The 72,089-nt window shown below is 40.7% G+C and overlaps 2 protein-coding genes across 5 annotated transcripts in view; both read right to left on the bottom strand.

Moving 5' to 3' along the window:
- Positions 1 to 10,951: 10,951 nt before the first annotated feature.
- mdfi (MyoD family inhibitor) lies at positions 10,952 to 53,745 on the bottom strand. Its single transcript, XM_020634276.3, has 6 exons — positions 53,509 to 53,745; positions 48,380 to 49,030; positions 46,923 to 47,089; positions 34,633 to 34,770; positions 15,556 to 15,921; positions 10,952 to 14,445 (listed from the first exon to the last, which is right to left on the bottom strand). Exons 3-6 carry the CDS (start codon positions 47,077 to 47,079, stop codon positions 14,192 to 14,194), a joined length of 915 nt encoding a protein of 304 aa, XP_020489932.1. The 5' UTR covers positions 47,080 to 47,089; positions 48,380 to 49,030; positions 53,509 to 53,745; the 3' UTR covers positions 10,952 to 14,191.
- Positions 53,746 to 61,676: 7,931 nt separating this feature from the next.
- foxp4 (forkhead box P4) overlaps positions 61,677 to 72,089 on the bottom strand; it is a 93,904-nt gene continuing 83,491 nt past the window's right edge. For all 4 annotated transcript variants that reach the window (XM_065954550.1, XM_065954551.1, XM_065954549.1 and 1 more), the window contains 4 exons: positions 69,603 to 69,724; positions 68,924 to 68,990; positions 67,713 to 67,885; positions 61,677 to 66,990 (listed from right to left, as the gene is read on the bottom strand). In XM_065954550.1, coding sequence (XP_065810622.1) covers positions 66,843 to 66,990; positions 67,713 to 67,885; positions 68,924 to 68,990; positions 69,603 to 69,724 — 510 coding nt within the window. In that variant the 3' untranslated portion in view covers positions 61,677 to 66,842. The remainder of the gene's footprint in view (positions 66,991 to 67,712; positions 67,886 to 68,923; positions 68,991 to 69,602; positions 69,725 to 72,089) is intronic.

The following is a 72,089-nucleotide window of genomic DNA, read 5'->3' on the forward strand; positions in this document are numbered from 1 at the left end:
TGGCTTCATGGCCTCTGTAAGGCTGATAATTGAGTGTAGCTCATGACTAATACAGTCACTTGTTTAAATGTTCAGAAACCATCTCAGTAGAAAGACTCACTGCAGAGATATTCAATCATAGTTTTGAAACAGAACTATGATGGTAAGTTTAGGTTTGTTAGTTACTTAAAGGCTTAATATGTGATTTTTCACACTTAAATATAATAGAAATCAAGTATATCCTCTGAAAATAACTCTGTGAGTCATGACTGTCTACAATGGGTGTAACACCCGCGTTCCACTGTCTGTGATGTTTTCAGAGTTTTCAGAGTCCTATCTTCAGTTTGTTTACATCGCCAGGATGGCCGACTGACTCCTCCCCTTGTGTATAAAAGTTGTTTAATTGAGGGACTAGAGAAAAGAAGAATAACATACTGTACTCACTGCTTAACTGTGTTTCTAGATCACGCTTATTTCAGCTAAATTTACATGCAGTGTGAAGATACGAGCATAATAAAGATCGCTAGCATTAGCATGCTAACACAACAATGAACCACGAGTTGTTTTGGTTTCATGCTGGTGCTCAAGGGCGACATCTGCTGGATCAAAAAATCGCATAATAAAGCCTTTAACAGTATCAAAGTGGTGAACACACTTCTTGACCATTCCCTGGACAGTGGAGAGGGCGAAAAGGTGATAAAAACGTTTTCATTTGTTTTCATAAACTGTACGTTATGAAGGTTGTCATACAAACGACATACAGGAAACTGCAGTAAAAGTCAAAGTAAAAGTCACATAAGAGGTTTGTGACTGTTGTTGCGGGCTGCAGTTAGTGTTTGTTTGAAAGCTGTCTTCTGGTTGAGGTTGACATGTGACAGCAGGTGGGCAGCTACACATGAGCAAAAAGGCGCTAAAGGGAAATGAGCTTTGAAGTAGTCATGGTAACGGGAGCGTTATGACCCAAACAGTCTCAGGGCTATTACCCCGACCCACGCTATACTGCTTGTGTCATGATCCCCACTCCAACCTTCCTTAACACTCTCAGAGGTGTGGGTCTTCAGTGAGGTCAACTGCCATTGAACCCACCCACCATGTTGATACTGTGTATTATTTTCTTTTAGTCACACACACAAACACACACGCGCACACACAGACAGACAATGGTCTAAGGAGCTCAGTCTGACACAGGACAGGAAATAAGTGTTTATGCGGACCAGGCGCCCCTTCCTGTCGATCCCGGAGGGCCGCCACCCCCCTAACCCAGGCTCTATGTGTGTTTCTGGATTTCACCTTTCCTCAAAAACACCACCTCTGGATAAAACCCCTCCTGAAAGCTCTCCTTCTCTTCACTTCATGCTGCTCTCTAACTTGATTTTCCTCATTCTCCCTATTTTTTCTTAATCCTCACTATGTCCCTCCCTTCTCCTCTCTGTTTTTTTTTTACTGGCTGTGGAAAACAATAGAGTGTTGTTAGTGGATTTCTTTTACGTTCATGGGCACTTTCACATTTGTTTTTTTTTTCGACAGATGACCCAAAAAAGTGTTCAGTTCGGTTTGTTTCAGCTGGCAGCTTCATGCTCCAGTTCTGCAGTTGTAGGTCACGGTGAAGTAGACAGAGCTGAGTGTTTCAGCGCCAAAACTGAAACGTAGAAGAAACTGGGGAGGCTGTTTAGACCTGTGAGATGTTGACTTGTTACGTTTGCATTCTGTGTGTGTGTGTCTGTGTGTGTGTGTGTGTGTGTGTGTGTGTGTGTGTGTGTGTAAGGACAAGGCTCTGGTCTGTGTTCCCTGTTTGCTTAAGGTGGCATGAGTCAGCTCGACTCAAAAACAGGAGGCTGTTTTCGTGTGGCCTGCCAACTGCCTGTCTGACATTTAGCTAGCATTCTCTCTCTCACACATTCACACACGCGCACACGCACACGCACACACACACACACACACACACACACACACACACACACACACACACACACACACACACACACACACACACACACACACACACACACACACACAATTAGCCGCAAGTCAACATCTCTCCGCAGAGCCTTTTGGCTTTCCATCGACCCAATGTTAACTTCTCAGCTCTGTCATTTTCAGGGTTCACGTTTCCACCGAGAGTAATAACAAGGAAATTCAATTCTGTCCAGATTCAAATTTTTCATTTGCAACCAGGATTTTCAAATACCAAAGACACAAGTATTTTCTGGTTTATTAAAGATGACACATTAATAAAAAGGGGGCTGGGATTGGTACAGTTGTGATGGTGAGACTTGTTTGAGAGGCACATGTGTTGGCTTGAGCAGGACGGGACAAAAGCTCAAACTTTGGATTGATGTTGGGGTCTGTGATGTGGGATGGAACGATATGGATGTGTTAAAGGGGCACGTCTCCCCCCTCTCTCCTCCTCCCCTCTGCCCCTCAGAGCCACGTCACTGCCGTTATGAGCAGCCAGAGGGGTTTGGCTGAAGGCCAGAAGTTGCATAATCTGGCCCTTAAAGCAGCAGGGTGCCGTGCCTCTGCTCCCCCTCTCTGTCTCTCACTTCTCTTTACTTTTTATCACCTCAGCTTTTAATCTCTTCCTGTTGGTTCATTTCTTGTACCTACCTTTTATTTTTTATCTTTTTACACTTTGTCAGTGAAAATCCTACATAATCAGATCCACCCTCCTGTTTGATGGAGCATCCATGTGTCTTGAGATTTGAAATTAATTGGTGCTATACTGTACAAAAAAGATAGATTGATGTGCCTCCTTCAGTGATTATTCTGAGGGATTATTTAACCTCATTATGATTTGTTTATGTATTTCAATCAACATGTGCATGTTGCCATTAAAGGTTTTCGACAAATCTTATATACCAACAATTGAATTATCCAACTAACAAGTCAAGATTTAAGAATTATGATCCGAATATGGCAGGTTAAGACAGACATTGGTATTCAGTGTTCAGCATTTTACTCCCTTGTTGTCTTGTTTGCTTGATCAAGAACAGCCTGACTGTAGTCGATGGGGTAGGATGTTGTCCTGTTGGGGTCCTTCTTATTATCTCCAGTGCAGTCTAAAGGAGGGAGACTGGTTTTGCTGAAATGCAAAGAGAAGTTTACAAAACAAGCTGGTGCAGAATCAGACGGCCCAGCTATAAGAGACACCCATAAACTTGTGATCAACCCCATGGACTCTGAGTGTGAGAAGAAGTGTGAGAAGAGAAGATGAGGGCAAAGTTCATGTGTTGAAATGACCTCGCTTGGGTAGGTGCCTGAGAACACTCTCTGAAATACTTATACACTACTGTTCTCAAACCTAGAAACATACTCAGAGATACTCAGGGAATAGAATGAAACTATACATTGTGACAACTCTAAAAAAAAGAAAGAAAAAGAAAACAGGAAACATGGGTACTTTTCATAGGATTTGTTGACAGAAGATAAATAAAAAATGGGATGGGCAGCCTTGACCCTTGAGTTTATACTATGTACCGATATTTAGATACTGGGAAATATCGAGTAATCTTTGCGAGAAACAAATTACTTTTTTTGAAATTGCGAAATTGTTTAGCCTATTTGAGTCTTCATCCTGGCCACTGAGCTGCAGCGTGTCCCTCTGCCATTTAGCCGTGGGCTATCATCAAGTCAGTTGTTTAAATGTGAAAACAAGCCGAGAAAATTAGCACTGATTAATTATCCATTATTAGGATACATTATAGTGTCAGTTGCAGGAGTTTTAGTGTTTTTACAAGGCCTCAGATGAGTCATCAGACCAAAAATACAGATGTGAAGCGGCAGCCAAACAGGAGAAATACTCCTCGCTAGCAGAGAGCCAATATTTAGGCCGTGCTTTGTTGTAGTAGTGCCAGCTCCGGGTATCTGGCAGCTCCCACCCACACAGATGAAAGCCAGCTCCTAAGTGGCAGTGTCTGCTCTGCCTGCACCTCCCCTGTCTGACAGGAACCCTGCATTGAGAGAGAGAATGAGACGAGTGCCAACAGTGTGATGGAGTTGATGGTGTGTGTGCATATGTTTGCTAACTCATTATGTATTCAGTTAGAAGTTATATCTCCCTGTTTTTCTATTTTTCCCTTTTTTAATGTTTGCCCTTCTCTCTTCTTATGTTGAATTCACAAGCAGCTGGGATGGATAAAGCATTTAAATGAGGCCTAACTTGTTTCTGCATTCGCTTTAAACTTGCTTCAAGTTGAGGAAAGGATTAAGTGGTTAAAATCTGCAGGAGTGGTTGTGGCCAACTTAGTGGGAATGTGTTTTAAACCAAACCCTCCAGTTTAGCTATGCACACTGTCACTGCCCTGCACTCCAGTCTCGTCCATGCAATACATCACAGTCTGGTTTTCAAAAAGTCACTCTTTACAAATCTATAGATAAAGCTAACCTTGATTTGCTGCTATGGACAATCTCTGCTCTGCTGTCTTTAAGACACTGATACATACGCAAGGACGCTCTTAGCCTCAGAGCAAAAGTACACATACTCTGATAATGCAGATAATTGTGTTGAGAGATTGTTAAACGTAGAAGTACAGATTTAACGTCTTTATTTAATTGAAAGCGAAAAGTACAAGATCTGAAATGTACTTACACATTAAAAGTAAGCTGTTTGTATGAAGAACATTTCTACAAGCAGATTCTGTGCAAACTAAACCTCATGTGTTATTGGGAACTATAAAACCCTAACTATTACTACTTGGTGTTGGCATTAGGGACAATTATTAACATTAACTTCATTTCAATTATGATAACTGGTTCAGCCAATCAGCCGTAATTTATCTCATTTTAAGAGAAACTGAGTTACAAAACATGAATACCTACTAACTTAATGATGATGGTCTCCATATTATTGATGATGATGATGGTAATGACGATGGTTTTTGTTTGATAACGATGACTTATAAGATGGTTTCTATACTGATTAGAGCTCTCAAGAACTGTCCTCAATGTTGTGCTTTGCCTCTGGTCACTTCCTGTCAGCACCTGTGTGTCCAATCAGACTCAAAGCTGATCGTTTGCTCTTACTGACATTGTTCCCTTTTTTTCTAGATCCTTGCTTGTGTTGTACTTACTCTCTGATGTACGTCGCTTTGAAGAAAAGCGTCTGCTAAGTGAATTGTAGAATTGTAGAAGAACAACATTGGGGTAAGTTACTTTATTTATAGCATTCAGTCACTAGACTGCTGTGGAGACCTGGACTGCAAAAAGAGGAAAAGAAAGGAAAGTGCCGGCCACAGTTGAACACTCTGTGGAGCTGCAGCACAATCATCACCTGACAACCACAGAAAAACAGAGATATTAAGATAAACTGCAAGTTTGGGCACTTGCTTCCCTTATACAGCCACCAGGATAAAAGCATGCAAACGTCTATTCAGCTTTATATATTTTCAATATGGCTGGGTCAATAATGAAGCTGTTTGGGAAGTGTTTATTCATTATCAAGAGTGATTATTAAGTTAACATTTGTTGGTTAACTTTACTGTCCGATCAGCTGTCTTTTTCACGCTCTTATTCTCTTGTGCCTGCAGTAAACAACGTGTTTCTGTAAAAACGTACACATTTTTTAATTAGGTTTTATTTGTTGTCTCTTTATAAGCCCGCAGACTAAGACAGCAGATCAGTGAAGGAATACATATTTGGTGTACCTAGGTAGTATCTTGCTGATGGTAAAGTAAAACACTGAGAATTGTTTCAATACAGTGAACTTTCACTTTTTTTTTTTCTGCTGGCTTTTCTTAAAATTAGCAACATAACATGTTGCAAACGACCCCGTCTGCATAGCTATCGAGCCTAGCTTCTGTGTTGATACTCCAGTCAGTCTCTCCAAGCTAAACGGCATCTCCTGTGGTTAATATACTAACTAATGACAAATACAAATTACAACCCCGCGACAAAAACACAGAGCTATGTAAGCAGACTGTTGTGATAATGAGAGGAGTTGAAAGTGTGTAGAGGGTAGAATCAAAACTTATCAGGGACATATTAATCAAATGAAAAACAAAGGCCTTGTACTTTACCTACATACAGTAAAGAATTTCTTAACTTGTTAACTTCTGCATGGAAATGACCAAAGTGACCCCAGATCAGAACCCAAAGATTATTCAGGCAATGCTTGCTACACAACAGGTTTGAACAGCCATTAAACCAAACCACTTTAGTCTGTCCCCCAGTGAGATCTTCCGGTGATTTATCAGCGATTCATTATCTAACGGATGCATGGAAAAGGGATCCAGCTCACTAGATTAATCTATCTGTCATGGTTTTCTAAGGAAGATATATGACATTGATCAACAGAAGTGAGGGAGGGCATTTGTATCAGCTCTGGACACAGATATCTGTAATGAGAACACACTGCAAGATCACACCGGGAGTCTGGGGCTAAAAAAGAAGGCATTTAGCACAAATTCTCCTTTGTAAAGTACTGTTAATAGAGCTGAGATTCAGTCACTGTACTAAGCTTTTCCTCACTTTGTCTCTCTCTCACTGACGTCAAAACAAATATCAGATGATCTGGGATACTTTTCAAGGATCACACATGCAAACGGTCATCCATCCTCTGCCCGGGCCGCGTTCCACCCACTCGCGCTGCTCCTCTCTCTGCTTCCGTGAGACCCAAGCAGAAACAAACGTCTCACTCCTGCCAACTCTTGTGTGCACACGTCTTTGTGCTAGTGTGCATGTGTGTGTTGGTGTGTGTTCCATGGGAGCCCACAGAGGGCTGTGGTTCCTTCAGTAGTCCTGCAGCGGCAGTAACTCGATACAGTACGCACACATTTTTGTTGCTGATCCAAGCTTGTCCGTGTGCCATGATTTTTGGTTGAGTTCAACTTGTTGTAAAACACTGCTGTGCACTGTTAAAGTGGAGAACATGTAATCAACGTCTAATGAACACAGTGTGCTGTGTTATGAAAGATGGTTGTATGCCCATTAATGAGGTTGATTTGTTGCTGTTGGTTTTGATTCAGCATTTGGTTGGCTTTAAATGATATTTAGAGAAATCTTCTCTCTACAGAACTAGAGATGAAACTATCATCTTTTCGACAACTCTTTCCCAAAAATTAAGGTATACAGTATTTGGCGATGAAGTTCCACTTTTATCTTTCTCTTTGTGTCTGTTTCTCTGCCCCCCCACACCCTGTTCATCGCCTCTGACTCCTGTGTAGGAAGAAAAATGTTTCTTTGTAGGGACACACTGACTCACTCAGCTGCCCTGATAGAGTTCTCCTCCCTCTGATTTACAGCCAGCTGTGGGATTATAGAAGTCTAGTTCTTTGTCTGTTAGTGACTGTGCTTTCAATCTATCTTTCTGCGTTTCTACAACTTTTGCAGAAAAGTTTGCTTTTATCCCGACATTAGAGGGATGGTGAAAGAACACGACGAGTACAGAACCTATATTGAATAGTTTAGATTATTACGATGCAATGTTTTTTTATTACTACTTGAATTGAATTTATTTTTCTTTTAGATGAAGATATTCAACACCTAGTAGAAGTTGTGCGTCACAGCTCCGACCAGTTTTGTGTTTTTTGTTTTTTAAAAGATCAATTTAGAGTCAAGGTCTCATTTAAATGACTACGGTGAAGTCTCTGCACTTAAGCTTGTGTAACTTTATGTTGAATGTGAAAGGTGCTGAAGTGTTGCATGAACACTTGTTATTCCTGAGCGAGGGCTGGAATGTGATGCGTCTTAAAACCAGCGTTAAGTTACTCGGAAGATTATTTGTACAAAGCTCCAATCTTTAATGTTATAGTCAGAAAATTTTGTTTCCAAGAACAATAATGTTGAACCTTTGATATTCACAAAATGTTAATGTCAAAGTATGTGCAGGTACACATAGAGGTAATTAAGAAAAAAAAAAGATTCCTCTCCTGAGCTTGACAACAAAGTCCATTTTGTGCTTCATTGCCTCTTATGAAGATCTAAGAGCCGTGCACTTCAGAAAAGTGTCCTCCCTCTCTGCAGATTTCTTCTGCTTCAATGGTAAGAAAAGACTTGAGCTGTGTTTTGGAGGAGTGGTGGTTTTTGAGACGGGTAGAGTTTGAGAGGAGACATCGTATTATGTTCCCAATGCAGGGTTTAGTGTAAAAATTAATAATTTACTGTGACAAGTGTTTCACCTTCGCAGTTCAGTGTTGTTTGAGTCTAGATGAGTAGTAAGAACTAGTGACATAACAAATGTGTCTTTGATTAAGATTTATTAGACAAATGAATGTGCTCGTATGAGTTTATTGTGAACTTGAGTAAAAATGAGTTAATCTGAAGGTTTACAGATAAAAGGAAGACAAGGTACACTCATTCATGTGGCAAAATAATTTATCATTTCATCCGATTTGTGCAATGCCAAGCTCTCACCCCTACCACCTGATGCCATACATGTGCATCCGTCCCACAATGGCCTTTCAGAATCGTCACAAATATGTTGTCAAAGTGCTGATGAAAGGCTCCGATTTGAAGAGATTACAAAGGATGCATGTGGAGCTGACATTGTAATAGAGGTCCCTCAGGAACACTTATGGGTTATTTAACAATAACCTCTCTAAATGTATCCACACATGAAGGTTAGCTGGTTGTCCTCTCGTACAATAGTCACATCAGAAAAATATCAGGCATATTATATGAGTCCTGTGTCTGTTGTGGCATTCCTTTGACCCAAAATTAATAATGAATCGAGTATTTCCTTCTCTAGGTGTCTGTCTGACTCGGGTGGGGGAGGGGCAGAGCTGTGTTTGGTGGGAGCCAAGGGCGAGTGGCTTGTCATGTCAGGGGTATTAATTTATGATTTCCATCCCAGCTTCTGACCCCATCACCTCCATTAGAATGCAGCCTTTGTAATTTCATGGTTAATATTCAATAGCCACTTGTCCCCTGTGCCTGCTTTGTGCATGTGAAATTTCTAGAGGGGGGTGGTGGATCGTTTTAGATTTTTATTTTTTTATTTAATGAGTTTTGTGCATGCGTGTTTGTGCACGTGTGTGTACATCACATGAAGAAGGAAGTCGGGGTCGACAACTTCTTGTGAAACAGTTGCAGATGTCCAGAGATGTCCTCGTCTCTACTCCCACTGAGCAACCTGAATCGCCTCTCTGTCTGACCCAAGTCTTCTGAATGGCCTCCCTCATACATACGCTTTTATCTTCTCTCACTCACTCATGCACACACACACACACACACACACACACACACACACACACACACACACACACACACACACACACACACACACACACACACACACACACACACACACACACACACACACACACACACACACACACACACACACACACACGTGCGACTATGCGGGGACAATACTAACTTACAGTAACGGGTCCCATCTGCCCTCAGGGCCACATTCTGACCCTCCTATCAATGAACTCCACACACTGTCTGCAAGAAAAAATACTTTTGACCCAGTGGACAGAAAACACACAAATACTATTAAACACACACAACATACATTAATACTCCCAGTATTGATTTCATGAAAGATTTTTAATTTTGAGATGCAATGCAGACTCAGAATAAAAAGTGAAGAAAGACTAAACGAGAAAAAAGACGATCTAAAATCAGTAAAAGTCCCCTGTATTTCTCCACACATTGATGTGTTGGCCTGAGCACACATTCCTACTGAACGACTTTGGCAAGCCTTTAAAAAAAACACATTAATGGGCTCTGTTCTGCATGAGCCCAGTTGTTCCTCTGTTTTCTCCCTTTTTTTCCTCCCTGTTTTCTCCCAGTTCATCTCAGCTCAGAGAAAGCTGATCTGGAGGGGTTATGGGAAATCTGCAGATACTAAAAGACAATGTAGTAATAAAGAAATAATAAAACACAGCAGGGAAAAGAAGAAACAACAATGGACAATTGGATTACCATTATCCACCTCATCCACCACACAATCACTATTATTACAAAAATGCCCAAACTGTCTCTACACAGCTGCTTTAAAAACCATGTAATGATCTGTTGAATCATTTTTTGCTTATGTGTTTCATATCAGTGGCTGCTAGCATTTCTTTGCCTGTCATACTCCCATTCATAGCTTTCACAAGTAAGTCTGTTGCAAGTTAGACAGTTTGCAAATTTGCTTGGACATTTTTATGGAAAGATCCAAGTGTTTATTTCCATCTGAAAGTACGACACTGCATGTGCATGTTTCACTGCATGGCACAGCTGACATGACCCGACTTACATGAAGTCATTCTACGTTTGGCTTGTGTAAAGTGTGTTTATTAACACATTAACACAAGGTGTATAAACCATTGTTTTTAGTGATACATATATCCGGAAGAGGAATGTGATCACTGAAAAAATAAAAATAATGGTTTTTTTTTAGTGGCCTTAATCCTCTTTGGACTGAGAGTGTTTCATTTTCTCTGTAAGTGTGCGAAGCAACTCAGGTGGGAATTTCAACGCTCATGTTGGTAAAAGTTTTATACTGCATTCCTGTAACTGAAAGCGTCAAGAAATATCTTTTTGTTGGTATTATATCCATTGCATCGCTACATCCATGCAAAGACATTTGTAGTGGGCTAGACCAGAGTTCAACACGAGCATTTATGTAACCATATAATGTAATAAGAGCGTAATGTAATTAGTGTTGAGCAGATGAAAATAAAGACAGAATAATACATGTAGCCTGGACTTCACATTGTTTATTCAGTATTAAACAAAGGTATTTTAATGTGACATCCAGGGCAGCAATTCAAAATGACATGGGGGGGGGGGGGGGGGGGGGGTTGTGTAAACAAAACGACATTATAGTGGACTACAGTCTACAATTCAGCTGGGCTACAATAACTTTCAGAGTACAAGTAGAGGTGGCCAGCCATTGAAATCGATATCCAAATTAGATCTCATAATAATAAAATAAATCCAGGAAATTCAATTGTTCGAATTTTCTTTTGTCAATGTTTTTTTTTTCTTTTTCTTTTTTTTACAAAAAATACTGATAATGGTGAGAAGAGAAAACACTGACTGTAAACTTATGTTTTTATTCCAGTATTGATTCCAAAGCTTGACTGAATGTGAGGGAAATATTCTAAAATGAGATGAGCTGACAGAAACAACATCAAATTCCAAACTTGTTTAAATCAAGAGTTCTTCAGATGCCAGTGTTCATCATGTTCTCCGTCTCCAGACAAAAGTCAGTGTTTTAAATCCTTTCAGACAGCCACCTAGACCTAAGATAGATTTTAATGACGAAGCCATAAAGAATTATCCCTTACATCTTTCAATTAAACGTAAACGATGTGTTCACTGTTTTTCCAAACAATCCCTTGTCAAAATGTTTTTCCTCATGATTTATGTTGCACAGAAAACTCTTGCTCTACTGTAAAGACTCTGCTGCTCCTCCACACTGCACTACAGGAAAGTTTTCTACCACTTCACAAAACCCAGATGACGCTACTTTTATAACCTCACAAGTTATATTTATATATTCTTGCTGCAAAGCCTTGCTGTCTGTCACACGATTAGATTTGTGTTGACTTTGTTTCTCCAGTTACATCAGTGCTGGAGACAGGAATTTGAGCAAAATAAGACAAACTCAACAGAGAGAAAGACTTGAGCTCAAAGGTAAGCCTGTCTGACTGTGAGCTTCACATTTAATAAACTAGGTTTTATCCTTGTTTTGAAGGACTTTTGGGTTCTGCGAGTCGAGTGAGACGCTGCAGCAGAGCGGTAAGAATCCTGAAACCTGACCTGGAGTGAGTGAGGTTGTGGTTGTGCAAAGTCATAAATGATAGGAAACAACATGTCGGGTTTTGTTGAAAAACAGTGAACCTTTTGTTTTAGTAAAATGGGCCAGTAGGAAACATATTATAATGTGTACTCAGATTCCGGCTTGTGTTAGCATTTTAAAAAAGGAAATGTTTATTGAAAACAGACAGCTCACAGGCAGTGTAGATGTGTCATTGTCAACAGAAGAGTTTATTTTTTTACTTGTGCCCTAATGAAAGGATAAGCACTCCCTTAAGAAACCCCTCCCATTTATGCCCTTATTCCCTACTGATAAATTACAAGACTATATGACACCCAAACAGCATTGTAACCTTCAACAGACCCAGGCTCAGGATATGCTAGCTAGTCAGGTAGTGACAACACAGATATGATTGACCTGACCTAATCTACCCTATCACATACACACGAGCCGGGGCATCACCAGGGTTAACATTGGCTTGATGACTCTGTAGCTAACTATCACTTATAGGCTCATTGTATCAAACTCTATTGATTGACCTATAATATTATTATACAGCGTTGTAAGGCAAGTTTTCATTTTGGTTTGAGACTTTTTTTTGGTCTACCTTACATTGAGATATTTATAAAAAAATGCACACTTATTCTTTTTGACTGGTGACAGAGAACAGGTTCTTAAATGAAGCGTCTACATCTGCACTTGCAAAAAACATTTTAAACCAAATAACTGACATTGTTATCACATTTATTTCATACCGTTATACAATGCAGTTCTCCCTTTATAAATCTCTCTGCACTGTGAAGAACTGCATCGTTCTCCAGGGCTCTCCAGGATGTGTCCCACTCTAGTTTAAATATGTCTGTAACATGTCCAACCTGAAGTAAACACACATAAAGAGACATTACATCTCTTCAAGTTGCATTATTTTGTTTTTGCTTTTTCTAAAAACTTTGGTGTTATCAGGTTGAGTTACAGCTTTAGTGTGTGTTTTTCATCAACAGTGTTATATTACAGCCCTTAAAATAGGGATTAATTAACCACAGCCACATAAGCTTAGCAAAAAAAAAAAAAAATCTTAAATGTACGATTAAAATCTAGAAACCATGGTCCAGTAATAGAAAACTCTTTGGTATTACATAGAAACAAAAAAGTATTGCAGATCTACAAAACATCTGAAGAGGTACTGGGTTGGAGAGGGGGATGAATCTGAGCAAATAAGAATGAGGGGCTGTTATCAAAAAGCGTACCATTCATACTTTGTGCACATGGATCTAACTCAGCATAATGTCATGAGATTTTCACTCATGGAATTAAATCAGATGTAGAGCAATGTCTGCTTTACAGAGAGCCAAGCCAAACCTGATAACACAAAAATGTGATTTTCACATTGGAGGAGAAATGCAAATATCTTAACTAAAAATCTACGAAATGAGGATTAATAAAGGCAAGGAATGTACTTGAAAATTCAGGCCTCAAGCAAAGCCAAGGCCATTTGTTCACATAGCAAGAGGGACAAAAAGGAGAGTGAAATGTATTAAAGAAGAGATGATGCCTTCCAACCCTCTGCCAACCCTTTAACAGTTCTGACCATTCATTTCAAACAGTCAAAGCCCCTCGGAATAAACAAAAAGCACATTGGATATGAAACGTTTAATGAGGAGAGACTTTGGATTAAGAGCTCTCTCCCTTCACATGTTAAAGTCGAGAAAGTGTCAATGATGGATGTTATCAAGCGTCCGCTCTGTGATGTCCAACACTTGCGGTACTCATGTAATTGGACCCATCTTCTTTTGGTTCTTCTCTGAATAAGTCCATTAAGTGAGATGTATATTAACAAAAGAAACTTTTCTGTAATATTGCCACAAGCCACCATTAATGGTTCTCTATCTTGTGCATTGCATGAATAACAAAGACAGCAGTGGATTCAACATCTTCCACTTTGAGTGTGTGTGTGTCACTAAGGCCACTGTACGCAATCAAACTGGAAGACTTTAACCTTGCCAAGGACAGGAGGACACACTACATTTCTACTGAGATCTGAGCGTCCATTTTCCCATTATGCTGCTGCTCTTATCTACAGAAACACTAAAATCCGGTTAAATGGAGCCATTTTCTCATTTGCCTTTGGAGGTCATTTTTCATGCTTGGAGAGCTCCAGTCATTCAGACGGCACAGGGGCTCCATTGTGATAATGGCTCTCGTTCTGTGAGGGTCCAAAAGACCCAGATCTGCACAGCCCTGCAGACGCTTGTGGACCACAGCTGGAACTCACTCTGCACAGTACACCCAGCTGTGTAGCGATGAACCAACAGCAAATACAAGGCAGGGGGAGCGCTTCTGTCCTGCGGTTTGATCGATAAAGGAGGAAGAATTCAGCAGTGACTGCTCTCAGCGTTAGCACATCTCCTGCTTGGCAAACCCTGTAAGAAACATTAGACATAATGTGGAGCCAACTAGGCCAGCCAATATAGTATAAACCACAGAATCCAAGGCAACAAAGACGACGACCGAGGGCCCTCAGGAAGAGAAGCAAAGGCTGCAGCACTCCATGCAGATCTCTAGGCAGTCTGCAGACTCGCAGCAGGCGTCGATGATGCCACAGTCCATGTCACAGGGCAGGTCACAGTCGCCACACTCCTCCGACGCACAGCAGCAGCAGAAACACGAGTCGTCCCCCGCGCAGGAGCCGCAGGTGGCACAGTCCAGAACAATGTTGCACAGGGTCAGGAACTCACAGAAGAGGCAGGCCAGAATACAGTGAACACAGCAGTCTGCAGAGAAAGACAGACAGAGGGATCGAATCACTCACCACTCATCATTCTTGTCTAATCTATCTGGTTTGTATCTTTCTGCTTTATTTCACACGTTTTTCTATGCAACCTTTTACATGTAATAAAAATATGTTTGACAAATATATATATATAAGAGTGACACAGACTTTTGCAGAAACGTAGAAACTTTGATGAACCAGAAATGGTGGTTCACAATAAAATGTCCCGGTGGCACACTAACGTAAAACATCATGTGCTCATTAATAGGAGATAAATAAAACACATTTCTAGTTTTACCTAATTACTCTTGGTACAAAAGCTTGTCATCATAACCTCTCTGCCCAATCACTCTTTTTTTGTGTTGGTAATTACAACACAACACTATTTGCAGATTGTCTCTAGATTTCACAAGTAGCCTTCTGCATTTTAAAGACAAAAAAAGTTGACACAAACTGTCAAGCCATGAAAAGATGCGCTGGTGACTAAAAGAATAACAAGGTTCTCACATTTTATTACTATCTTTGCATTTTGTAAAGATGTGTTAATGCAATTTACATGACAAAGTCCGAGCGGGTACAAATACAAACTTTAAACTGGGTCATTTAAAGGCTTTTGTGATTTTTCACACTTAAATATAATAGAAATCAAGTATATCCTCTGAAAATAACTCTGTGAGTCATGACTGTCTACAATGGGTGTAACACCCGAGTCCCACTGTCTGTGATGTTTTCAGAGTCCTATCTTCACTTTGTTTACATCGTTGGGACGGCCGGCTGACTCCTCCCCTCGTGTATAAAAGTTGTTTAATTGAGGGACTAGAGAAAAGAAGAATAACATACTGTACTCACTGCTTAACTGTGTTTCTAGATCACGCTCATTTCAGGTAAATTTACATGCAGTGTGAAGATACGAGCGTAATAAAGATCGCTAGCATTAGCATGCTAACACAACAATGAACCATGAGTTGTTCAGGTTTCATGCTGGTGCTCAAGGGCGACATCTGCTGGATCAAAAAATCGCATGTAAAGCCTTTAAGGCCTTTTATTGTTGATTAATTTTATAGATTGTTGTTGCCCCTTCCCTCCATTTCCGTCATTGTATGTGTCTCACCATCCTGTGCCTCCGTGGGGATCTGCGAGCTGTTGCTCTTGGAGCTGCTCTTGCTCCTCTTGCTGCTCTGGGAGGTGATGGATGGATTGGACTGCAGTTTTTTGCTGTGCTTAGGTCCTGCCGACGAGGACGAGGAGGTCGATGAGCCGCCTCTCGGGAGGGAGCCCAGCTTGGGATGCGCGTGAGGGCCGCCATTCCTGACCCCGTTGGACTGGAGGGCGTGTTTGTGAGGCGTGTGCTGCGGACAGTGCGTGTGAGAGCAGTGTGTGTTCGCGTGGTGCTTGGCTCCGTTGCGTAATTGGCTGCCGGGCTGCGTCCGACATGGCTGGGTGAGGTGGACGGGCGTGGATCTGGCTGCTGGTTGTGCTGGTAGGGACAGAAAAAACATTTATTTACAACAGGACACAATACAGGAAAAAAAACAAAACTAAGAACATTCTGTCTCATAAAGGATTGATACAGTGTAGTCAAAGTCAAAGTCAAAGTCAAAGTCAACTTTATTGTCAATTTCAAAATATGCCAGACATACAGTGGAATCGAAATTGTGTTTTTCTCCGTCCCGCGGTGCAATACAACCAAAATAAGGTAAAATAAGATAAGATAAATAATATTTACAGTAATAAATTCTAAATTGTGCAAAAGGTACAAAATGGTAAATAAAATAAATTAAATTAAATTAAATTTAAAGAAAAAGTAAACTTGTGCAATATGTGCAATGTGCAGTAAACTGAGTGTACAGAGTTTTTAGTTCAGAGTTCTTGGTGGAAAACGGGAGGGGGTTCAACGTCCAGTGTTCGTGGGGGCAGAGGGGAGGGAAGGAAGAGAGGGAGAGAGTTAAGCTTCCTGACAGCTTGGTGGAAGAAGCTGTTTCCCAGTCTGGTGGAGGCAGGCTGCGGTACCGTCTCCCCGATGGCAGGAGGCTGAAGAGGCTGTGTGAGGGGTGGGTGGGGTCACGCACAATGCTGGTTGCTTTGCGGGTGAGGCGGGTACTGTAGAGGTCCAGAAGAGAGGGGAGTGGGACACTGATAATCCGTTCAGCAGCCTTCACTGTGCGCTGCAGGGTCTTGCGGTTGGCAGCAGTGCAGCTCCTAAGCCACACAGTGATGCAGCTGGTCAGGATACTCTGAGCACATGATGGATGGGGGGGCTCGTGCTCTCTTCAGCTTGCGGAGGAAGTAGAGGCGCTGCTGGGACTTCTTGGCCAGTGATGTGGTGTTGGTTGTCCAGGAGAGATCCTCACTGATGTGAACCCCCAGGAACTTGGTGCTGCTCACTCTCTCCACAGCAGCACCGTCGATGGTCAGTGGGGGTTTAGGAGTGGGGACTCTCCGGAAGTCGACAACAACCTCCTTGGTCTTGTTGACGTTCAGGAAGAGGTTGTTGTCTCTGCACCACGTGGCCAGTTGGCTGACCTCTATCCTGTAGTGCGTCTCATCGTTGTTGGAGATGAGACCAACCACTGTTGTGTTGTCCGCAAACTTCACAATGTGGTTGCTGCTGAAGGATGGAGCGCAGTTGTGGGTCAGCAGCGTGAAGAGCAGGGGGCTGAGCACACAACCTTGGGGGGCCCCCGTGCTCATGACGGTGGTTTTTGATGTGCTGCCGCCGACCCGCACTGTCTGAGGCCTCTCGCTCAGGAAGTCCAGCAGCCAGTTGCACAGGGAAGTGCTGAGCCCCAGCTGGTCCAGTTTGCCGATCAGCTTGCCGATCAGCTGCTAAAGTGCTCATGATGGATAGGCCGGATCTTTGTAACATAGCAATAAGTAAGGTCTTTTACCTGCTTTTTGTAACATAACAATGAGTAAGGTCTTTTTACCTGCTCTTTCGTAATGTTAACAGACAAAGAGTAAGGTATTTTACCTGCTTTTTGTAAAGTGTCTTGAGATAACACTTGTTATGAGATGACACTATACAAAAATAAATTGAAATTGAAATTGAGGGATGATGGTGTTGAATGCTGAACTGAAGTCTATGAACAGCATTCTGACGTATGAGTTTTTGGTGTCCAGGTGGGTGAGGGCTGGGTGAAGAGCAGAACAGATGGCATCCTCTGTGGATCTGTTACCTCGGTATGCAAACTGGTAGGGTCCAGGGTGGCGGGGAGGGTGGATTTGATGTGGGCCATGACTAACCTTTCAAAGCACTTCATGGCGATGGGGGTCAGTGCAACGGGTCGATAGTCATTGAAAGTGGATGGTGAGGGCTTCTTTGGAACGGGTATGATGGTGGTGGCTTTGAAGCACGACGGAACAACAGCCTGACTCAGAGAAGCGTTGAAAATGTCTGTGAAGACATCTTTGAGCTCCTCTGCACAGTCCTTCAGCACACGGCCAGGAATGTTGTCTGGACCTGCAGCCGTGCAGGTGTTGATCTTGGAGAAGGTTCTCTTCACGCTGGCTGCAGTCAGGCATAGGGTCTGGTCGTGGGGAGGGGGGGTGGTCTTCTGTGGGGGCGTGCTGTTGTGTGCTTCAAACCCGGCAAAGAAGCTGTTGAGGTCGTTCAGCAGAGAGGTGTTGCTGTCACAGGTCTGTGGCTTGGGTTTGTAGTCCATGATGGTCTGGATACCACGCCACAGGCTCTGCGCGTCTCTGCTCTCCTTGAAGCCTTGAAGCCTTGAAGCCTATGCTAAGTTTAATTTAACCAAAAGACAAAGATCCCTCTGCGCTCAGCTACGTTCAGGAGCATTGCCTTTAGCTTTAGAGACCGGCAGGTTTAATGCCATTCCAGAGAAAGACTGAGTTTGTTTGTTGTGTGAGTTAGGAGAAATTGAAAACGAGATTCACTTTCTGTTTTACTGCCCGATGTATGCTGACATCAGGGATGTTCTTTTTAAAAGAATGTCTTCAATTTATGTTGATTTCTTTTGGCTAGACGATTATAAAAAACTAGAGTTGTGTTTTAAAAAAGGAACCTTTGTTATAGCAGATTTTGTTTGTAAAGCCTGGGGAAAACGACATAACATGTTGTTTAAGACTGAACTGTGACAGGAGCAGGCAACTTTGTAATGTTATGATTTGTAAATGTGAACCACTGCAACTGAAATCTTTGGTGTCTTGTAAGATCATGAGGGTTGGGCACTTTGTGTGCATGACACGAAATTAATCAAAAGTCATACAAGAAGAAGACAAAGAAACTGCTTACACTTGGTATTTGCTAGTTTTAAATGTACTGTATTGCAAAGCTGAGAGTATGGCAATATTAACTTTTCCTGCTCAACTAATCTATTGATTTTCTTTCTATATTTGTTGAACAATATTCCTAAGCACAAATATATTCAAATATACAAAATTGAATGGATTCCACAAATTCTAACATTTGAGAAGATGTAACTAGAATTGTACAGAAATATCTTCTTGATAGGGTACTTCAATGTTCAAAAACTGCTGATAACTTGAGTTGTAAAATCCAGCCCTATAGTTCTGTTTGACGACATCCTATCCTTCTATCTGTACTAGAGATTTCTTTTTAAGAGCTACTTCTTTGTTAAACACTTTTCCATTATTTTGATTTTTAATGCAAAGTTCAGCTGAAGCAAAATGAGGCTTCTGCAGCCATGGTGAGTCTGATCAAAGGTCTATCTTCCAGTTCTGGGCATTCTTGAACCATTTCTAAAAAATATATTCATGGCATTGACAAGTGTTCATATTGTGCCTCCGAGTGTATTAGCATGCACATTTGTATATGTGAACAATACTGCTGATCCCTGAGCAGCCCTGAGGCCTCTCGCAGAGAGTGGACTTGTGTTGATGCAGCCTCATGGAGAAGGAGCCTCTGGGTAATAGAGTCCCATTACAAAGCCCAACCTTAAAGGCAACAGCTTATGGGAATAGCTTTGCATTTACTGAATTGACCCCTGATCCTACTTGTCTAGACTCTTACACAACTACAAAGAGAGAGCAAGAAAAGGAGACGGGATGAAGAGAGTGTGGAGAGAGAAAACGAGGAAAAGTGTTTGTCCCATCCTCTAACCTGAGATTTAGGAAGAATGCAGTTTTGATACAAAATATAGAATATCTTCAAAGTAAAAGAAAACAAAAACCTTGAGCAAATGCACTTCTGTTCATTTTGGCTCACTTTATCACTTGGTGTATTTTACCTCCACGTACTAACTGGGGGGGAGGAGGCAGAAAAGCTCACCTACACTTGCCAAAGCAAACACACACCCTGAAAAGAAGAATAAAATGGAAGCCTGGTTTTTATATATTATGGTAGTATTTAATACCATCCTATTGAGGCCCTAAATATTTTCTTGACCTAAAAGCATATGGAGTGGAGAGGTGTGGTGAGACTTAACAGGGTAAAGCAGACCAAGAGAAAATCAAAGTAGAATCTCTCGACCACACACACACACACACACACACACACACACACACACACACACACACACACACACACACACACACACACACACACAGACTGTGGTCCTGAGCTCTTGCTATAAAACACGACTGGCTATAAAAGCGCTCGTCCGATAACCGCTCGGAGACAGATAACCCGTCCAGGACCTGTTTGGATTGGCCGATTGCCGTGGTCACACAACCAATCCAGTGTTATTAAAGATTCTTTCATTCAACGTTTTCTAACTTTGCTCCAGATGTTTGGCAGGCTGCAGGGTGAGAGTGAGAGTGTGTAGACGTGCATGAATGTGCAGGACAACTGAGAAAGAGCCATAGTTTCTCCTGTAAAGTATGTCAAAAGTCAATACATACTTCGACGTATGTCTCTCTTGATTTCCCCCCCTATGCTTCATGCCCTTCGATGTCTACTTTTTCCTCTTCTTTTTTCTGTTTCCAAAACTGAGCTGGCTATAGGATGTAGGTCAGTAAGAGAAGAAGGGGATTAGACAGAGAAGAGGGGAAGCTGTGAACAGTTTTTCTGTACTCTCTAGGTCTGCATTGTGACTTGTTGAGGAATTCATACGTCTGGTGAGTTTGTGGTGTGTGTGTGTGTGTGTGTGTGTGTGTGTGTGTGTGTGTGAGAGAGAGAGAGAGAGTACAGTGTGAACACAGCACATAGGCGGATCTGGCAGACAGAAAGAGAGACGGGGGAGTCAGGACTGTCTCCAAACAGAGCTTGAGGTTTAGGCCTACTCACAGACTCACACACACAAATATATGCATTCAAGGGCACGTGCGGACACACACTCGTATACATGCGCACACACACACACACACACACACACACACACACACACACACACACACACACACACACACACACACACACACACACACACACACACACACACACACAGAAAACAGAAGGTCTCTTTGTCTGAGATCATTTGAGAAGACGAAGTGAACAAAGTTGGAGAAACGGGTTGCTGCTTGTGGATATTTTGGACAAGAAGGATGCATGGGCGTGACTCATAAACACAATGATTCAGCAGTGGGAGCTGGTTAAAAATAACAGCAGAGCTAAATGACTGTGGGATTAACATGATGAGATTGGGCAACCGCACAGTGTGAGTGAATGTGTCTGGCACAACACAGCAGTTTAGGCCACTGGGGGTCCAACCACCTCTGCATGTGTGTTTAGATCCATATCTTTGCAGCTGTGTACAGCAAAGGAGCAACTACACTTGAGTTACCATCAGTTGAATGCAGTAACACAGCCCCCCACCCCATTCACACACCCTCCCGTCCCTCCTCCCTTCCTCCTCTCCTGGCGTCTCTCAGCTACCCTGTACTTACACACCTCCCTCTCAGACCAGAGCCCGGCTGTTCATCTCTCCCTCTCTATTTATCCTCTGCTCCAATGAGTCACCAGAACGATGATGAAGTCTGTCTGTCTCTGTTCCAGCTGCTTTATTCTGCCGTCTCCTCCGCTGCAGTTTGTCTGTCTATGTAGGTCAAAGTGTTGAAAGTGGGGAACATAAGATTTAAGCCTTTAAAAAGGCATAAAAAATACATTTTTTGGGGGAAAAATGCACTCCCAAATAACGCTTTATTAGTGTAGAAAAAAAGGAGGCGATAAAAAGATGTTTGAGAAATTAAATATCCTATTTTTGCATCTTCAAGCACAACAGTGTCTTTTGGTGTCCAATCTAAAAAACCTTCTGCTCCAACAACTGAACAACAAAGAGCAAAACCTCACTGCAAATTCTGACTGCTTCTCTCAGTGTTTTGATAAGGATGGATGCCACAGGGGGATGAAAAAAAATAATAATGTGGCTACACTTGATTGTCCTCAAAAAGCTTTTTTGTCACAATTCAAAACCTTTCCCACTGAATTCCTCCTATTTTTTTTCCTTGCATAGTTGTGTTGTTTCTTTACTGTTGGCTAAAGCCAAAATGTCTTCTACTTAGGCTATAAAAATGGGGAAATTGCTAATGAAGCTTGTTAAATTGCATCCAGTCACTGCATGTTATTGCACATGTTGAGTTCAGTCAGATGCTGCTTCAAATTGTGGCCAAGAAAGAAAAACTGAGTGACTCATCTTTTAGGTAAATTATAGGTTAATGTTTGTTACTTTCAACAGAGTGCCACAACATTTAGGTAAAAAATAAAAAAGTCAGTTTGATCCTTCAGTTTGGTGTCAGTCAATAGAATTTGCTTCATTCATGTCAGTGTGTTCATGGCAGTATTTAAAAGTGAATAGTGGACTTCAGTTGGTCAAATAGGTTCCCTATACTTGTTTTTCGACCATGTGAAATTTGTTAATTGTATAATTTTGGATAATCCCAGCAATTTTGATGGATTATTGACATCAGTGGTGTCAGTTAAAAAAATCTACAACCGGCAAAAAAATCTTAAAATGCATGTGAAGGTTTCTCATTGGGCAGTTTATTATTGGATAAAATCTAATATAATTAGTTAAGCAGCTTTACCAAACAGTACTTAAAGCCTTTATATGCGATTTTTTGATCCAGCAGATGTCGCCCTTGAGCACCAGCATGAAACCAAAACAACTCGCGCTGCATTGTTGTGTTAGCATGCTAATGCTAGCGATCTTTATTATGCTCGTATCTTCACACTGCATGTAAATTTACCTGAAATGAGCATGATCTAGAAACACAGTTAAGCAGTGAGTACAGTATGTTATTCTTCTTTTCTCTAGTCCCTCAATTAAACAACTTTTATACGTGAGGGGAGGAGTCAGCCGGCCGTCCTGGCGATGTAAACAAAGTGAAGATAGGACTCTGAAAACATCACAGACAGTGGGACTCGGGTGTTACACCCATTGTAGACAGTCATGACTCACAGAGTTATTTTCAGAGGATATACTTGATTTATATTATATGTAAGTGTGAAAAATCACATAAAGACTTTAAAGCAACAGAGACATTAAACAAAACAGAGCCACGACAGGCAGCTCTGTTTTGTGAGTGTTAGTTGGGATGTTAACAGGACATGTTTCACTTGGTTTTCAGGTTCTGTTGTGTGAGCTTGTTGTAGCCCCTGAGGGCAAAGTGCAGAGCTGCACTTCTCAAAGTGGTGATTCTAGATCTCAGCCTTTGAGGAAGTTTAAACCCCATCAATCATCGTTATTTCAAACAGACAATAACCTTAGTTAACCTCTTATGAAATGGTGTTTCTATTTTTAAAGGACACAATAGTCTTTAGCAAGAAAAGTTTGCAGTAAATGATGTGGGGGGTGGGGGTTCTATAATTACAATCTACTTGATACCGTAGACCAGGGTCTTAATTACATAATACACTGTGATGCATATGCAAAGCTCAAAGCTGAAAAAGAATCATTGGAATGTGTTGTTGTTTTTTTTATCTCCTGGTACACACACAGCACATTTGCAGTCTTTATCATAAATTGATTATAGATTTGATTTGTTTTATTAATATATCTTGGACCGAGCCTGGGTCTGTCTTTCTGTTAACACATTTTTGAGGACACAGAATATGAGTTGGATAAACACCTAAAAAAAACTTCCTCATGTAAATTTTCAATTGTTAAAAAAAATGGAATCAACAGCATCAAAAGTAGATTTCTACAATACTCTAATTTAGCTTTAAAATAAGTGCATTCAACAAATATGATCCATCTACTCAAACTCAAACATTTAACTGAATGGAACTGATGTGATCTTGCCTGCACATGTTTCAAGAAGAGCTTTTATTTACTAGAAGAAATGCACGTAATCATTTTTAATTTTTCTTTCACTTCACCTGACAAACGATTGGGCATAGTGAGTAAATTCCTTGGAGCTAAAAACTAAACCTCCAAGAAAAGAGGAAACTACAGCAGGCTTATCAAGAACAACATGACAGATAGCAACAGTAATCTCTGATCTGAGACATCAACAAATCATTTCCTGCACACATGACCCCTGACGTGACCCCTGTGACACCCACACTGTGGACTTCCCAATACTCAGCTCTGTGTCACTGGAATCCATCTGACAGTAAATGTGTGTAAGTGTGACCAACAAAAGAGATAGAAAATCCAAAGGAAGACAGCTCAAGAATCAGAGGATAAACTCAGAGGATGAAGGATTGAAAACAATTTCATAACAGTGTCACATCCCTGTTAGATGTCCCACCAACGACACACTGCACACCCCTCCCAAAGACGACAAGAAAACAACAAACAGCTCCACTCAGCATTTTAGTCACACAGTATTAAATGACCTTGACTTTATACACAAAAAAAGTTCTACCTTCTGTTTGGTATATGTTCAAAAATATTCCAACTGATACAAAATGATGATAGAAAATGCTACTGTGACACTGTCAGTTATAAACAACATGTCATTGTTCCCCTTTTAGTCCTGATTATGAAAGCAGTTAAATAGCTGTGAACATGTGGATCCTGCTGTGACTGTGACGTCAAAGCCCTCAATGTGTCCATGACATCACTGACAGAGAGTGTGTGTGTTTTTGTGTGTGTGCTTGATCAGGTCGTGTTAACAACTCTTTTCTGCACATTGTTCTCAGACAGCCTGTCATCGGCCCGGGGCCAGACGCATACTACAGCTCTGATGTCATCACTGCGAGACTGAACATACGGCGCTGAGGAATGATTTGTTTTTGCTTCTGTTTTCTCACCCTCTCACTAACAAACACACTATCACAGATGTCACGCAGCCATGACCTCACCACAGGCCTGAGTCAAAGATCTCTCTTTTTTTTTTCTTCACACTCATTATGAAGCCAGAGACACGCATGATGTTTGATTGATTGGCTGCAGATGACACAGACTGTGTATAAACAGCAGGCAAGGATGATAGCAGTTTACAAGACTCACAGAAGATACACAAAAAACCATGGCAGAGGCGAGCATGTCATTATTTAGACAGGCAGGCAAAGCTGTTTGTTTCATCTAAGAAAAGGGAGTTTTAGTTTGTGGTTTAAGTCCCATGAACACGTGTGATTGTGTAAGTTAAAACAGAGGAAGCTATGGATGAAGGGAGGAGGAATACAAAGCCAGTAAGAACTGGTGTGCATAGCGGTACATTTTGTCCAAGCCTACTGGAGTTGCATAACCCTTCCCTGCACGGCATATGGAGCCAGTGGGTTTCATGGGTTTTATTGGGATGTAAAATAAAGCTGAGAGCGAGAGAAGAAAAATCTAAAATAGCACACGCCGCAAACAGGACAGGTAGAGGCACAAACGCAGCAAGATACAGCAGACGTTCACACACACCTACTCAACTCAAAACACCCCGAATTCACCTACTTTATCCTCTTCCTGCCTGAACGGCTGGTTATTCAGTTACCGCAAACTAGCTGTTACCACGAGGCAGGTTTGTGTGTTTGTGCATGTCACCCACGACTGGCCCTGGCCTGGATTCCAGGAAGAATGCTCCCAGTTTTCTAACACATGCTCAGATGTCAGCTTACTCAATCCTCCTCCAGCTCCTCAATGTATCCCTTTATCCCTCGTTCCTTGAGACCATTCCTCCTTTTCTTTGAATGACAGAAGGACAAACTGAGACTATTGGTGGGCGTTGATAGCACTCTTATGTAGAAAACTTTGTCAGAGTTTTAAGGGTGTTGTTATTGTCAGGGCTCAGTCTTCAAAGTGAATAAATCCTGGAAGAAGTAGCTTAGAGGCTTTATATGCGATTTTTTGATCCAGTAGATGTCGCCCTTGAGCACCAGCATGAAACCAAAACAACTTGCGCTGCATTGTTGTGCTAGCATGCTAATGCTAGCGTTATGCTCGTATCTTCACACTGCATGTCAATTTACCTGAAATGAGCGTGATCTAGAAACACAGTTAAGCAGTGAGTACAGTATGTTATTCTTCTTTTCTCTAGTCACTCAATTAAACAACTTTTATACGTGAGGGGAGGAGTCAGCCGGCTGTCCGGGCGATGTAAACAAACTGAAGATAGGACTCTGAAAACTCTGAAAACATCACAGACAGTGGGACTCGGGTGTTACACCCATTGTAGACAGTCATGACTCACAGAGTTATTTTATATACTATATATAGGATATATCCTATATTATATAGGATATACTTGATTTATATTACAATTAAGTGTGAAAAATCACATAGAAAGACTTTAACAAAAAGGTTTAGAGTCTTCTTATTTTTCAAACTTGATTGAAAGCATTGGTGATAAATGTGGTTCGATAATGACTAAGCATTCTTGTGAAACATTTGGCTGTGATACAGAATGTTGGAGTGACTTTCTGGCTTCGACGTAACATTGAGCTTAATAATATGGGTGAGGCGAATGGGTGGTGATATGACTTTGGACGGAGGACTTCCAGGTGTTGTCATACTCCTGGCCAGCAAACTGAGGTGGAGTCTACTGATTGGACATCTGGAGGTTTTTTTTAAAAGTAACTAAGACTTGGAGAGCGGAGTGTAAATAAGAAACACTTAAGAAGACACACATTCATCTCTCAACTGCAATTTTCTTAATCCAATACAGCTGCCAAATACAGCAGCTCTTTCATGACATGGAATGATTTTACAGAACTGATAGATAAATAGATGTGTAGACAGATTTACCTGAGTAACTGTGAAATGATTTAAAGTTTTGTTTTGATGAACCAAATGCTGAGTGCTGCAGCCTGTATTTCTAGATAGATGGACTTGGACTTGAGCTTATATAGTGCTTTTCTAGTCTTCCGACTACTCAAAGCGCTTTTACACCACATGTCACACCCACCCATTCATACCTTTTCACACACTGATGGTAGTGATGATCGCTATGTAGTATCATCCATCAGAAAAAACAAATCCATTCATACACCACTGAAGCAGCGGGAGAAATTCAGGGTTAAGTGTCTTGCCCAAGGACACAACAGACATGTTGCTCAGCTGGGGATCGAACCCTTCACCTTCCGGTTGAGAGGCGACGACTCTACCAACTCTGAGCCACAGCCGCCCATAGATGATAGATAGTAAGTTGTAAACCCTGTATTTGTCTTTACATCTAATGAGGAGGATCATAGACGGAGATTTAAAAGTCCATTTGCACGCACTACATTAAAACAAATGTGTATTTCAGTAAATGGAGTTAAATTATGGAATTCTCTCGATAATCATTTAAAATGCTGCTCAACTATCATTTCATTTAAAAGAATGTATAAAGAAAAAGGTTCTGGGAAATTATGAATGTATTGAGTTAATCTAACTGATTGTATTTGATTGTTTCTATATTGTTGATCTATTTTTTGTTTCGTGAAAGAAAGAGAAGACAACAGGTTAGCAATCTAATTCTGTTAAACGGTATCTTGTGTTATTAGGAAAGGGGGCAGGTATTATAAGTGTTCTTCTTCCTGCTCCTGTTTGCTCATTAACAGTGTTTCAGTATTATGAGAATACTTGAGAATAATATGTTTTTGTTGTGTATTATTGTGTTGAAACCATACACTGAAATGAGCAAATGAATCAAATATGAAAATGAAGTTCTTATCCATCCGGCTCTACTGGGTGAGAAGATGACGACAATGCAGGTGGAGGCTCCCCTCTTGTCCTGGAGTGTGGACTACTTTACTGGCAGACCACAGTATGTGCACCTATAACACTGTGAGTCTGACAGAGTGCTCAGCAACACGGGTCCCACAGGGAGACGGTCCTGTCTCCCTTCCTCTTCACCCTCTACACCACAGACTTCAACTACAACACCGAGTCCTGCCACCTTCAGAAGTTTTCTGACAACTGGGCTGTGGTTGGATGTATCAGCGAGGGTGAGGAGGCAGAGTACAGGGCTGTGGTGGGCTTTGTCGCATGGTGTGAGCAGAACCATCTCCAGCTCAACCTGGCAAAGACCAAGGAACTGGTGGTGGATCTGAGGAGGGCAAAAGCACCGTTGACCCCTGTTTCCATTCAGGGGGTCAGTGTGGACATTGTGGAGGATTACACGTACTTGGGAGTCTACATAGACAATAAACTGGACTGGTCTAAAAACGCCGAGGACGTCTACAAGAAGGGCCTAAGCTGACTCTACTTCCTGAGGAGGCCTTTAACATCTGCAGGACAATGCTGAGGATGAGTCTGTGGTTGACAGTGCTATCCTTTTTGCTGCTGCGTGCTGGGGCAGCATGCTGAAGGTAGCGGACTCCAACAGTCTCAACAGACTGATCCACAAGGCCAGTGACGTTATTGGGGTGGAGTTGGACTCTCTGACGGTGGTGTCAGAGAGGAGGATGCTAACTAAGTTGCGTTGCATCTTGGACAATGTCTACCACCCACTCCACGATGTGCTGATCAGACACAGGAGCACATTCATTGCCAGACTGAGTCTGGCAATGAATGTCCCAGTCCCCCCCCATCATAATATGTCTCATGTTAACAAAGTGCAATATTGAAACAAACAGTGCAATAATCTTGATAATGTGTGCATATATTCCATCTGACTCTTATTCCTGTAAATATTTCTTGTACCTATTATTGATATCTTACTTACATTCCTATTCTATTTGATTAATATTTATATTACTATATTTTTACTGCTATATTGTATATTTTGGAGCAACTGTAACAATCGAATTTCCCTCTGGGATTAATAAAGTATTTCTGATTCTGATTCTGATTCTGAAATGACGTTAGAATTGGGGCTTTTTTTGACAAGCGCTTTCACTAATCAACAAGTAGGATCAAGTACAAGTCATCATTTGACCCACGGTTGCATGTAAATGACATTAATCTATGATATTAACTAGGACTTTATATATTTTTCTGGCTCTCAGATATTCGTTTGAGGACTTTGGCTGAGAAGGTTTTCAATAGCATTGTTAACATCATTTCACATAGCATTGAAACAAACTTATCAAAACTGAAAAAACTTAGCTGCTATTAAAAACAAAGCTAAAGGAATGAAGGCCTTATTTTAACCTTTCCATTGACACCTAATTTTGCCATTTATAACCTTTCATTCACTGTTACTAGCCTTTAATAGCCAAGGACTGTAGATACTTGCAGCCAATGAAATTCTGAACTGGTGGAATTTCCTGCTTAAATCAACAATTCAGGATAATTTCTTCATGCACACACTAAGGAGACTGATTAAAAGCTGAGTTATCTTAAGAATTGTATTAAAATTATAAATACGTTGATATTTCTGCGGAAAAAAATATAGGATATGATTAATGATTTATTTGGAGAAAACCGATAAATCTTTGTAAAATTAGACATTGAGCACCCCATATAGCGGAAATGGAATGATCCCCTGTGTCATAAGCAGGTGTTTGACTGTGAGATTGGCAGTGGAATAAGGCTCTTCCAAATGAATCGTCATCCCCCCTAGTATGAAATGTGACAACAAACATACAGTTCATTTAGCTGTGTGCCTGTGCACAGGCTGCTCCTGTCACACAAAACAGTGTGCGTTTAGGATTGAACACAGCGCTCTGTAATGGATTTTTCTGAGCTAGGTTTACTGACTAAAGTTACTAACATTAAGTTTCTGATTCATTTGATATGCAGCCATAAGCTGATACCTGCATGATGAATGCAGAGACACTAGCTTTGTCAACATGGTTACAAAGTAATCGGTATGAAAACCGGGTCAGAATAAAAACATGTAAACACATGTAAACACATGTAAACACATCAATTGGAAGAGAGTGATCCAATCCAGCTCATTGGGAAAGGAGAGAGGGGTTGTTTATGCCAATTTTTTTGTTAAAATCAATATCCATGTACACGATTGATCCGTTCGTGTCTTTGTGGTTAGGGTAAACTTCTTAATTCACATGTCCCTGCGCCTCTCTTTAACTGTGCATGTCTGAGGGGTCCTGCAGACTTTCACTCTCTTCCCCTGTTTATCGATTGCAGCGCAGTTGATGTACCACTGAGCTTTCAACTTAATTAGGAAGAGAAGAAGAAAAGTAAGAAATGCTCAAATTAAATACAGCCATCCAGAGTCACAGACGCGAGAGAGCGCACAGCGAGGGGGAAGGTTGAGGGGCAATATCTAGAGACGTGTAGCAACAACAGCGGTGTTTGTTTACAACAGAGTCAACTTGACGTACTGCGACTCTGGTGTGCTTTGAAAAACTTCATTGACACACGTATATTGACAGAAACACGTAGCTGACATACCAAAGAACCAGAAATACATTTCTCACAAGTTAGAGCACATTTTTATTTTTGTTAACAGGAAGGAACAGCTCCGTCTGCTGCATTTTTGGGCAGATTAGACTGGCAGGACAGCTTTGAGCAAAATGGTTTTATTCTGATTAAATATTTGATGCATATTCAGAGTCATGCATCCGATAGATTTTTGTAGCGTCCACTGTGTAGTTGGATTCTCAAATCAGAATGATTTTTGTCCAATTGAAGACCAATCTATCTCCCTTTCTGTACAGCAGATCTCTATGGCATCCACCCTCACTACTTAAACACCGTCACTCACTCGCTCTACATAGTACATTTATTTTACACCATCGAGTGTAGATCGAATGAGATCGAGTGTGGCCGCAGATCGAGTGTGGCCCCACCGTGGTGGGTGATTCCAGTGGATTACAGATCGACTGTGATCTGTTTCACCACTGCATGAAACATGAACCCTTTTCACACATACAGAAATCTCCTGAAAAACTCCAGAGATTAGTCTACCCGGAGGTTCTTTGGGCTATGTGTGAACGCAAACAGACACATTTTTCGCGTGGACTTTACTTGGCCAGACCCCTAGTATTTTTTCTGCAGAAAATCCGAGTGAGCTGATGTCTGAACGCGGCCGAATATACTCCGAAGATTTCAACTCGAGCCAATAGAAAGAGAATGACGTTTATATACAGTGACCGGCTAAAGTGTCTGCACGCGACCACTATGATCTCCGTGCACGTAATTAAACAGCTACATTCTGTTTTCTGTTCGTCAGTATGTTGTTCTCCTCTCTTTTATGAATGTTGTCATTCCATTGGATTACACATAGCATTGATATAAAGGCCTCCTTTAGTGATAATGATACATGTAAGAAATGTAGTTTATTTTTAGCTTTGGAGGCGAGGGTGTCTGAGTTAGAGAGACGGCTCCGCACCACTGAGTCAGAGTCATCGTATGCAGCAGTAGTTAGCCAGCCACCTGTAGCCGGTGCGGGCCGACATACAGTAGCTTGGCTTCCCCCCCGGTAGCTCCCGAGCAGCCGGGAGGCAGTGGCTGGGTTACTGTCCGAGGCAAGCATAGTCGAAAATCGAAGCACACGGTTCCCCACCAACCACTTCACGTTTCAAACAAATTTTCCCCACTCAGCGACACACCCGCTGAGAATAAAACTCTGATTATTGGAGACTCCATAGTCCGAAACGTGAAGCTAGCCAAGTCAGCGGGCATAGTTAGGTGTATACCCGGGGCCAGAGCGGGCGACATCGCATCTCATTTAAAGTTGCTGACAAAGACTAAAGGTAGATTTGATACAATCGTAATCCATGTCGGCACTAATGACTCCCGACTACACCAGTCGGAAGTCACTAAGGTTAATGTGGAATCGGTGTGTACTTTTGCTAAGACGATGTCGGACTCCGTAGTGTTCTCTGGACCCCTCCCAAATCAGACCAGTGATGACATGTATAGCCGCATGTCATCACTCAACCGCTGGCTGTCAAGGTGGATTCCAGCACACGATGTGGGCTTCATAGATAACTGGCAGTCTTTTTTGAGGAAAACCTGGTCTGCTAGCTAGAGACGGCATCCATCCCACTTTGGATGGTGCAGCTCTATTATCTAGAAACATAGCAGAGGTTATTAGTCCAAAACCTTGACAACAACACAGAGTTCAGACCAGGAGGCAGAGCTGCAGTCTTACACGCTTCTCTGCGCCTCCCTTAGATCTGTCTCCCAGTCACTATAGCTGTAATTCTGAATCGAACTGTAGTTATACTATAGGTACTGTGTCTGTCCCCCGGCACAGACCCGTTTTTATAAGTCATCCAAACGGCGTAAATCGTCAAAATCTCATCAGAATCAAGACAACGAATACGATTTTGCTAAAAAATCAGAAGATTCACTGCAGACTTTTAAACATTAGGTCCTTAGCATCCAAATCTCTTTTAGTGAATGATCTGATATCAGATCAACATATTGATTTACTTTTTTTGACTGAAACCTGGCTGTGTCGAGATGAATATGTTAGTTTGAATTAATCCACTCCTCCCAGTCATTTTTGTACTCATATACCTCGAGACACCAGACGAGGTGGTGGAGTAGCAGCTATTTTTAATTCTGGTCTTCTAGTTAACCCTCGACCAAAGCTGAATTTTTCTTCTTTTGAAAGCCTTGTTCTTAGTTTTTCACATCCAGTCTCAAGAACCTTTCAGCCAGTTCTAGTTGTTGTAGTTTACCGCCCTCCTGGCCCATATTCTGAGTTTCTATCTGAATTTGCAGAATTTTTATCAGATTTAGTCCTTAGCAGTGATAGAATAATTGTTGTAGGTGACTTCAATATCCATGTGGATGTTGATAATGATAGCCTGAGCACAATCACAAGCCCCCCCCCCCCCCCCTTGCTCCCTATCCCTCTTCCTGCATCTTATCCCATCTCTTCCCCTATCCCTTTCCAACCCCGGTGCAGTCTAGGCCTGTGAAGGCTGTTTCGTCATGAGCCGGGGATCCGGCCGAAGATTTCTGCCTTTTAATAAGGCAGTTTTTTTCTTACCACTGTAACTTTTGCTGCTTTGCTAAAGTGCTCATGATGGATAGGCCGGATCTTTGTAACATAGTAATAAGTAAGGTCTTTTTACCTGCTCTTTGTAACATAACAATGAGTAAGGTCTTTTTACCTGCTCTTTCGTAATGTTAACAGACAAAGAGTAAGGTATTTTACCTGCTTTTTGTAAAGTGTCTTGAGATAACACTTGTTATGAGTTGACGCTATACAAATAAATTGAATTGAATTGAATTGAATTATAACGTCGTGTAGTGGACTCTGTTGCTTCGGCCGCTACTTCCTCGTTGTTTATTTACGTCACGTCTTACCTCAGGAGACCCCCCACCCCCCCTCCCCTCTGAGAGGGAAAGTCCTCCGCTGTGAGGAGCATATGTGAACGGCTAGGTTGGGAGAATCTCCGGAGCAGTCCTCCTGTAAATATCTAGATATTATCCAGAGTGCATATGTGAAAACGGCTATTAATTCAATTATACCCTAACCATACAGCTCCACCTATTCTGACGACGGATGGCATCTCAACGCTTTTTTATTTATTTCCAATGGAGGCAGCCACGCAGTAATCTTTGGGATCTTTGCATCGAGTTTCGAGAGCTGGCTCTGGCGCGCTCGCTGGACAATAATGGAACAGAGCTCTATTCTAATGCAAATGAGTCCAGGGACTGCCTAGTTTATCCAATCATGTGCATTCATTGAGGCTATGTCACCTCTTGCATAACCTACAGGCAAGGCCACTTTTCAGTGGATATACGCCAATGAAGCGGCGAGTTGAGTGCTCTGGCCCAATCCATGGCGTCCTCGCCTGAAGCAGTGGAGCTGTAACGTAAGATGTTCATTTGCAGGGTTTGCGAGCAAAGTTGTTTCAAATAAAAAAAATGGTTCTTCTGGTCCTCTCCAAGAATTTTTTTGAGTGTCAAACACTTCATTCAAATTTTATCAAAACTATTGTAGTGATATTTGAATTGTACTTTTCCTTCAAATGCACGTCCATATTATGATTCTCAATGGCCAGGAGAACCCTAGAAGTCAAATGTTTTGCTGTCACAATTTTTTTGGGCAGAATGTAATATTAACCCACCCCCGAGCTCTGGGCCTGTAAACTTTCTTCAGGCTGTATCAGAAGGCTTAAGACTGGGGCGCCTGTAGCCTAGTGGTTAGTGCGTGTTCCTCATGTACAGAGACTACAGTCCTCAAATCGTGCAGCCCCGGGTTCCAATCCGACTTGTAGCTCCTTTCCCACATGTCATTCCCCACTCTGTCATTCCCTGATTTCTGACTCTACCCACTGTCCTGTCTCTTAAATAACAGCCCAAAATAAACCTTAAAGAAGGTTTTAGCCTGACTTACAGCTTCTAACTAGCTAATTTAAAAAGGATTTCTAAAATATGCATCAGTCAGTCCCTAAAACACAATACTCTTTTCTCGACCAAAAGTTGTTGACAAACAAATGTAACTGAAATGTGCCAATCCTGTGTTACCAATCCACGTACTGTAAGTGACCAGAATGCAAAATCCAAGAAACACATTTGACTACTCACAAAGACGGAAATACTCAATGAAATGTTTTACTGAATTACTGGCCCTTCTCTTCAAACCAGAGACTTTGGATTTACTTTGTTTGGACTGTTTGCAGGTTGTCAAATGAACCTTAAATAATTAATTTAGACCGGGAAATTGAAGTAAATTTTCCAGCGTCACTCACAATTACCATCGAGTGGTCATGGTAACACACTAACAATCCCCGTCTCAACAGCAGTCAGACAGAGAATAACATGTAGGGAGGCACAGAGGGTCCAAAATGTGTTTCATTTGGGTGCAAACTTGCTTGTAATCTGAAATCAGAAACTTAACCTCTTTAGTTTACAATGTAGATATTCTGTCTGTGTGTACGATCACCTGACCTATTTTTTCAGGGTGTGCGAATGTATTTGTTAAAGGTCAGGACAATGTGACTCATCAAGTGATCTGTAATGGAAATAAATCTCTCTCTCTCCTTTCTGAGTGAGTGTCTCTTTGAGTGAATGTGTGTGTGGGGGTGGTGTCTACTCACATGTGATACTCCTGCTGGGTGTTGTGAGCTCTGAGTGTGACAGGACGCCGTTACACTTGTCCCCATGGTCGCCTCGCAACTTTTCCTGGGTGCCATTTAACCTCAATATGAGGGGCTCAGTATAAGTGTGGGCCACATCTAAAAGACAAAAAACACAGATGCACACATATAATTGATTAATTGATTTTTTCTATTTGACCACAAAGTTAAATGTTTTTTCCTTTCCTGAACAAGCTGCAGCTGCTTTCCATGAGGATATTATAAACTATCAGCAACAAGCTGTTTTCCCAATTGGGGTAAACTTGTCTACTCCCATGTCATTTCCCATCCAGCAGCACTTAATTAATTTAAAGCGAGTAGTTCTGCTGACTTCAACAAAGCAGAAGATTTTGTCTGTTATGTGTTGCTGTGCGCTCTGTCCTGAACATGCATCTGGAAGCAGTTAAATCCGACCCCTTGGGACTGTTTAGGGTTCTGTGTGCGTGCTTGTGAAACCTGAAATATGTGTGGGCCTGTGTGTTTGAGGGTAAATGTGTGTGTGTATTTGTGTTTGTGTGAAATGAACACATAAGAGGATGTACACATAATATACATTGAGCAAATATGTGTCTGGGTGTTTTATGTGTTCACCGGCACCATGCAGTGCTCTAATGAAGCTGTTATTATGCACACACACACACACACACACACACACACACACACACACACACACACACACACAGACATGCACACATACGAACACACACATATAGAGGCCTTCAAAGCGAGGCAGGCTTGGGCCTCTGAGAGGTGCAGACTCATTCCTGGGCAAATGGGAGCCAGCTGGGTTTGATAAACACACACACACACCAAACCACGTCCTGTGCATGGACTCAACACTTCCCGGCTCTGTTTATTTACTCTATCTACTACGGCTCACTTCTCTATCTGTCCTCTCTTTCCTGTCCCCTACCTCTCTCACTTTTGGTCTCCAGTTCACATTTCCTCTCCACTCTTACAAATAAATATTTTCACATATTTGTCAAAACTTTATAGTATGTATAATATATCCATTCAAAGATTACTCAGCTGTGGAGCGTTGAATGAAAAAGTTAGCAGAAAGCTTTGAGTGATGTGAAAATGAAGTGCGAAATATCAGGGAAACTTAAGTGGAGGTTAAACACATGAAGACTGCAGATATTTGACTACAATGGAGGAGCATTTTGTGTATATTAAAATGCAAACTGTCTTATACCTACTTAAAAGTTCTAAATAATTCCCTCACAACCTTCAAGATTTAAAGATTCAAAAAACTTAATTGTCTATCACATTGTGACAGAAAATTACCTTTTGTTGAGGCTCAACATGAAAACATACAAACATTCACACTAACACTCACATTGGGTCATAAATAGCTCAAAGTACCCTAAATAGGTAAAAAATGCACAGCATTTACAAAACATTGCTTATCTAGCCTTGTTTAAAATGAGTATTGCAGTGGGAATAAAAGAGTTTCTATAAGTTTTCTTTTCCACCAGTTGTACTCTAAAACGAGTGCCTGAGGGGAGCAGCTGAAATGAGTGGTGAAGGGGGTGTGAAGGGTCCTGAGTGATGCAGACCGCTTTCCTTTCTGCTACTCGCATGAAAAGTTCTGACAGTTGGATCTGGGTGGTGCCGGTGATTTTTGTTGCATGTTTAATAATTCTAGTTAGTTTTTTCTTGCATTTTTCGGTGAGATACCTTCAGGATGATTAGTGTTTTACTCACTGACAATGACTGTAAACTACACTCTCTTATTGAAACAATGACTAACATCCAGTAAGTCATATCTGATCAACTAAAACAACAAGTGTAGCATTGCCACATGGTTGTTAAATCGCCTTGTACATTTTGTGTTGCTCTTTGTGTGCACTGTGTCTATCTGAAAGGGACGGGCAATGAAGAAAGCTATGAAATACTGGCTTTTATTCATTTATGTCTTGATGATTGATTGGACCTGCCGTAAGTTTCTTTTGCTACTAAACAGTAGAGGTTAGTTTGCATGCTCCGTGTACAGAGGATGTTGTCCTCAAAGCGGAGTGGCTGGGTTCGACCTGGCTCCGTTCCCCCCATGACACTCGCCTGTTTCTGACTCTATCCACTGTCTGAAATCTTTAAAAGAAGATAAAAGTCAAATAACTAAGGGCTGAAAAAGTACTTCATTCAAAGTCTGTAGAGTTACCAACAAAAATATAAACCTGTTGAGATGTAAACATTGAAATGTTTGCATCATTTTGATTAAACAAAATGACACCTGAGGGAGAGGTATTGATAGCATGACCTCACTTGTGAGATTGATTCCTAAAGTTGAAAGAGTGGCACATATTAGTAAAACATAATATGCAGCAAAATAGTACTTTCTGTTTATTTAACCGTCTGTTTATTTATTCTTCTCCAACCCATCTAGCTCTGGAATTTGAGCCAATCTTCACTCTTCCATGAATCACATAATCTGATGACTATGTGTACGTCTATTCACAACCTCAGACTTTCTGCTTTATATTACGTCGAACATTTATCAGTATTTTCCCACCAGTAACATGACAGCTGTGAGGTAGCAGCTTGCTCAATGTGGGCAAGGACTATTTGCTGTAAGGTAATCAGAACACCTACAGGTAAGTCATATGTTTCAGGGTTATATCGATGATATGGAATTAATAAAGTATTTCTGATTGGTTGCTCTATCAGTACTTCAGGAAAGCATATTGACTCTCAATCTAATGACTTGGCTAAAACTAACTTCTACTAAGCTATCTTATTTCTTGGATAGCTAAACAGAAAGACCCTAAAATAAAACTTGAATGAACACTATTTTCCATTAGAAATGTTATTATTTTCTATATAAACAAGTTAAATATCAAAGTTACTGATCTGAAAGGCTTGGTTATGTAAGGCGGTCTAACCTTGAAGGAGATCAGTGTTATAAGCATTGGGGGATAGGAGTTTGCTTAAACTTTCATTAGTGTGTGTGTGTGTGTGTGTGTGTGTGTGTGTGTGTGTGTGTGTGTGTGTGTGTGTGTGTGTGTGTGTGTGTGTGTGTGTGTGTGTGTGCATGTGAGTGCAAGCTTTTTTGTGTGAAGGGGAATTTCTGTTCATGTCAACTTTGAGGCGTTGTCAACAGGACCTGCAGGGATGGGAAGTGCTTCCTGTATTTCTGTTCTATCAGACACTGGCACGTAAACACCACACACACATACCTGTACACATGCACCATACACTAAAAACACATACAGTATATACACACACCAATGTACCATTTTCTCCACATACACTCTGTTTGTCTCCTGCATGTGGAAATCATTTATATGGCCCATGTTGCATCCATTAGTCTCAATCAGCTGGCTTCAGATATGAAAAACATGAGTGAGAACTGTTACCCCTGACGCTGCCAAATGTCTAGTTTATAGATGTGTGTGTATGTGTGTGTGTGTGTGTGTGTGTGTGTGTGTGTGTGTGTGTGTGTGTGTGTGTGTGTGTGTGTCTGATAGGGTTAAAGAGGTTTCAAAGATTTTAACTTCCCTTGTTTTCAGCCTTAGGGCCATGCTGTTAGTCAGCCATGCATATAGTCCTGTAATTTTTTTTTCCATCCGTGATTATGTATTATGTGTTTTTATTTCAACAATACGATGATAATAAAAACAATCCTTTAGACGGCATCTATTGTTTAAACTTGTTCTCTGTCAAATGTTTCTTTTTTGGTCTCTTTCTCTGGAAGCTTCTTTTTGGGGACAATCATCATTACCAAAGCCACAAACAAAACCTGAGTAAGCAAAATTTTGGGAACGTAACAGGACCTTGTTTTAAAGTTTAGGGTCCAGGACTCCACAACATTCATTTCAAGAAAAAAGTATTATGAGCACAGAATATCCTATAAAGAAAAAAACGATATGAGTCGGTAACTGATTTCAAAGTTGAAAATCGAAAATCATTGAGAAGCATAGCCCTCATTTACAATGACGTCGAGCAGGATAAACAATGGAAAATAACAAACATACATATTATGTACACATACACATATAAGTATATGCATATACTGTATACATACGCACATATATATATATATATATATACACACATCATAGATAAACAAAATCATTTAAAAACCAACAAACAGATAATAAAAAGTATTAAAAACAAAATCAGTTAAAACATGTGCAATCAAAAGTAAAGGAGTTAATAATTAAAGATCTAAAATGGCCATAAGAGACCTGCACCTTCAAACTAAGTTTATGTTCAACCACCTATCCAGCTGAGACGCTCTATACATCACTCTATTTGTGTGCGTTCTATTCTCAGATTAAGCTAATGGAGCACCATGGGTTAAAGAGTGTAGGCCTTGTGACTCTGTCAAAGCTCTCTCCGTTAACATTGAAAAACCACGATTGTTTGAGCTAAACACATCCCTGCGACCCCCCCCCAGTGCCATCCAAACAGGCCTTCAACCAATTGTGTGTTGGCATCAGCTTCAAACCACCAAACCGCGCAACCTCAGAGCCATTTCTGAGATCTGAGAAAGATGAGCCTCTAATTCAAATCAGACCCGAGCAATCAAGAGCCGCTGAGGAGATCAGGCTGTGTGTTTACACATGTGGATGAGTGTGTGTATTTGTTTGTGCATGCTTGATTGTGCATGTGTGTTCATTTATGTGCACGTTTGAGTGCGTTTGTTATACGGTGTGTGTGCGTGCACACGTGTCACTGGCCCTGAAGGGGGAACATCAAGAGGAATTTCAGTTTCCTTGTAAACAAATACTCAACTATTAAAGCAAAAACATACGGATCGCACAGGGTAATGTTTGGCATGAACACAAAACAAATACATACACACGCAAACACAAATGTAGGTTTATTTGAGTTGGCAAATGAAGTGACATATACTGCATCACCTGAAGGGGAGCGCAGCATGCTGTTCCTCTGGGTATGATCTCTGAGGGGGGAGTGTGGCTTCACAGAGAACAGAGCGCTGAGCTGAGTTTACCTGCTGCCTTTTAAAATACCTCAATCCTGTTTCACAGCTTTACTGACACTTCTGACGAGGCACAGTCTTCTAATGTGTATACAAAAGGAGGTCTCTCAGGTGTGTGCATCCCTTTGGCAAAGACACACAAGTACATATGCAAACAGGCATCCAAAATGCACCAGATGAGTTAATCAGGTGAAACTTATTAGACTTACTTCATAACTGAAAGTTTTCATTTACAGACGAAGAACTATTGAACACATGTGATTTTTTGATCCAGTAGATGTCGCCCTTGAACACCAGCATGAAACCAAAACAACTCTCGATGCATTGTTGTGTTAGCATGCTAATGCTAGCGATCTTTATTATGCTCGTATCTTCACACTGCATGTAAATTTAAAACTGGGCTACTGCCCTCTTCTAACTTTCTATTCAAAATTGTCAACCAATTAGGTTACGGCAGATGTCTGTCAATCAATACGTTTGATTCCACTTAAAGGCTTTATATGTGATTTTTTTGATCCAGCAGATGTCGCCCTTGAGCACCAGCATGAAACCAAAACAACTCATGCTGCATTGTTGTGTTAGCATGCTAATGCTAGCGATCTTTATTATGCTCGTATCTTCACACTGCATGTAAATTTACCTGAAATGAGCGTGATCTAGAAACACAGTTAAGCAGTGAGTACAGTATGTTATTCTTCTTTTCTCTAGTCCCTCAATTAAACAACTTTTATACATGAGGGGAGGAGTCAGCTGGCCGTCTTGGCGATGTAAACAAACTGAAGATAGGACTCTGAAAACATCACAGACAGTGGGACTCGGGTGTTACACCCATTGTAGACAGTCATGACTCACAGAGTTATTTTCAGAGGATAAACTGGATTTCTATTACATTCAAGTGTGAAAAATCACATAGAAAGCCTTTAAGTAGAGAAGTGAAATCAAGAATACTCAACACAGCCCAAATAATACTGCCTGTGTTAGTGAATTTAGCAAATATTCGGTCAAAATAATTTCCGCAGAACAACCCCAATGGCCATACTGTATCATCTACATTATGAATTGTGAAAGTTACTGTATATTTCTTTCAGAGTAATCAAGTATACTGTATAAAGTGAAAATGTTAATTGCAGTGTTTATGGACTCAAGTCCAACTCAAGCCCTGATTTTCACAACTCGTTACCCGACTCTGACTTTATAAGTAAATAAAACTGTGTCCTCCTTTTCATCTTCTGAGTCCAAATGCTTTAAATGAACGAGACTGTGTTTGTTAGTTGTTTTTTAAAAGGCTGACACGTGTTCACCTGCACGTGCGTTCTCGTCTTGTTCAGCCAAAGTTCGTCTGTCATGGTGATGCGTATATTGCAGTCATGTAACTATGGATTGGGCACCCAAGTGTGACGCGTATTCATGCAGGACGCACAGCGCTGATCGTTCAGAATCTTATATTAACAAATAAAATGTGCTTCCTACACATCCAAAAAAGGTCCCACACTGTCAGGCAGGGTTCAAACAGTGATACAGTTTGCAGTGAAACACTGGTCCTCCTTATACTGCCTCAGAGCTCTGTTCAAAATCTAATTTATGATGTTGAAAGTTTATCATTTCTTTCTGGGGAGTTTCCTTTGTCCTGTCAAATTCTAACAGTTTGAAACTGTTTTTTTTGTTTTGCTGCTTAAATGTCTCTGACATCACTGCACACATGGAAACATTTCACCTTTCTGTTACCATCTTCTCTTATCATTTCAAATCAATACACCATAATACATCATCACATAAAAGCTTGCACTGCTCAAAATCATTTATGTGAATTAGAATTTATATTTAATAGGGATAATGCAATTTAGTGTCAATACAGAGCATGAAACTGATGTGCTGCATAAAGAGTATACAGCTTGTTGTTCAAGTCAAACTCTTGTAACTAGTTGGGCCATTTTAATAATATAATTTCTCTCTGTGTTTTAACAGCATCACACCCTCTCAGACTGAGAGACTCACAGATAATAGAGAGTTAAAGATCAGATTAGAAACATTTAACATCATCGAATAAACCTGTCAAAGGGGACAACAGAAGCCCATCTCGTAATTTAGCTCTTTCTCAAACTTGAAGACTCGGACTTGGACTCAGACTTGGGTAGTAAGGACTTGAGAGGGACTCTGCATTCATTTCAGTCTATTCCATGAAAACTCATCACAGTATGTTTAACCTTTTAAAAAAAAATCCCTCTAGTTTTAAAAACCCACCATGCGAAGAATTTAGAGGGAATTACCCTATTTTTCCTGCTCTTACATGGTGATAGAAGTAATGTGATCTTACTTTGTATGGTTTTTACTAACAATTTGCAGATTAACTGGACATTTTAATCATGGGTACAGTATCAGGTCCAGGTCAACTAAAAAAGTGCACTATCAAGCCTCATAAAGACACAATTGGTTGCACAAATTCCCACTCTGCTGACTCATCTCTAAACCTGTAGATAAAGATATAAAGGCGTCGGAATTAGAAAAGAAGACACAATGAGGTGAGATGAACAGCAACCGAGCAGAATAATGTTCAGCAGAGCGGAGTTAGTGGAGTTGACGCAGTAGAAACTCTCTGGCCAGCAGTAATGACTGGAACTGATTGAAACCACACACAACTGCTGACCAGGAAGGAGGATAACACAGGGAAACGAGCATGTGACTAAAGCAACATGGTTTGTATCTGTATCCCTCAACAAGAAGACAATCACACAAGGAAAAAGAAAAGAAAGGCAATTGTTTAGCTGCTGTACTGCCAAAAGGGACACACACACACACACACACACACACACACACACACACACACACACACACACACACACACACAGGGGCTGTGAGAGTGCAGTACTGGAATATGGTCAAAATCAGAGATTATAGCTGCAGAGAGAATAGAGCAGTGCAAGCTCATTAAAGACAAAAACTGTCTGCTGTTGAACAAGGCTTAAAGGGAATTTAATTGTGTTACTTTGTCTCACAGATTCTTCTTGTTCCATGGGAGAAAAAAAAACTACACAGCTGCTTTGCTAACTGAGGGTTGTACCCTACTGCTGCATTAACACAGGGACACCACCGTCTTATTCTCTGATATGTACTTTCTTTAGAAAGTAAGGAAACTGAGGACGAACAGTCACATGGTCTTAAATCAAACTGGATTAGAATTCAGAATCCAGATTCAGAGTTCAGGAAAATAAAGTGTGTGAACTCAACGACATCCTGTGACACATATAGAGATATAAACATGAACCGTTTTGAGAGGTGTCACTTATGGTATAATAGCAATATAGCTATCCACAAATCCAGTTCAAAGTATTTTTCTGCTGGGAATCACTCAACAGAGGAAAAATATGACTCTTATTCACTTTTTGATGCACCAGTACGATCTTGCATGTTGCGGAAACTGTTCAGTAACAGGCCATCAGGTGTCTAAAAAGAAAGTATCATCACTATCTGTCCACCTAGAGCATGGGTTTTGAGGATTTGGAGACACTACATGAGTCAGGAGTTGGTGAGAGACAAAGAAAAAGCAGGCCACCAGAGCAGCAGTTGCCGCAAAAGTTTCTCAAATGTTTGCGAGGTGGTGAAGGGGAAAAAAAAGCATGCTCATTTTCTTATTCAAATATGCTGTAAAAAATGCCTCAAATTGCTCCTATTTTAATCTCTGTGAGAAACCAAATTAGACACTAACCTCAACAAACCTCAGGGAGCAAAAAGGGACAAGAAGGCAAAGAGTTGCTCTTTCACACTGAAGCAAAGAGAGAGAGAGAAAAGGTCTGTGTGATATAGACAGAGGAATTATTCTATGGGAGGATGAACAAAAGATATTAAAGGTAGATACATTTAGTATTAACTGCTGTGCTTAAAGTCAGTACATTGTAGGTAGTAAATCAAACATTTTCAATAAGAACCAGTGTAGCTCAGTGTTGTCAGTGCCCAGAGAGCAATAACGCCCTCACACACTCATGGTGCTCACAGTTGAAAACAGTTTTAAGATTAAGATTTGCGCCGTGCTCCACAATGTCACTTCTTCTTCACCAACCAATCAAATTTTAGAAGGGGTGGGATTTTTGATATCAGCTTTGTCAACAACAATGGCAGAGAAGACGCTAGCCGTCTTTTAGAGGGAATATTTTCAAGGTATAAAGCTGCTGCTAATACCTGGACAAGATTCCTACACATTGTATTCATGTTTTTTCTTGGTGACATTTTCATTGAATAAAGGAAAATAATAAAACCGACATGAGGATAACGACAGCGGAAAGCAGAAGCTAACTTTTTCAGTTTCAGTATTGAGATTTTACTTACTAAAAAGCTAATGGCTAAGTTAGCTGCCATCCGTTGTCTTTTTGCTGTGAACATCTATAAGCTGAAACTTAAACTCTCTGTAGTTCAAAAGACTGATAAAAATGTAATTCACATTTTGAATAAAGCTCTAGAGATCTTACATTTGCTTACGTCCACTATTCCAAAAATAAAAATAAACTCTTGTTCTATCCTATAGAGAGAGAGAGAGAGAGAGAGAGAGAGAGAGAGAGAGAGAGAGAGAGACAAAGATAAACTTGGACAAGAGTAGGGAAGTGGGTAATTAGAGGAAGAGAGGAAATAGAGTGAGAGAGATGCCAGTGGTGAAAGAGAATGAGGGAATCTAGCATGTGGTGGTTAGAGGTTCCTTTATAAACAGACAGGCTCATTGCATCTTCATGCCGGAGTGAGAGCAACACTCACAACAGCAAGAGACGTACATCTGTCGACACACACACCAACATTCAATGGCCTTGTAATGACACAGCTGAGCCTTATTCACTTTAAGCAGAAAAGACTACAAACAGGCCAAATACGGGGGGAAGAAAAGAGGGCTGAGGGGCCCACCATACACTGATTCACTGTCTCTCATGCTGAAGCTGACAAGTCACTGATATCGTTGAAACATGGCCTACAATTCACAGGTATTAATCAAAACCCTATTTGACTCCGTGTCACACAATCTGAACATTATACATTTAACAGAATCATTATTTGTTGTAGGGTTCATGCATCATATTGGGTTTGACTGTTCATGCTGTTGTTCTACAGGGCAAGCACCTACTGTAGGGCTGGGCGATATGTTGAGTTTTTAAGATATATCAATATATTTTCTATTGAGATAAAGGGTAAGACAATATGGTTAAAATCAATATAGTTCATGTTGCATTAAAATAACGTTATCTACGTCTTCTGTAGAGCTGCCAGTTCATCTATTTCTCATCTCACTATCTCTCCCTCTTCTCCCTGCTCCTCTCTCTCTCTCTCTGAGCCAAACTCAGCAAACTAAATGGATAACAAAACACACAACTGTGTTTATTTTGTTATGCAGAAAATGAATTAACTTCACAAACAGGTAGTTTCTTTTCATGTACATGTTGAACTTAACTTACTGTTAATAAAAGACATATCGATATATATCGAGACGTAGGATGTCAGGGGGGCGTTGTTTGTTTTTGTGTTTGTTCACACGTTGTGATTTTTTTTAACGTTGTGTCAAATAACACCACTGAGACATTACTGTAACAGCACAGTTTGGTTCAGTGCTAAAGAATAAGATGGCATAACAGCAGAACTGTTGAGGAAACTGGGGCGGGCCAAATCAGAGAATTGGTCATATTATCTTTTCAACTAGCTCGCTAGCAACGAGCATGAAAACTAGAAACAGAATTGGTGAAAGGTGTGGAAGACATTTTCATGGAATGTTCCAGTTTTTGTAAGTCAAAGAAATGTTATATACTTACAAGAGTAATCCTAAAACCATTAATTACAATACTTAAAGTAACAGCTAGTTATGCACTGAATTAGCAACTTTGTCTGAAATAGTAAGATCTATCTTTGTGTCTGTTGAGTTCTCCCGTCTCTCTGCACTCTGCAGGCAGAGAGACGGGAGGTTGAGCAGTGTGCTGAAAGCAAGGCCTTGTTACCCTCACTAATCTTCTCCTCCCCACCCTGGGCTCACCTATGTAGCGTCAGCAAGCACACACATAAACACACACACACACACACACACACACACACACACACACACACACACACACACACACACACACACACACACACACACACACACACACACACACACACACACACACACACACACACACACACACACACACACACACACGAGACGAGTCAGCCTGAGAAGCAGTCTAACTTTAGTGAAAGAAGCCGCAGTTACACTTTGTGTTGGCGTCCTAAAGAGTGAGCACAGGTCGAATCAGTGACAACATGTTCAGACACAAGCTTAAAAACTCTTCAAAAAGATATAATCATTAAACTGATGCTGTGTTTACACTCATAATAGTAGACCACAATCTAGCAAAGAGCAGAGAAATGAATGTGTGGATTCAGTGATATAGCACACTCAATACAGTAATCATAATAGGTTGGGTTGAGACTTGCTGTGAAAACACAAACCAAAAAAAAAAAGGAACAAAACCATCCATGGAAGATTTTAGTGGCAGGTTTCCATAGTGCAATCTCTGCACACTTCCGTAACTTTTTACCACACCTACCCTGATTACCCCATAAGATCGGCACACTGATTTATAGTCATCTCTGTTGTTGTCTCCCTGAAACTTGAGGAAATCTCTCTCTGGCTGACCCTGGATGAGTCACTCAGGAACAGAACCGTCCAGAGTTGGTCGATGCCCCCCTCTTACACACTACCCCGCAGTCAGTCAACCCTTTACCATGACCAATCACATAAAAGGGGAGGGGTCAGGGGGGTCCATTCCGAAATTCCCAGAAGCCCAATTGCGGCCTTTAAGTGTTCCACGGTGCTGAGTAAGTCCTGACCCCTCAGATCATCCAAGGCAGCATATCCCCCCCACAGACAGATATCCCATGACATCAGCACACAACTGTTTTGTCAGACAGTGGAAGAGCCTCTCACCGAATGTAGCAATATGAAATCCACCAAAAATAAACAATCATTTTTTAAGGATGTAATGGGAGGCTCTAAAATTGCTCCTGTGTCTACTTTTAGTGAGTTTTTTTCCACAAGTTTTAAACTCAAACATGATTCGAGGCTATTCTATTTGGGAAAACAATATCAGCCGGTACACACTTATCAGCGTATTCTGAGGAAACATGAAGGGAAAATGTGTTGCATACAGATATATCTTCATTTAAACTGCTGAATCTGGGACTATAATGAGGTACATTGAGATCATTTAGATCCACTACAAATACTACCAGCCTCATGTTATACTTAGTAGAGCTGTTTTTATAGATTTTACTGTTACTGATGTTTCTGCTTTCTCACCTGAACTAGAAAAGGGGTTTGGATTGGGGCAGCCGTTTGCACTCTCTGTCGTGGATGTCGTGTGTGAATTTAGTTGAGATTCTGGTAGGCTGCGTTCCCCATCATCAGGTGGCTCAGGTGAGATGGCAGGGGCACTCCTCTCCTCATCCATGGGCATAGGCCTGGCTCTTATAGGAGTAGGTGGAGGGGTCATGAAACAAAGGGAGGGAGGCGATCATAAATATTATTACAGAGATTATGGCAAGGACACGTGAAAGACTTCATATTGTCTTTCAAGACGAGCAACAAGGCAACTTGAACAAACATGAGTCCTTTTCTGTTCTAAAATCACCACAGGGCAGAGCAGACTGCTTTAATGAAATAGTGGAAACACAACAGGAAAGGCATAATCATAGCCTACTTAACTAACTTTTATAAACCAATGTTATGCCAGTGACAATAATAGCAGTCTTTATCTATATATTTATACACATCATTTTGAAAGTTTCCAAGGTGTGTGCAAGAGAATATCAAGATGAATCATGTCAACAATTCAACAACAATAGAAAGACAATTACAGAAGACTATGGAGGAAATAGCCAGTTTGTAAAACTCAATCAAAGAACACTTTCCAGTGATAGCAAATGTCATGCTACAGAATATTGTATATATATATTTTTATTAAAACAAAAAGTAATTTAAGTAAAATAAAATAACCTATATTAGTGAAGAAGCCATACTAGTCCTTCTTTACAGTTTTTTGGCCCTACTTAAACATGTCACTCAATAACTTCTAAAAGCCCTTCTGCTAGTCTATCCTGTTACTTGCTCAATAACCTGTTATCTGGTCACAGGTGTGTTTTATGACGTGATATTTTAAACCAGGGGATCGAAACCGAGCCCCACGCACTGTCTGTGTCTCATTATTGAAATGGGCAAGTTCAGTGTGCGTCACGTGCCAACGTGTGTGGAGCGCGCACCTGGACAGCTGTTTGCGCGTTCACGCGGCTCTGCTCCGCACTCGCTGCCCTCTGAAAGTACTGATAACCTATTACTAAGTTTTATAAAAGCTCTTGATAAATTGTACTAACGCTCGGTAACACATTTCACGACATTTCAATAACTTCCACAGCTTTTAGTTTTACACTTACAAAACAATGAACAGTTTAAAGAAGCTTCTGGAAAGACCATGCCCCCCCCAACACTTATAAAAACAGTGTCAAACTCCTATCTTTAATGTGGGCATTTATTCGGGGTTCTCTAACAATAAATACAACCAGAATAGTCTGAGTAGGTTCACTACACTTTATGTTTATAACGGGCGTATTCTGTTTACCTTTATTGCGTGTCTGTGCCCTGCTTTCTCAAAACGAGTTCCTGCATGCTGAGAACGAGCCCAGATACAGTGTGTGAATATTTTATGTCTCAATTTATACCTTCATCTAATTAACCAACTGCTCACGAAAACAACATCTTACCTTCTGTCTGGCTGGGACACGGTGCAGCCAAACCTTTGGCTAATTCATTCTCTGTCCGCTCCAGGTGGACTTACTCGCCCTCCGACACCTTTCCCGTCCTCTTTCCCTCCTCTCTGTTAAATATTATCAACCACAGAATGTCTGTTCGACTCATGTAGTTGCCCCCAAACTTCCAATTCAAAGCATTATTCTCCAGCGAAGTGAGTTTTCTCTCCGCCTCCAAAGTTTCTCACTCCGGCTCGCCCCGTTCTCCAGCGCACCAGATGTTGGGAAGTTTGTGTGTCTGCAGGCAACTCGCTGGATACTCTTTGTCTGCACAGGTTTTCCCACCTTCTATTGCGTTTCTGCGCGCAAAGTCTTTAGCACTCTTCCGTCAAAACTTTTTTTGAAGTCTTTTTTTGAGCTGAGCAGGACCAGTCCTGTGTCCTATCTCTGTTCTCCTTTTACTCTCACTCTTTACTCCTGCTCCTCAATTCTGTGCTGCAAGCTATCGGGCAGGAAACTACAGTCAGCAGTGATTGTGCTTCCTCCAGGCTAGAAACTAGTTGGGCTGAACTACACTGTCATATAATTACCCCTTAACCTGAAACAGACACAGCACTAACACAGGGTAGCTTTCATCAGGATTTATGAGCTCAGGAACCATGTGTTCTGTAAATAATAGAGAGAAGAGATGTACAAGAACATAATAACAGGTAAAAATGTTATACTTTGAAACTCAGTCAATAAAGTGTAGATATGGTCATTGTTTTAGAAGGGATTCTCTTTGAACCTAAGATATTCAGCAGAGTTTCTATTATTTCTGTTTATAGCAATATTATTTATACAGCCCATTTCATTACAGATAAAGATAAAGATACATTTTATTGATCCCCCATGGGGGACATTTTTGCATTACAGCAGCTCAAGAAAACAGGAAACAGGAATATAATTATTAAAAATAAAAATAGAAGTTAAAAATCAAACATATTTACATCAGTTAAATAAAAAAAATACAGTAATAGAAAATTACATGGTATCTACACTTAATAAGCTCAATGGATAAGGATGGATTAGCTGGATGGATAAAATGAATGGATAAGCTGAATGTGATTTATTTTGAGGTTAAAAACAAAATCAATTTAAATGCCCTTGTCTATTGTATAGCAAATTACTAATATGTTTGCAGAAGTTGTTAATCAATCAAGGAAAAGGGATTGAAAAACAATGTGAAGGCTGCCATATGTGTAGTTATATGCATGTATGTAAGTTTATGTCTATCTAATGTAAGTATGAAGGAAAGGGTGTGTGTATACATGCATGGATATGGATGTGTAGTTGTTTGGTAACATGAAATGTTAGGATTTCATGAGAAAATGGACAAGTGTAACTGAAAAGCATCTCCTGAAGTTGTATGTTTTATCTGTGTACTCAATAAAAAACAAATAAATAAAATAAATAAATAAATCAAAACACAACATACACAAAAAAAAGTGTTTCCACGGGTCATTAATAACATACAGAAATCTAATCAATGGAGTCATACACACCACAAAGCAAGCATCAGTTACCACAAAAGTGATCGTGTATGATCACTTTTTGTGGGCACGGTCAATGTTTTTTAGTTGTTTTTTAGTTGGTTGATGGCCTCCCGGTTGATTTCTGCCTTTTAATAAGGCAGTTTTTTCTTACCACTGTAACTTTTGCTGTTTTGCTAAAGTGCTCATGATGGATAGGCCGGGTCTTTGTAATATAGCAATGAGTAAGGTCTTTTACCTGCTTTTTGTAACATAACAATGAGTAAGGTCTTTTACCTGCTTTTTGTAACATAACAATGAGTAAGGTCTTTTACCTGCTTTTTGTAACATAACAATGAGTAAGGTCTTTTACCTGCTTTTTGTAACATAACAATGAGTAAGGTCTTTTTACCTGCTTTTTTGTAAAGTGTCTTGAGATAACACTTGTTATGAGTTGATGCTATACAAAATAAATTGAATTGAATTGAATTGTTATGAATTGAGTACACACATACAAAAGTAACTATTCAAATGTTTTGGAGAACAGCTAGGTTTTGAGTTTTGCTTTAAAAGTAGACACAATAGTGATGGACCTCAGGTCAGCAGGGAGTTTGTTCCAGAGAGAAGGAGCACAGTAACAAGTAACAAACAACTCTATTGTTACGTCATGTCTTCACACCAGTGGTCCTTGGTTTGATAAGATGCCAAGTAGGTTACAGGTAATTGTAATGAGTCAAGCAGACCTTTGTTATTCAGGGGCACGGTCAATGTTTTTTAGTTGACATGCTGCTGGGACTCACTGTGGGAATTTTTCTTCATTCATTCTGGGTGTGCATGCAGCCTTTTAAGAAGTCCCAGTACGAGACCGAACTAGGTCAGTCAGCGATGACTCACAATTCATCTCCGTGGAAGTAATTGAGCTCTCAAAAGTAATTACAAGAAAAACCTGCAAAACACATCCTTACTTTATACCGTGTACATGCCATTCACATCTACTATGGTTATTTTCAAAAGTCTCAAAAACAGTTACTTTCAAACTTTAAGAGCAGGGATTGGAAACAAAGTCAGGCTCAAAATGCATATAATAAGTCCCCTAAAATATCTCTGTAGCTTTTTTTTACAATAGCATTCTCATTTTTTTCCTGCAATAAGTACCTATTCAAAAATAATCCAAGATGATATGTGTGTCAAAGGACCTAATAGAATTATTTTCAGGCTTCCTACCAGTTATACGTATATACAATAAACACTTTTAAAAAGATAAAAACATACTCTAATGAAATAATATATAAAATAAATGAAATGTAAATAGCTCATTTGAAGTTTATTTGGCTTTGGATTCAGATGGATAAGTTAAGTCTAATGTAGAAAGTTTGAAAATAAGAATCATTGAACCTGTTTTGCAATTCCCCCAAAACATCTTTTTCTATTCCACAAACTTTTAAAGGATTATATACTAAATCTTATTTTTACTTAAAATATTGTTTAATGGGGCGCTGGTGGCACAGTGGTTTGTGCGCACGTCCCATGTATGGTAGCTGTAGTCCTCCAAGCGGACGGCCCAGGATCAGACCTGTTGCTCCTTTCCTGCATGTCGTTCCCCACGCTCTCTCTCCCTGATTTCTGACTCTATCCACTGTCCTATCTCTACAAGAAAGGCACAAAAAGCCCCAAAATAAGCCTTAAAAAATGGATGTAGACAAAAACAAAAAGTTGTGTTTCTTGGGTCACACATAGTGCAGAAAATCAGCCCATGACATGAGCCTGTGTTGACACCTGAAGGTTGCAGATGAGTGTTTCCTGTGATTGATGTTTGTAGGCGTGGTGGTCGGGCCATGAGGTAATTCACAGCAACAAATCTTCCAAGGCTTTTGAGACATGTTTCATCTTTACTAACACCCTAATAACCTCCCATTCAATTTGTGTGTACAACCACTCATTTGAAGCAGCCAGGCTTTGACACTGAAGTAATTTGAAGGATTTGTGCTCCTTGTGCTACGCAAGAGAGACTGAGAGAAAATTCGATACCAATAAACGACAGCATTTCAAAGTCTCTATGAGCGAAGTCATATCAACACATTTAATTTTCTTCCACTTCCTGCTGCTTTGCATGCATAATTTACCAATTTGTCATTTACGGCAGAATATTTTCAACAGGGTGGGACAAAGCTCTTTTACATTTTATCAAATTTAAATCACACTTATTTAAATTAAATCAAATCAAAACAGGATCCCAATGTGTTTTTGAGGAAATGTTCATCTTTAAGCCGATACTATAACATTGATTTCATAAAAAACAGAATAAACAAACCAAATACAAGCTTCAAAAGACTCCCAAATGTTTTAACTTGACTTCAAGAATTGTGTGTTTGTACAAGATTTCGTCTCACCCCCTGTTTCAGCACTCAACAATGAGAGTGGAGAAATTTTCTTGTCATCAGCTTCCTGAAAAGCTTGTTCTCTCGATCCTCTTATGTCCGTTCATGACTCACATCCCACTTTACCATTCACCACACCCACACACACATAGTAATGTCTAGTATCTTAAATTCATGTATTTCTAACATAATTATTCAAACACAAAAGTTTTACAGGAATTCAACATTAAATTATTTGCTCATTATTTGAAAGTAACTGGGAGATTTATAAAAACATGAATCACTTGGTGGGGATGCTGCACACCTTTTATATAGCTGTTGCCTTTGTTGTGGTTCTCAATGACAGCTTCCTGTTGACTTGTGAAGAGAAACTCTTTTCCAGAATCTGTTGCACCAAGCAGACCAACATAGCAGTGACCATCCAATTACATTTAAAATTTACTTTTATTGATTCCCACAGGAGGAAATTTCAGTTTTTACACTCTGTAAGTCATGAACACAAACAAAAATCCTATGGACATGCATTAATGGAGAGATGTCAGAGTGACGGAGTGGCCCACTGCAGGCACTCCTGAGCTGATGGTGGGGAGGGGGTTTGGTACCTTATTCAAGGGCATCTCAGCAGTGCTCAGGAGGTGATCTGACACCTCTCCAGCTACCAGACCAACTTCCATATTTGGTCCACACCGGGACTTGAACCGGCGCCCTTCCAGTCCCCAACCCAAGTCCCTACAGACTGAGCTACTGCCGCCCACAAATGATCTGTAGGTAATTTAGAAAAAGCATTTGATCGTGTGCAGATGGACAGAAAGAAGTGCAATAAACTCTCTGCCCAGGAGATAGTACCAGATGGAATTAAAGGCTTACTTGAAAGCCAGTGCCTCAATCCTCTCAACTGGTGTACAGGATGGCCTCTGCCTGGTGGTTCCTTTGCAAGTAAGGCCACCAGATACTTGATGGACACTGTTCATGTTCATCAATTGTGGACTGTACAGAAAAGGTTTTCTTTATCAATCACTGATGGAAGTCCTGGAAAACATCCATTGCCAAAACTGTCTGTCCTAGACAGATCCAGTGTTACGCCGCTACACAAACCCACTACTAAATGCTATCCTTGAGTCTGACTCTAAGGCCAGTGAGCCTGTAACTTCATGCCTCTCCTTACATGTTGCGTAAACGTGAAGGTATATCTTGCCTTATCTGAATGTGTGTGCAACTGTCCTGTCTGTTTGAGGGGTGCATGTAGGTGACTCACCGCCAAGATCCTCGTATGTGCCGCGACCAGCTCACTCGGACAGCCCGATCCACGGAGTCACTTGGGTATGATCTCCTCCGCCAGCCCTCTCTTTCATATCAGTTTAGTTCATGTGTAAAAAGAACCCGAGAAGTGTTGACACAAAAACAAACGTTACTTCAGATTCAGTCTCTCAGGTGTCTGCGTCCTCGCGTCTCCCTCGTGGTGTCTCTTCGACTCAAAACCAATTTCCGCCGGCTCCTCTGCAGGTTCTGCTAATGAAGGTTACAGAGACAGAGCCACCACACCCCCCTCAGGTGTGTCATCAGTACTGACCCTGCTTCTCCTCCTTCCAACCACGCCTACCACTAAAGACACTGAAGTGAATCCTCCTAATGCATTATCATAACACCAGTTTCAAATGACTGTTACGCAGTCAACTCACAGAAGCCTCTTCTTCAACAACAATGCCTTTTTAAAAACATCTATCCCCCAGGATTAATCTGAAAATTGTCTTAAAGCCAAACCGCAACAGGATTGGAGAGTGCATTGTCCACTAGTGCATCACTAGGAAGTTGGTGTTGCTCATTCCCTTTTATTTCCTGTTCTACACCTTTGAAGGGCATCTCTTCTGCTTTTCTTTCAGGACACCGCAGTGCTGCTTGTTGAAGATATTTACTTTGAGTACTGTACTGGAGGCTGCCCTAAAGTTGATAGCTGCCGGAATGTCATGATGCCAAGTTGGGATCTCCACCTTCCAAACTGATATGAAGTTTACTGACTACATGAGTCCCTTTGTTTACATCCCAAATCTCTCTCGGTAGTGAGAGAGGTCTTCAGACTTCACGGCCATACAAAAGAGAGGCTTGGGGTACATCCCTGTATGCAAAGAGGGGGCATAGCAGCTACTGATCCCAGCCTGTACCCCCTTAATCACAAACTGCACATACATTTGCATCAGGTTCTTGTTCTAGTACGCTTCCAATTTGATATTTGGTGATGATATTGTGTGGTCTTCAGGCTAGGAATAGCAAGTAAGTGACAAACCTGATTCAGGAGTGAACCAGTGAAAGTTAGGCCTTTTTTACACCTGGTATGAACATGGGTCTTGTGGGATCCAATGACATGTGATCTGGAATTTGGTAAAGAACTACACCCTCCAGAAAGACTGACTGATTTTGTTTTAATGGATTGAACTTCTTGGTAGTTGGTAGCTCAGGTCTTAGCTCCTTCCCTTTAACTGTCTGGCAAGAGACACAAAAGATGCATCAGTTTTGGGCTTCACTATTCTGACAGCCGGTTTTCAGAATCTTCAAAGATGTAGTCCTAAATTGTCCAGTAAAAGGATAGGGAACTGAGAACGTCAGAGGGCCATTTTGATTTTTGAGTTTTTGTGACAGCAGTATTACATTTTGGGCCTTAGTCTTGCACCAACAACCAAAAGAGTATTTGAGGATAACCCCTTTGATCAGAAGGATAAGACTATCAGCAACCCCATATCAACCCCATCATTCTTATGCTTAGTTTCTTCATGAGGGCATACCACAAAGCCCATCCGTGTCATCTTAACTCAACTTACAAGGTATATTCTGGTGTGACAGGATAAGAGTTGTCATTTTATCAAAAGGTTATATTAGCCTTCTGGCTGAATCTGCCACACGGGAGGCTCACAAACATCCAGCCCCTACTGGTGTTGTGAGCTGGTTTGTGGCTGTAATGCTTCTCCATGTGTGTAGTTCTGTGTTTGCCATACTTCTGGGCAGTCACAAAGATGTTGGCCATGTCATGATTTGGTCTCATTTAGTTTTGTATTTCAGCGTTTAGGTGTTTTAATTTCTCCTGTCCATTGTAGTGATGCTTGTTTCCCTTGTGAGTTTTTGTCTTAACGTTTCATAGTTTAGTCTTAAGTGTTTCCTGTTTTATTTTGTAGTTTCTTATCTTTGTGTTTCTTTGTTCTAGTGGTAATGTTACATTCTTGAGTTCTGTGTGTCTTTAGTGTTTCATGATTTAGTTTGTAGTTCTCCTCAGTGTTTCTTGTATTGTATTCCCTGAGTTTCCCTCCGTGTTGTTAAATGTTGGAGTGTCAGTGTTTCCTAATGTTTCTCAGTGTTTCTCAGTTTTTGGATTTTCTCAGTTTGGACATTTTGATAGAAATTTTTAGTTTCTGCCTTTTTGTTTAAATAAATAGTTTTATCAGTTTATTCTGCACTTGGGTCCACCTCCTTGTTTTCCCACACTCGTGACAGGCCAGCCTTCTTTGCTAAAGTTGGGTCATGTGCCTGTGATTCAGACCTGAAGCTGGAAGCTTTTAGCTTTTGGCTGCACCCTTTCCATAATGCTCCTTAAGTTTTGCATAGCTGGAGCTCGTATCACTATACTACAAAATATAAGGGACGTAATGGTATCGCCAATTTATCAATATCGCAGTAATGAAAAGTGTCTCGATACCTTTGACATATAAAGCCAGGGCAACCTGACACAGTCGTCACAGTCTGCTCTCAGCACAGATAAGATCGACCTGTTTTGAATGGATTCATCCAAGTCACCTCTAGTATCATCTGTTCTCTCTCGATAAAACAGCTCAAATGCCATGCCAAAAGATTCTTCAGGAAGCATTTTCCTAACCTTTGAGGTATATACTTATGTAATAGTATAGAGAAGGTTCATGCGTTGCTACATCATGTTAAAAGAAGTTTCACCTTCCTCACAGCAAGTATACCTGTTCTGTATTCTGCTTTGGCCTGTGAGGCTTTAGAGGCCATGCAGAGAAAGAGCAGTTTCCTGTCTTGCTCACGAGGGCTGAAGGACTTATATAGGTGAGAGCTCTAGGACTTTTGATCAGAGTGCATGAGTTGCCACATTCAGTCCCCACCAGACATCAGGCAAGGTGGGAGGGGCAGACTGAGGCAGTGAGAGACTGAGGGTGGGAGAAATCAAGACAGACAGAGAGAGAGAGAGAGAGAGAGAGAGAGAGAGAGAGAGAAAGCTCACATGAGCAGAGTGTTCACAGAATAGTGAAATTGGAGCTACATGCACACAGGGTGTATCTGCTGGGATGCTCTCCGAGTATTATTCTAAACTTCTGACTTTGATTGTTTCATTGGTTTTGAATGGTCTGGTGTGACTGGAAGAGTGAGCGAGAGAGGGAGAGTGAGAGACGGAGAGAGAAAGGGAGAGAGACCAGGGTGAAAATGTGGTTCCAATCACTTACAAAGATGCTTTTGTTCTGTAGCTGGGGCCCTCTCTCTCTCTCTATCCCTCTCTCTGCCACACATGAAGTTTTGCAGTTTCGTCCACTTTCTCATCATGATTTCTCTGGAAGTGTGGGGGGGGTGTTGCTGTTGGGAGCAAAGCGCATACCTGAGAGACACAAATAATTTGAGACTGGATTTTCTTTTTTTTTTAAAAGCACATTGTGGATATTCTGTGTGTTTTTGATTTGGTTTGGTTTGCATGGCAAAGCTCCATTCCTTTCGTTGTCTTGGCTGTTAAGACATTAATATTAAGACATAAATGAAAAGATTACTACTTCGCAGATTACAGGAAATGAATGGAATGAGTTTGATGAACTTCATGTTATTTATTGCTGAAGATAGAGTCAAGGAGTCTGTCTAAATATTTGTTTTCAGGGTTCAACAGATTAATTGGGGCTATATAAACAATGCATTGCAACTTTATTCTAAGTCTTCTAATGTTTTTTGTTTTTTATTTCTCTGTACTATTTATCTGACAAAACCATTAAAACACTATAAGCCAAATATTGGTAGATATTTTTCCCGACTTTTCTGAGGATGAACAGTTTTCTGCAATGTTTTCTTCAGGTTCCAGGAGACCCTGCACCTTCCTTAAAAAGCTTTGAATAAATGATTGCCTAAAAACCTGTACAAGGTTACACCAGATAAGTTCAAATGTAGCCTAGTGTAAGTTCTTACTTATGACGGAGCTTACGCTCTACTTATATTTTAGGTGTTGCACTTTCTGAGATAGTTCTAACATAGAACACTACAACAACATACACTTAGCTCCTAGAAGGAGTTAAGTCCTCGGTAAAATCCGGTTGACATAAGCCACTAGGGACTTTTTGAGGAACTATGTGCATTTCAACCGCAGGAACCAGGGTCTAAATGTAGGACTGGGGTAATAGATCGACCCCTAAAAAAGACCCTGTTCTGGGGAAAGTGCTTGATTGTCCCCCCTTCCCCAGTCCCCAGCTGGACTGCACTCATACTGCTCCAGGGCCAACCAGGCCTGAGCACAGTTACCTCTGTACATACATCATCACATGAAGTGCTGCAGAATGGCACTCCAGGGCTTTTCTCCCCAAGTGAGGAAATAGAATATTTGCTGTTTGGATATTAGTTTGGCTTAGTGGCTTAGTTTTGGTTGTCTTGTTCAGATACAGCACTTTTACAATCCTGAATTTCTAGACGGGCATCGATTACACGTCATGTTTTGTTCTTGTGCTTGTACTGTACCGTGCAGAAGCACACCTCTTCCAACCGTGCCAGAGCCAAGGAAATATACCCTGCTTGAGAATAGTATGGAGCACTCACACTGGCCAAAGGAAGTGGACTTTGGGGGTCAAATGTGTTTGAGCACAGTACGGATTGACTAGTGTATAGTGCGCCCTAGAAGACTGCAGCTGAAAGCCCACTGTTTTTTTTTCTCTACCTTTGTTTATGATCAAAGTCTGGCTGTTAGAATTTTGACGAGGTACAAAACACACTATTATAGACTTAGCATGACTTAGAGAAAAGAGGAACAAAACATTACAAAAGTATAAAAATAAACAGAAAAGAAAATAACAAAGGAAGAGCAGTCAGAGTCTGTATTTGTTGATCTCTTAAGCTTACCCTAAGGGGTTATTATCATGTATCATTAAATAAGGTGTTTCTTCGTCTTTGGTTGAAATGAGGGAAACGAGGTTTACCAGCTCTAATACCTCTAACCTTTTCATTAGAGTACTCTTTTAATAGATTTTTCCTTTTTAATGAAAAACTAAACATAGCACTTGTCTCTTTTCCTCTGTTGATCAAGGAATCAATTTGCAATGCAATATTTGTATAATCCTCCTGGGACTTCTGGCAGCGTTGAAAATGCTGACATCAATGTGCCACAGGAACCTTTTTCCTTTCTTAAAGAGAAGTCCCTGACCTTTGGTCGAAAAGGGGCTATAAAATATTGTTTTGAGAGGAGGGTATTTTTCAGCCGTTAGTCTGTTCAGATACAGTTAGACACGAGAGGCAGCACTGGAACAAACACTTCATTCAAAAATGCTTTTCACTGATTGACCACAGGTAATAAAAAAAAGTCATATCTGCAGCAATATTTTGCTTAGTTTGGACTTTACGCTCTACTAGTTAAGATGAACCTTACGTCTCCATGGTGCAACCACATAACTTAGGTCAGAACATATCTAGTTTCAGTGAAGGGTTTAGTGCGGACTTTACAACATAAATGAAGACAGAACTTAGATGTAGCTGGTACTTAATGTTTTTAATATCACTTAAAAAATATATATATATATATTTTTTTGTCCATGCAAAGCCCATGTAAGCTTACATTTTTTCCCATATTTGTGGATGTGAATGTTATCTGTATGATGAATAAAAAAATGTACAATGTGCCACTGCTTGTTAAACTGAATAAGCAGATCATGTGGTTGCATGCAGCTGCAGGTTTTGTTGTGTTGTTTTGAAAGAGTCTGTTTACCGCTTGGAGGATGGCAAATCTTTCAGCCACAGACATAAAGTAAGGAAGAGTGAGAGAGGATGGGAGAGTGAGTGAACCGGGAAGAGAGGGGTCTTAGTACATTTATTTTGTGACTCACAGGGTCTGCCTGGACCTCAGTGCTCTCTGTGCTTCTGGGGACTAAAAGGTCCATCACACACACACACACACACACACACACACACACACACACACACACACACACACACACACACACACACACACACACACACACACACGCAGATGCACAAATTCACACTCACATATGCTTATTGATGCAGCTCATGCACAGGCAAGCAGATGCATAAATATGTGTACAAATCTTTCTCTAAACACGCAAACAGGTTTGTAAAGGTACAACACACACACACACACACACACACACACACACACACAAGCACACAAACTGCTTACTCTGTCAAGATGAGCATTAAAAAATATATTCAGGGCTTTAGACTTTGGTTTATGCCAAACACTACTGTGCCATGCCAAGAATAACCTCTTTGTGTGTTGCTTTGCACCCTGGCTCACCTTGTGCAAGTACATTACTAAGTTTTTGCTCAGTATTCATGATGTGTGCATGCCAGTGAGTGTGTTTCAGTATGTGTGTGTGAGTGCATGTATGTCTGTCTGTAATAGGCTTAGGATGGGGTCTCTCCCATAACCAAATGTCACAGGGATTTAGGCTTCAAGAGTGAGTTTCCTCCCAGCTGACTAACTGAGAAGTTCACTAAAAGCACAAGATTAAACAAAGTTTCAACTTTCCAAAAATCATCCAGCCAAGTTTCCTTTTTTTTTTCTCCCTGTGGCAACACAACCATGATGCAGCACAGGAGTTCAGAGAAAAGCTGTAGGGCATGTGCCAAACCTGCCAGGAAAAGAGACGCAGGTGAAGATGTAGAAGGAAAATATGGAGAAGAGCAGTGAACACAGTATCACTAAATAAAAAAAAACCCATTTCTGCTCAATAATAGAATCTGTTGAATAATCTAAACAGATTGATCTACATTCATATAATCACACTGTTCAGGTACAGTAGTAGACAGTAGTACTCTGCTCTGTTCTGCACTCTCTGGCCCACCCTGTTGGTCGCACCTTGCCAGTGGACCTCGGTGATGTTTGTGTTTATGAGATGCAGCTTGTTTTGTCCGGTTTGTTTACTCCTCCTGGTGGCCACTCTGTGTATCACAACACTTGCTGACCTCTCTGAGGGCCTGCATGCGAAAATCAGCCTCTCCTTTCATCTGAAGGAAAATCACCTGTTGGGCAACAGTTAGTCTTTTAATTGAATATGAATTTTCTCATGAAATGTCTGGGGGAGGGTATGGGCTACTTCAAACACCCGTTTCCCGATTGCCTTGTGTACACTGATATAAAGTAAACTTCACAGGTCAGGTAGGATTGACTGTACTGTACTGCTTTGGCATTTATGGACTTATTTGATGATCACAACAATTTGGGAATTTAGGTTTATTTTGAGTATATAAAAAAATCATCAGTAAATTAATTATAAGGCTTAAATTCTCAGTTTTCTCAAACCAAAGGCCAAGAGTTACTTATGTTAATGTCAACATGAATTTAACTATTCAATTTGTGGCTGAAGCAAATGTTCAAGGTAAATCGAGTCAGTTTATAATAGTAATGGTTCAGGTTAGGGTGCAGAATGATTAAACGTCAAGCTAAGAGGACATTTTGACAGCTTTACAAACACTCTCAGCCTTCCTTCATTGTTAACAGCAGTCGCCCTGATTATTATTTCCTTAATTATAGTAGTCGGAGACTGTGGGAGAAAAGCTATTTCAGGTAGCCTGGCAGAGGTGACAGTATAAATTAGCATGTGAGTGTTTGATACTGTACATTTTCTTCAAGTATAGCGATGCCTTTTCATAAAGCTGCATTAGTGTGTTATATATTTAGTCTCACCTTGTTAGTGTGTATAGTGCATCACATTAAAGTCATATAAAAGTTGAGTCACCTTACACAGTCTCAGCAGGTTTAATATTGTAGTATTTAAAGCTTTCCTGTATTGATTTTCTTTATGCTGTTCTGGAGTTTATTTTTTAACAGTGTCATGGTCACCATCAGCTCCACTTGTCTCAGAGTAACACATGGTATTTCAATAATTCTGTAGGACTGCAGGCCTAATTCTTTTCTTTGGGGCACTGTCAGAATAGCTATTTTCAAGGTTTCTTTTTCCATACAGCGGTGGCATCCAAAGTTTTTAACCTTCTGACCCCTTTAGGTTGAATCTACATCATGTGTGTATGCAGAGCTCTGCAGGAGGTTGCATGATTGAAGTAGTTTTGGGTTCATAAGACACTGATCCAAAAGAGAAGACATAATGGTATTGAAGAGATTTATTTGTATCTGTCCTAGTATTCAATTAGTCATCTTTTATGGGTCCCACTAGCTGAGAAATATTGCTTCTCTGGAGAGCAAACAACAAAGACGCAGCGTGGGACAGTGTAATAAGTATTTTATTGCATTTTATAATGCCATTGTCAATAATTAGTACAGATTACATGCAACTAGATCTACTGTACAGTTTTTTATTGTCTGCATGGACAGACACAAGAAGATTCAGGTTACAAATACACAGATATATGTGTGTGTTTTTATACAGCATGAAGGAAAGGGCAGTGACTGGCATTACATGGCTACCCGGGGTGGAGGGTCAGAGAGCTGGGCTCCACTGTCCATCTAAAAGCCACCGCCCAGTCCCTGTCCCCGCCTCTTCCTCGGGTCACACTTTCATAAAACAAAGAAAACAGAACAAAAATCAAAGGATAAAGAGAGGTAAACAGGTAAACTGAAACTAAGAAACAATTCAGAGAGTCACTGCTGAAAATGTACACACATTCCTAAGGTTTAACCGAAGGAGAGCCAAAGTGGTAGTTCCATCTTATTCTGGCTGTCTACGCAATAATACCGTCAGGCAACGCTCCACTTTCAGAGTCCCTTCCCCCTCACACGACACCTCAGAACTGTCCAATCACACGACAGGATTTGGGCTCCCTGTGTCCTGTGAGTCAGTCAGCAGCCAATAGAATGCAAGCTGGTCCTACAACACCAGAAGGTGGATGTTTGAGAGACGACAGCTGTCGGTAAAGGTGATCAGAGATGCCATTGGAGAGTTTTGGAAGTAGCTCGGTTTTTGTTTGGTTAAGGTTGTGGCATTAGTTTGGTTACAGTTCAGGAGTTTGGACTAAGCAAATGTTTGCTTGCAATGCCTTTGGTTGTCAGAGGATGAGCTACATCTCTCAGAGCCATTCCACATTTTGGTATTGAGACAACAGCTGGGGGATGAGTATCAAAAAATCAAAGCACAAATCAAAGTGTGTGGCACAGCGACAGCCCCATGGCACCTGCGAATGACTGACAGCTCTGCAGGTCGGAGTTCAGCACAGGAATGAGAGGGGTTGGGGTCAGAGGGAGCTGGGACACATATTGGCACCTGAGAGGACCAACAGCAACACCTTTCAAAAGCTCTGCGTTTTTTTTTTAAAGCAAGAGAGGGGCTACATATTCTGACATTTTTTTTCCTTGTTCTCTTTTTCTTTTTTTTTGTAGTTTTGGTCCTGTCTTTGAGAAAAAAAAGTCCTTCTGAGGTATCAATACATGATGAAGTACTTCTTTTTAGTTTGTTTTCCATTTGTGTTTTTTTTTTCTTTCCTTAAAAATGCATAAATGCAGTACAGAGACAAAAAAGTATCAAAATAGACCTAGCTAAGATAAATATACAAACAGGTGTTACCTAAACCACAGATCTAACTTTTATTCTTTTTGTTTTTTTAGAGAGATAATACACTTAAAAAATCAGCGTCCCAGACGTTTTATGAAGAACTGAAAAAAAAGTGGAAACAAAAACAAAAAAAAACAACTAATAAACCAAGATACCTGCAGCACTTAGTATGATAAATACATATACTTCAGCATTAGCAGTACAGTATAGGAATCAGAGCTTTACAATAGCTAAAACAGGTGCAGAAAGAAATGAAGAGAAAAATCAAAGGACACAATGAGAAAGAATGCCCTGGAGAGATAAGTCAAGCATTAATATACAAGATTACATCATGTTAAGCCAAGCTGGAGAAAGAACAGAAGTGTTACATGGCGACCTGTGAACAATCTACATCTTTATAAAACAGCTTTGTTTACAGGTGTACCTTAAAGCATGAGTCGGAGATCATTTATGTTCAGTTTGCAGCAGTTCCTCTCGGTTTGGATAGAACTAGTAGTAGTGATGAGTTTTATTACGTGTGTTAATCCTCTCAGCGTCTCTGTGAGTGTTTTGGTGGTGCGGGTGCTGCTGTGTCGTGGGGTCTTTGGATATCTGGATGGTCAGAGCCTCTGTTGCACCAACCCATAGCCCTGCGTCTACGCTTCTGTTACACTGCTTTGTGTTATTTCACCGATATATTCTGCCAGTCATCAACCACCAGTTTGTCATGAATATGCACACGGACAGTTGGGAGGCTGTTCACATAGCTCAGTGGTGCAGAACGATGGTCAGTGTTACACAGCTGATAGAAAACTTCTCATATATAGCGAACACTTCACAGCACACTTTGAGACATCGAGAGTGCTTAAAATGTAGTTAAAGGAGAGGTAGTCATTTTTAAATCCATGGAGAGTGAAACGTCTCTGTGTTTTTTGGGCTCGAGCAGATGTATCAGGGAGTCCGGATCTTTTTTCTTTTCTTCTTTTTAAGTCAGTCATACAGTAAGTTAAACAACAATTTTGGCATTTATTATTATTATCCAGGAAGAAAGGAGGAGAAAAAAAAAATATCAAAGAGCGTTCAGTCTCCCATTGGCTATGTGTTAAACCGTTTTTTTTTTTTAAAAGGAGGTAGTGTTATTTTTGGTTTTTATCTTGTTTCAAGATGCCAGTCTGCTGCCACTTTGTACTCAGTTAGAAATCAGTCTCTAATGTGACAGGAAACAGTCCTGTGTGAACACAAAGTCTTCAGAAAGCTTCTTTCATGAAATAAGAAAAATTGTCTGAAGTGCAAGAGAGAGTTTGAGAGAAAGTATGAAAATATGAACCAAACTTTTTGACTACATGATGTCCCTTGATCGTGTATTTCCCTCTTTACTGTAATGTGTGTTTTTAGGGGGGGAATAAGTCCTTCTCTAAAGAATGTTCTCTTCCTGCGTTTAGATCAAGAGGGTATGTTCTGTCTAGATTGACAAAAACTAGTTTTAATTGTGATCGTGTCAGAAAAAATCCAATTTAAAGACAAATATTTTAAATATGTACTTAATGTCTTGTTAATCATGTCTCAGATTTTAAAGATACCTAGATTTTGTGTTCAAATGCCTCAAGAGTGCCTTTTGTTTTTCAGTCCTTGGTTTGTGGGAGAGACAGGGTTTCACCTCTAAGTGCTTTTCATTTCTTTTCTCTTTTCATGTGTTTCAGAGGAACTGTGCGAGGTTTCTTAATACTCGTTTTTTGGCCTCTCATCTAATGTGAGTCACATGTAACGGCTTATCTTGTAAAAGCTTTGATGTCTCCAAATTCTAGTTCGCTTTACACACTTTGGTTTTTGGAATGGTCAGCACTGTAAGTCATGTAAAAGAAGTTCAACACAATAGTTATATGAATACAATAATAAGAATTCAAACTCCTGGTTTGTTGTCTTTTGGCCAATTCTTCAAGAAGACAAAAAAAGAAAAAGGAAACTCAAAAAGGGCAAAATAATCTACAGGGTTTTTGGTTTTCTACGTATTTCTTTGGTTACCTGTAACAAAAATAAAAAGGAAATAGGCAGATAATAGATTAAAATAAATGTTAAATTTGGTATGGCACTGTAGAGAAAAAGTAATGCTTTTATGCTCACAAAAAGCGAAACTAAATAAAAATAAATCTCACGTGCTATTCCTTGAACACAAACTCACACAGTGAATCGCCGAAAAGCTTCTAAACAGTTACTATTACAACCATAGAGCCTTGAATCCAAGCTGAGCAGAGATGCCGCTTTTGGTGTCCCACAGAAAGAATTCCTCCTCTTTTGTTTTTTCATTTGGACTCAGTTCCAGGCGGAACCTTTGTGGGCCGAGGTATTCTCCAACTGCAGCATTCATATATATATTTTTAAAGCATTACTGATATTTCTCAACTAAATACACAACCGAAAATAAGTGAAGGAGAGAGAATTAAAAAAAAAAAAAGGAACAGCTGTTGAATAATTCGTCTGGGTAATGGCAATTTTAAGTGCTATTTTTCAGATTTCTTGCCTGCTACACTTTGGACAGAAACGGAAAAGGGCAGAATTAGGGGTCAGGTATCACAAGTTGGGACAATACTGCGCTTTTTTTTTCTTCTTTGCCAATACTCATTTGGAATGGTGTGAACAGCCAGAGTAAATCAAACAAAAATTACAATACAAAACAAAAACAACAGCATCCTTAAAAAAAGGTATGTCAAAACATAACACCACCGTGGAAATATTGATCCTCAAAAATAAAACAAAGATAATAACGTCAAATAAAAAAAATAAAAAGGAAATGACAAAAACTACCACACATTTTTTTCTTGTTATATTCCATAATAATGAACAGTTTTCTATTTTTTTTTTCAAAGTCACAATATTTCTGTAGACGCGTCCTCCCTCATTTCGCTCTCTGCTTCCTCTCGTTTTTCGTCTCAAAGTGTTTCGTCTCTCCACCCGCAGACAGTGGGGAGGAGAAGGACAGCAACAATTGGTCCTATTCTGTCTCTTTTTTTAGGGATGGTTGGGAAGGGATGGAGGTGGGGAAGGACAGTGTGTTCTTTTTTTCTCACTTAGAAGCAAAGAGTTTAAAAGATGTCTGTCACTATGTCTCTCGCTGGGGGGGGGGGGGGGCAGAAGTTTGGAGAGGGAACAGAGCCATGCCGCCTCTGTAGGGTCAGCATCATCTTGGACTTGGAGACAGAAGCCTGCTTTGCAGAGGTGTTGGAGCACTGTTTTGGAGGTAATCTTTGATAGCACTCTTCTTTCTTGTCTTGAAGACCAAATTTCTAACCAAATCAAAGAAAATTAAAAAAGCAAGTGATTGACTCAAAGAGGGGCGGGAGACGGAGAGGTATACTGCACAGTCTCTGTCGACTGCTCTATATACACATGATCCTGTGTGTGTCTTTCTTGCTCACACACTCTTGTCTTGACGTAGAGATAAAAATGTTAGCCGGGCAGTCCGAGGCGACAGTGCGGAGGATGGTGTGTGCAGAGTGGTGGGGCGAGGAGGAGAGTGTGTGTTCAAACATCTCTACATATAGGAGGATTCAACCAGGGTGAAGATGACACATGGTGTATGAGTGTGTGTGTATGTGTGTGCGTGTGTGTATGCATCAAGTGGTGTTACACCTCTGAGCCACGTGTTTTTAAAAGAAACACACGGAGGTAAAGCAGTGCTCCACAGCTTTGTTTTTTGCGTCTGTAACAAAGGTCATCTAACCCTGTGTGGAGTTTCTCAAAGTCGTCCTTGTTTGCTTGCATTTTCTCAAAAAACAACAAAAAAAAACATTCTCTTTTTCTCTCTTTTAAGTGTACTGTAGCTTTGTTTCCTCTTCACACTGACGAGAGGGCTCAGGGGGTTTTGGTCTGGCGATGTCGCATCCCTCTGGTCCTTTGTGGTTTGGTCTTACTCAAGCTCCTCGGTGGGGAGATCCTCCTCCAGGTCGCGCTCGTCGCTAGGCAACGCCATGCTATGTGTGACGCCGGCCAGGAGAGACACAGGCCTACTGTCCTCCTCCAGGTCAGTGGGCTCCTCCTTCACATGCACCGGGTGGCTGGAGGGGAGAGCGAACAGCTGTTAGGAGGCCATGGACAGAAGTAAAGAGGTAGAAGCTGATAGTAGACTCTCTGGTTCAGTTACCAAAACACAACATTTACTTTCCCTTTCATCAAAAGTGCTGTCAAAGCAGTTTTGGTTTTCATTTTGTATCTGGTGGGAACATCTTCAAATTAAAATGGAAAAAAGTATCATATAGAAATATATGGATATTTAAAAAAAAAAAAAAAGACAAAGCAAAAACTGGAATTATGATTTATATCAATGTTGTTTTTATTCTACCAATAACTTTTTTTTTTTTAGGTGAAACTTGAATTTAAAAATGTTTTGATTTTGTTTGTTTTTAGGGAAAGGCTTCAACTTAAAAATGTGATGGGTTACCACAGAACTCCTCCTACTGATCACAAATATTTTATAATAATAACTGTATTTATTATTATCTATATTTTCATTGTTATATTAACAGAACACGTTAAAAAAAAAAAGTATTATTATGAGGTGATGTTGTGAAGTTTGTCAGCTTGTCATACATCCAATAAAAATATATTTTATTATCATTGTCTTTAAACTTACATTAATCAGAATGTAGAACACATTGACTTGCAGATAAATATGCGATTATAAGTCAAATACAGGCCTCGTTTGCTCTGCCAATTAGATACACATTTAAAGCAGTTTTGTGTAGTCTGCTCACAACTTTGAGTTTGTGTCCTCACACACCTGTACTGTTGAGGGCTGAGTGTGGGGCTGCAGCTTCCGTTGCTGTTAACCTGCTCCACAGTGGAGCTGACATCATCGTGGCCCACGTGCAGCATGTTGAGGCTGGCGGCAGAAGGAGGGCTCAGCATGGAAGGGCTGTTCAGCAGTGACAGACTGCTCTCTGCCAGAGCCGCCTGCACAAACAAAGAAAAAAGAAAGACACAATCACAGTTAATTCACATTTTAATTCATCATGTCACATGGGGTATTTTAAGTTGTTAAATTCTGTCCAGAAAATGACCTTTAAACACAATAAGTATAAAATGATTATTTATGAATAATATAATGATCAACATTAGTTTGTAAGTTGACACTAGATGTTAAACAGGAGTCACAACTTTAATGTTTAATGGAGGGATTTCTTCTGTATGAGGCACATTTAAATCCTCTAACTTGTGCAAGTGAAACCACTAGGGGGCACTTATATACAGTACTTTCCCCCCACTGTGGCTTGTGCTTGAACATTAAACATGCAGTCCCCAAGTGTGTGTGCGTGTGTGCCTGTGTGTGTTCACATGAAAGTTTCAACAGCAAGGCCAAGCCACACGCTCCATTTAAACACTGTGACACATCAATGTCTGCCGAGGAGAAAACAAGTGAACCCACAGGGAGCAGCTTCGCATCCAGCTGTTTGTACATGAGACAGGTTCCACACACTGGAGACTAAGACACTCACCTGACCTCCCCTCTCACACAGGAGGAGGAAAAAAAATACACAAAAAGCACCGGCTCAGAGATTAAATTTCTGGGGACAGGCGATAATTTTATGCAGTAACCTTAATTGACAACTACTTGACGCTATAAATCATCTCAGCTGCAAAAATTGCATGTGAGTGTAGAGGTTTGGTGTGTGCGACTGCGTAGGAGTGGAGGGATGTCAAATTGTGTGTTTGTGTGTGCAGAGGTGGGGGGGTAGTGCATGTGTGAGGAAGTGAGGTGGGAGGTGAGAGCGTGTTGGTGTGGAGAGGAAGAGGAGGCGAAGGAGGGTGGGGGGGGGGGGGGTGTGGACGTCGTTAGGGAATCTGCTAATTATAAGAGGGAATTGATATTAGTGCCCTTGATCGTGATTGGCTGCTGGACGTGTATGAGTGTCTGTGCGCGCGTGTGTGTGCGTATTAGAGAGAGAGAGAGAGAGAGCGAGAGAAGTGTGGGATATGGAGGGCATTCCTTACCTGGTAGCTGGCGTTTAGGGATCCAAAGCCCAGGCCTGAAATCATGTTTTTCACCAGAGTAGGACTTCTACAAACACACAGTGAGAGAGTGTGTGAGAGAGAGAGAGAGAGAGAGAGAGAGGGGTGAGAATCACAGCTTGAGCACATATGTGAAACGATGTCACCTCAGCCAGAGTACAAATCTCACTAATATGTTTGTTACAAGTAGAAACACACACAGACTGTAAACAGATGCTCGTATGAAAGTGTCTCATATCTGGCGTGCAGGTGTGTGTGTGTTTGTGTGTAATTATCCCCGCTTTTCTGGCGGTTGGAGGAGAACATCTGTTTACACACGCTAACAAGGTTTTTTTTTCTCTCCTGAATCTCACACAGCTGCTTACTAATGGCGTTAACAAAGAGGGAAAAACACACACACACACACACACACACACACACACACACACAAACTGTACATACATAAACAATAAGCCGGCAGCTGTTTTTTCTTTTGATTGCTGAGTTGGCCTCTTAGTAATAATAGAAAGTCCATTTAGGCAATCATAGTGCCAGGACCCATAAGCTCACACTCACATCAACCTCAACTATGCACCAAGAAAACAAGAAGTGTGATGTAGTGTGTGTGTGTGTGTGTGTGTGTGTGTGTGTGTGTGTGTGTGTGTGTGGTGTGTTCACCTACCCGGTCATCTTTGGTGGTCTCCTCTTTTGGTATTCAACTTCATCCACAGTCCACACAGCTCCCTTCACGTTCTCAACACGGACAAAACATTTGTGCAGACTCAGGTTATGGCGCACAGCATTCTGGGAAAAGAGAGAGAGAAGAGGAAGATGTTTAATGTGGTCTTTTGCATGTTAAAAAAAAAAAAAAAGTTGGATTCATGCTGTGTATTAATAAACAGTGGAGGCTTGTTTATGTTGCTTCTAATTAGAAAAAACGCCTCTTTTATGTCCATATAAGGGCATGAGACTGCAGGGCCATGTGCACACAGCACACACATGCAGAAGTAGCACTGGAACGAGAAGAGAAGTCAAAAAGATGTCAGGAATGCCCAAATTAAAATCTTCAAACGATCGCGCACTGGATGCAAAGTCAGAAATACTGAGTGTAGTTCTGAAGAAGTTCTAAAGTAGCGCTGTTTAAAAATCAAAACCCAAACAGGCTGATTTAATGACATGATATTTAGGAGCGTCAGAAGTGGAAACAAACACTAGATAATAACACTAGTTCAGACAGTGCTGTCATCAGAGACGGTGTACATCACCCTGTAATCAGAAAAGAACTCACTCCAGATAAATTAAAAAATCATAAATCTTGATAAATCTTTCATAAATGAAACAAAAGAGGGATACTGGAAATATCTGCTTTGTCTGTTTTTGATGGAAACATAAATGTTCACATTCTAAAATGTGAATCTGTAAAATGATGGAAGATGTGACAGATTTGATTTTTTGGAAATGGAAATGCTTCTTAATTTAGCATTGTACAGTTAAGATCCAGCATGGAATGATTGAAAAAAAGCTGACCATCTTGAATGATCACGTTAATGCACTCAAAGTTCTTTCACAGTAACATATCAATTTTCCCTTACACAGAAGCACTCACATGTGTATATGCTCTGGAGTGTTCTTAGCTAAGAATAAAAAAACCTGTGTAAGTAGGTGTTTCAGAACAACTTTCAGAACGATTAGTGAATGAAGCCCGTTGCTTTTCCAGAAGCAGTAAAGTTACCGTTAAAGTCATGTGACCTGAAGATGAAAAGTCTTATTTTATTTATCATTTTAAATGAACACAAGCTCCATATACAGCAGTTCTCCAGTACCGTTATTTTACCACTGAATTTTTCTTATCAGTCATCATCAGCACACACACAGAAACACACACAACCACAGGCACTCAGACAGGCAGGCACACCGCTATCTCCGTCTCAGCCCCCCAGGGACCGGCCTCCCTTTTCATCTGCTATTTGTAGTTTGTTCATGCCCAATTTCATTACCAATTTTAATTCGTCTATAATTAAATCCTGCATATTCTACTCTGACACGCTGTTCTAAGCCGAGAGGGAGGGACAGGCCAGGCATGCATCACTCCTCGCCGTAATTACACACGCAGACACACACACACACACACACACACACACACACACACACACACACACACACACACACACACACACGCATACACAGACACATACAAACACACACACACACGTAATTACAAAAGCCATAATCAGCGGAGGAACCCTTTCTCCCTCGCATCCCCTCAACCCCCCGAGCCGTGATGCTAAGTTTTGTAAATGAGTCTGACCCCAATCTGCGCCCGCCACCCTGACAGTGCAAACACACACACACACACATACATACACAAACACACACAAGAAGACACACACATAGCCAGACACCAGTGCTATTGCAGTGCTATTTTGCATTCGTCTCCGTGATGAAAGCCTAATTCTCCCAGTTAAAACATTAGCAGTCATTTACAGTGGGTCACAGCACATGTGCCACTCATCTCCCTTCCTTTTGGCTGAGGCTGGGGGGGTGTAGGGTGACTCGAGACAACATTTTTTGGAAGAAGGGTTGAAATATGTATTGAAAAATATCAAGAAAATGAAGATCACAGTCGTCACTGGAAGCATAGAAATGTAAGAAAAATATTTGAATATTGTAATCAGACATCCTTGTGTGCTGCCGGATGCATGCTGGGATAGGTTACTCCAATGTGACCCTACATATTAATATTTGTGAGAAGTTAAGATGACAAATAAATGAATAAATAAAGTATTTATAAAGGGTGGTGGATGTTAATCCTCCTTTACTTTAGATCAGAAAATGTTTTACTTAGAATAAGTAGAAGTCCTGCATTAACAAATATTTCAACATGCTCAGAGTATGTAGGCTAACACTACAGAGGCCATCTGAGTGTTTATTATATCATTTATCATTTGATATGTATACCCAATGCATCAATGTGTTATCTCACCGCTTAAGTAGCTCAACTTGGTCTTGATTTGAAGCTTTTAAACACCGTTTAGCTGTTTAATTTCTGACAAAGTATCACATTTGATTAACTTATTACTGTAAGTGCTTCACATGTAAAATCTTCATCTCCGAAGAAGATCGTAAATTGAGCTAGAGAAGCGCTGTGATGGAGTAAGAAGAATCACTT

The sequence above is a fragment of the Labrus bergylta genome, chromosome 5 (assembly GCF_963930695.1).
Source record: "Labrus bergylta chromosome 5, fLabBer1.1, whole genome shotgun sequence".
In the NCBI taxonomy this organism is placed as follows: Eukaryota; Metazoa; Chordata; class Actinopteri; order Labriformes; family Labridae; genus Labrus; species Labrus bergylta.

What these genes read in the sequence shown, in the direction of transcription:
- mdfi (XM_020634276.3), bottom strand. Translation starts at nt 47,079, where the DNA reads ATGCCCATGGATGAGGAGAGGAGTGCCCCTGCCATCTCACCTGAGCCA. An exon ending in AAACCCCTTTTCTAGTTCAG is followed by an intron (nt 34,771 to 46,922) that starts GTGAGAAAGCAG and finishes TTTGTCTTTTAG; the next exon opens with ATGTGGCCCACACTTATACT. An exon ending in ACCCAGCAGGAGTATCACAT is followed by an intron (nt 15,922 to 34,632) that starts GTGAGTAGACAC and finishes TGTCCCTACCAG; the next exon opens with CACAACCAGCAGCCAGATCC.